At 42.5% G+C, this 72,089-nt stretch overlaps 2 protein-coding genes across 2 annotated transcripts; both read right to left on the reverse strand.

The window, feature by feature from the left end:
• Nucleotides 1–31,042: 31,042 nt before the first annotated feature.
• On the reverse strand, nucleotides 31,043–35,143 carry LOC119187634 (uncharacterized). The gene is made up of 3 exons (XM_075878462.1): nucleotides 34,775–35,143; nucleotides 31,816–32,237; nucleotides 31,043–31,385 (listed from the first exon to the last, which is right to left on the reverse strand). Exons 1-2 carry the CDS (start codon nucleotides 34,784–34,786, stop codon nucleotides 31,833–31,835), a joined length of 417 nt encoding a protein of 138 aa, XP_075734577.1. The 5' UTR covers nucleotides 34,787–35,143; the 3' UTR covers nucleotides 31,043–31,385; nucleotides 31,816–31,832.
• Nucleotides 35,144–41,368: 6,225 nt separating this feature from the next.
• LOC119187692 (uncharacterized) lies at nucleotides 41,369–43,215 on the reverse strand. The gene is made up of 2 exons (XM_075881363.1): nucleotides 43,152–43,215; nucleotides 41,369–42,408 (listed from the first exon to the last, which is right to left on the reverse strand). Exons 1-2 carry the CDS (start codon nucleotides 43,161–43,163, stop codon nucleotides 41,641–41,643), a joined length of 780 nt encoding a protein of 259 aa, XP_075737478.1. The 5' UTR covers nucleotides 43,164–43,215; the 3' UTR covers nucleotides 41,369–41,640.
• Nucleotides 43,216–72,089: the final 28,874 nt, after the last annotated feature.

The raw sequence follows: 72,089 nt of genomic DNA on the forward strand, positions 1-72,089 counted from the left end.
AAGTTGGTCGGCCGTCCTTGGCTCAATGACTGGTTCCATCGTAATCAACGAAACACTCCGTGCTGAGGGGTGGATTTGACTTTTTCGTACTGTTGGCTCATTCATGAGGGGGTGTCGCCAGAACTCAGAAACATCCAGACTTTCGTGAAACTCGGGTGAAACTCGGTTGATCCTGCATAGCACCCTTGCAATGGACTCCATTAAACAAAATTTTACTCTCGCTCACTCAACACCTTCGAGACGGTTTTTCTCCACAACATACGCATCCACACTTGACACATTTAGTTGGGCGTACGTAACGAGCCCACGTACGCAGCAATGCCACGGGAGAGAACAGCGCATGTGCAGTACGTAACGCATTGATTCCAGAGATGCGCGCGTATGCCCAAGAAAAAAAATGGCCCCGTATCTGCATGTTATTCTGCAAATGTCGTCGAAACATGAGAGTCTTGCTTATGGAGAGAGTGATCAAAACTTATATTTGACGTTCTGCGCAAAAAATTGGTAGATGGTATTCTAGAGGCGCTGCGTTATAGTGTCTAGAGCGTGCAGCGGAGGCGGATGAGCGCTTAAAGTCACGTCACTCGTGAGACATGAGCACCATCTCAAAGTTTTCTTGAAAAACGAAGCGCGTGGCTCTGAGACGGGTGTGCGCACCCGTCTCACAGGTGATAAGGTGTAGAACGCAAGGTGACAGGTAGGTGCCACCACCGTCTCGTCTTAGCAAAGCGTTGGAAACACTCGCCTTCAAGCGTTGCAAGGGCAACGCAGCGTGATAATCGCTACGGTCCTTAAAATTACTTATGTATGCCTTTTCTAGTAGAAGACTCACATGCAGAATATATACATGTTGTTATGGTGCCTCAGACATGCGCAATAATTGCTTTTTAATTGACAATTGCACAAGTATGAACGCTAAATGTTGAGCAACATTGGTGGGCGCTGCGGATGGGGTCAGCCTTTTCAAATACCCGGTGCCGTCAAGAGTGGACAAACAGACAAATATACAGTCAGACAGAACACCAAAGTTTTCGCGTCGAAGGTCCCCAAGAAAGACTGTCATCATTGAAAAAACGCGGCGTGCGTAAACGTGACGAGGCGAGAGCACGTGGCGTGACGCTCTCGCGATATCTCGATGGATATAGGATGCAGATAGCAAAATGGCAGTGACGGCGTCGAACGCAGAGAGCAACAAAGCCGGCCCAAAGCGAATATATTTTACTTAGAAGGAAGATGTTGCGCTGCTACCGCACGAGGGCGCTAAAAAACACCTAAAATATGTTTTATTTCTAACCCCCGTATTTACAATCGCTCCTCGACTCGACCTTCACTCAAAACGCTCCTCAAGTGGCGTTTTCCCATTCACGAACCGCCCTTCACGTGAAACGCTTCCTTGACTTGAGAAAATCTCGAGTGTTTCCCCGTGATTGTCAAGGAAGCGATCGAGCTACCTTGAATCGTCCCTCGAGTGAAGTTTCTGCGCCAACATTGCGTCCGTGGCGGGGCCCGTCTTGCTTTGACGGCGTTTCTCAATGGCTGCCACCGCCGCGTTCTTTCGACAATGACGGTACGCGTTTACTACGTAGCCGTCTTCGAACGGTTTGGCAACGGCTACCGTGGCGGCGCCGGAACAGGCGGGCGTGGTGTCAAGAGGAGCGCTTATCAGTACCGTGATGTGTTGTGTTCCGTGCATGAGCCAGTGGATTCCCTGCCTTTGAGTGCGCGTATACTCGTCGTGCAAGTGCTCCATTATTTACTGCGGACGTCAATGGTCTCGAGTGTTTTGATGAAGCTCGCATACCACATCAGTTCAAGCGTGGCGCGAAAACTTGACAAACAACTGGAGAGGAAACGTAATAGCAGTTTTTTTGATACGCTGCATTCACCGTACTCCTGAGCCACCTCCTCTCCGGTAAATCTTTGCTACCCTAGCCGAAATATATGGCGAAGCATACTTTCGTTAGATGATCGTCTGTATCTACGAGAAGGTAAGTTCTCCTGTTTTCTTTTTTTCTTCATTTCCCTCTCTGAATGGGTCAGATCACTATTAGAGACAGTTTAGGAAGAACAAAAACAATGAGATTGAGCCCAATGAGTGTGCTGTTGTTGCTACTATGCGTGAAACATAGCTTAGATATTCAGTATCTATGCAGCTCACAATACGAATGAGCAACCACACCCAGCTTTAGGAAATCAAGCAGAGGTTCGTGCTCTGTGGAATGTGCATGTACGCAAGAATGCATGGAGTGTCGTATAAAAACGCAAACCTATGAAATAGAACTAGAGCAGATACATTATAGGATTGTTTTTTTTATGGTTGAACACCCCCCCCCCCCCACCTCCTAAGAGATATTGCTGGCTACACCGTTGATTCGTGCAATTAGATAATCGAAAACATAACCATATGCCTCGTAAGCTGCCCAAGTGCTTGAGCCAAACAAGTGTCAAAATACGCAAAGCTCAATAAATCAACCATGTCCGTTCTATTAACGCAAGAAATAATAATGAATATGTGCGCTACGAGATGTAAAAAAATGTGGCTTTGGTGTTCTAGCTATTACGTTTTTCTAATATTATTTCTTGTCTCATTTGTGCAGGGGCCAGGCTGCCGACAGAAGAACACAGAGGAAAGGTCTTATAAAACGTGTCGTATTCGCAATGCATTGCATTGTTTGCATGACAGTATACAGAAGGACCAACTCTGCCCTGAATGCGTGCAGATGCACTGCATAGGACACGCTATGGTGTCTGCCACCTCAATGTTATTTATGACTTCCTATATTCTCGGACTTTATTTCGACAGTGTGTCAGCTGCATGTGCTTGATTGATGCACAATTTGCAGCTGCAATCTTGTGTTTACCACATGGCTCTTCATCAGCCAAATGTAATAGAGGTTCATTTTTGCCATTCGCAATTTCTACTTTGTTCATTTTTATTACATAATTTTGGCCATGTTCGTCTTTTTAGGATGGCACAAAAACACCAAAACTGCTTCTTTGATTCTACAGGAAAGCAGTTCTACAAAAATCAAGCTTGTTTATATACACCAGCACCACTTTCCTTCCACGAAACTGATATGGCGTGGTTCTAACGTGCAGACATGCTAATGTTGCAACAATATAGGATATTTTATTTACAGGGGTTTAACTAGATGTATCCGCGATGTCTGCAATACTCTTGAGCAGTTTTTACCACTTTCTTGCACTGGTCTTCGTTAAATCAGGAGAGTAAAATACTGTGCTTCTTGAAGACACTTTCTCCAAGGCTCAGAGAACCCACATGGTCATGTTTAAGACAGAACAGCGCAAAAAGTGAGAAGCGGCCTAAATTTTACGATTTCCAAAAGAATAAAACATCTCCAATATGTACCACTGATGCTTTAAAATGAAGCAGAGAAACCACGATTATTTTCAAGAGGTATTCTCAGCAATCATATTCTACAAATAAAAGCCAAACCATTAGTGCTAAGATCAATCGTTCATTAACGAATGTGCTTCTGAGCTTGCAGATAAAGGAGACGGGACGAAAATTTCAAGACGTGGCCGCTGTGTGAACTTGGAGACGAAAGCTACGGAGGTTTAAAGTTTACATCTATTCGAGTCTGTCGTAATAGAGCATCCACAAATTCAGGGAGAAAAAAAAAGAAAAATTAACTGCTTACTCAGGCGTCCTTGGAAGTTTTAAATTTTAAAATTCAAACACACACACACACTCACACTCACACACACACAAACACGCACTCTTAACCGACTATATATGCAGGTAACTGAAGAAAAGAACAACTTTAAAATGCTGCTGTCACCATTAGTTGAAGAAAGTCGCACGATCGGTTTTCTTAACTTGCGTAGTAGTCTAATTCAAACGCTTAGCCACGAGAATACCATGCCTATTTTTTAATGCTACCCTGGTATAACCTTGAATGGCAGTTGCGAGGCGAGCATTATCTTCCAAATTTTCTATTACATGCAGAGTAACAACTACAAAAGTGCCACGTTGAAATTCGCAGTAAATGAGAAAAATAAACATAGAACAGTCCCCTGAAATTAAGAGCTGTGCACGTACTCCCGTTGAAAGAACGAATTTACGTACAAGTAATCTTTGTACACAATGCAATGGTGAATTGTAAAAGCAACCCATTGTAACGTGATATAAAAAAAATTACTCACTCCACCAAGTTACACGTTTGGTGGCTACACTAGTGATGAGAATGCTCTCAGCAATGCGAAAGTAAACAAAGCAACAAACCATCCGTTCTGCGTCCTGTCATAATTCGCGTAGTTCGTTAGTCAACCCGGCGAAAGTAGGGTCTCAAACAACACACACGCAGACCCTTCCGCAAGTATAAACGGCAATTAATAGACGAATGCGAGAAGAAATAAACGAAGATCAATGAAACGTTTAGCAGCAGAAACGCCAGCAGCGGTTCGTTCAGCTGCCTGGGTGCGACTGTTGCCAGACTTGAAGAAGGGGTTTCGCTAACTCTGCTGGCGCAGGACTTAGGGAAACCACTTTATCACTCTTAATGCACGTATTTTGCTGTTATGTCAATTTATAAAAAGGAAAAAAAAACTAAGAAAAGCGTTCATTTATTACACAGAGATAGAAATTTCTTACCCAAATTACGAATGTTCTGGTTATCAGAGGCTTTTCTCGGCCCACGCAGGTCACTCAAGTGGAGGGAGCATTTCCAAGGCCTCCCTTGGCGAAGGAAGTATGGAGGAGCATTCTTGAAACGCAGCGGCTCCTTGAGTGGACGAGCACGCTCAGCCTTGACTTCGTGAAGTCTAGGAGAGCCCTTGAGTGAAGGAGCGTTTGTGAATACGGGTTTAAGAACATACGTCTAATTGAACCAAACCTATCTCGGTACAGTCAATACGGGGAACTAAAAGTGTCATTGAGCGCTTTGCACGCAGCGTACGCAACGTATCGTGCCACGTACGTAGGCTCGTTACGTACGCCCAACTAAAAGTGTCTACTAACTTGAGCTGTTTTCGACAACGTGTGCATGGAGCGCTTGCATGGAGCAAGCCATTTCGTCTGCGTATCCCGGTGCCGCTTAACGCTGCCACCACTGGCATTAGGCCCCATAAACGTGCGTCGCCTACAATTGTACGCAACCTGGCGCCACGGCCTGCTAAGGTGTTAAAGGGGGAATTGGTGCCAAGGTGGAACTGGTGCCAAGCATTACTTACCGTTCTCTGTGGAAATTTGGATTAATCTGTAAAACAGGATATGATGTGTTACGCGCACGTGTGTATACGTGTGTATTATGTTCATTATGTACACCTCAAAAAGTCTATTATCTAAGTGTCATCCGCTTGAAGCGTTCTTAGACGCCTAATTTTTTTGAATATACATGGCAGGGCACACATTTACTGCGTTTCTTTAGAAGTATGTGGGGCACACTGTTCGCCCTACAGCGAAAAAAAAAGCGAAACATGCATCTCAAGCCTTGAAAGGTGAATCGTTATCCCTTGAAATAAAATTACAGGGTGAGTTCACCAGAATATTCTCCCTCTAGAAAACAAACATCACGTGAGATGGCCTGATTCTCCAAAGCACGTCCGCTTCTATCACCAACTACATGCTACAGCTCAGTACCAAACACTTTTTTGAGTATTTCTAAAGCTGCTTCTCATCAACGCTTTGGAAGGAAGACACACAACAAAATTATGTATACTTTCATACTAGAGAGCCACCATTTAGGTGAGCTTCCTTCAATGCCAGGTATTTATATGCTGATAGATATTGAAAAAGATATATTACATACATAGTCAAATCGATGGTCTAGACATAAGTGTGTATTAAATACGAAGCATTTCTTAGCGAAATTCGGTGACTTTGAACGTATCCATCCATCCATCCATCCATCCATCCATCCATCCATCCATCCATCCATCCATCCATCCATCCATCCATCCATCCATCCATCCATCCATCCATCCATCCATCCATCCATCCATCCATCCATCCATCCATTCATTCATTCGTCAATCCATCCGTCCATGCACCCATTCGCCTACGACGTTTAGCTCTCCTTGACATTTCGAGAATGGTATCGATATCGAAATTGGCATGGAATAACACGGCAATTTAACAGGCATCACTGACTATTCATAACATGAAAATCATGTCATAAATGGCATCATTTACTTTTCTTAGTCTTAATGCTGTTGCGGTGGTTTCGATTACATGACTTGTTGCAAAACTGATATGATAGGACATGACTGCATGAGGAACACAAGTGACAGACCCTAACGTGGAAACTGTGACATGCGTGTTATATAAGTCATGACTACGTGCCACGCTCATGGTGCGCTCGCAGACGCTTCACTAGCTGTGAATATACAAAGTTAGTATTACGGGACGTGATTGGATTACGAAGGCTGGTGCACACATGATAATCATGAGATGCGTGTCATGCAAGGACAAAACTACATGCCACATTCATGATGAGCTGGTGGGCGTTTCGTTGGCTTCACGTATACAAAATTTGGTATTACGTCACATGAACGGAGGATGAAGGTATACGGCTGGCGTAAACATGATATTTATGACATGCGTTTAATGCAAGGCCTTGACAACATACCACGCTCATGATGTGCACCAGGCTGTTTCACTAGCTTCACATATGCCAAATTTGTTATTGCGTGATGTGAATGGACGACGATGATAATGGCATGATGATAACTTGATGATAATGGCATGGAAGTCGCCTAGGACATAATTTATGTCCACCTCGTTACGTTGTGCTAACTTCAAAGTGAAATGTCAACCTTCCTCATTCGTGCTTCACATACCATCGATTCCCATTATACGCGGGATCTGCAAACTTTTTGTGTGTTTTTCGACTTTACCACCTGTCGAAATCAGTTCGACCAGTGATGTTTGGAGCTGCATCTTGAGACACTGCTGTGCCATGGTTCATCATCTTTATTCTGCGTCGTAGTTCGCTGTATTCATATCCGGGTTTTGTTACTTGAGAATGAATGTAATTCTTTTGTTGATGCATCCATATTATTTTAATATTTCCGATGATTTTTTGTAAATAACGCCCCATTCAGGCGTCAGGAATGTTTGAATTGTATGGTAATGGCATCATTGATTTTTTTTTCCTTTCCTGGTTGTTCCTCCGCTGCGGTGGTCTAGTGAATTAGGTACCCGGCTACTGACCCGCAGGTCGTAGGATTGAATCCCGGCTGAGGCAGCTGCATTTTCGACGGAGGCGGAAATTGCTAGGCACATGTGCTTAGATTTGCGTGCACGTTAAAGAACCCCAGGCGTTCGAAATTTACGTAGCCCTCCACTACAGCGTCTCTCATAATAATATGGTTGGTTTGGGACGTTACATATATATCAACATTGTTATTTTGTTGTTGCATTAAAGAAATAGTTTTATATAGCCCTACTTGCTTGGCAAAAAAATGGTGGTATAGAAGACACCAGTATTATAAGTAAACAATAGTCGAAGGGTATGAAGTCACAGACAGTCATTGCATAAATGGCGAAAAACAACAAGAGCTCATGCACAATGTAACTCCAGTGTTTTACCTATAGTCTTTTCGAAAACAGCGCACTTCACAATTTTTGAAATAGCATACTGTCGAAGTATTAGAGATAACACTTTCATTCAATAGGCTGCGCTTTGAAAATTTTGGTGGCTATTCTCAGTGCATTGAAACTTGCGTTATGGTGCGTCACGGTGAAGTTCCTCTAGCCTAATCATAACGTTACGATCCTCTGAATATTACGACATTCTCAGCAATATTCCTACATCTACTGCCAGAAAACTAAGCTTTCCTCGCCGTATCTGTAATCCTTACCTCACTAGTACCATCTTAGCAATCATTGCTTAATCACTCTTGCCAGGCTTACTAAGCGTAATCGAACAATTGTGACAGTAAGGTCTGGAAAGGCAAACTCGAAATTTCACCCGAAAAGTGAGGCATACGTACAATTAGAACTAGAAAAGGTAAGGTTCGTACTTTTATAGGCCATAGAAAGAAACGCAACATTTGCTTAGTGCTAGAACTAGAAATACATATCCAGTAAGGAACACAAGAAAAATCAACGCCCATTGCAAAAGCGCTGCCATTAGTGAAGGGCATACCAGCATTATAGGATTAATTGTTTAGTGCAGCTTATGCCTTCACCATATCTGAAAAATTTAAGGTAATGCTGCCTGTAGCAAGTTGTAAGAATGAACAGAGTGCGCATGACGCCACCGTCTCCTGAATTAGTCGAAGCTGGAACCTCCTGCAAGTTTTCTTCAAGATATTACACTTGGTGAGTTCAGCTGTGCGTATGGCTCTGCACAACGACGGCCGTTCTGGAGAAGAAGACGTGTGCAGTTTTCATTAAGAGCGTGTTCTACTATGTCGCCTCTATAACACTGGGATGGTGGTGAAGACAGCATGCATGGATCCCTTATCTTTCTAGTCTCGCCCTCCGTGCACTTTCCGTCGCTCTCTGTGCAGGGAGAGCTAAGGGTACGAGATTATTTCATGGCACTTGGAAATAATATGATGAAATAATTTATATTGAATATTAATTTAACTTATATTCCAATAACTAATTTGCTTTAACTGATAGATAAATTGCTTCACCGAGCAAGCTGGTTCATCACCAATGGTCTGCCAATGATCTCGTTCACTGCACAGCAAGAAGAGCTGAGGGATTTTTTCCCTTTGAATTTGAGACTTTTTAGTAAAAATCAGCTGAGAAAAGAAGTCCAGTGATGAAAGGACGAACAAGCGTGGCCTTCGTTGCATTTGAGGACGTTTTTATTTATGTGTGTGGTCCGGAGGAGGGGCCGCCTTATTATGCTGTTGAGAAGAGATTTTTGTAGTGATATTGATTGTAAATAGTGCATCGTGGAGACCCCACACAATGCTCTCGTGGGAGTGATTAACTCATCTCGGTTGAAATGCACCCGCATCTATCTCATGCAAGCATATCGCAGAGGCCGTCTTGTTTGCGCAGCTGAAAAAATGAGGACTCTCAAAGCATCTGTCGCTTTGCTTTTTTTTTGAAAATGCAATATCCTTTTGCTTACAGATCACCGACAGGCGCAACTTTTTCCATTCTCTTCCTGTTGGAGCCGGGTCTTGCTGCTTCTCTTTGCGGATGAGTAATGCGCCACGATCTTGGGCACACAAAGTTCTTGAATTGTGAAATACTTCTGAAAAGTTTGTGAACCTATTCTTAAGACTTTTGTCATATTGAAAACAAGCCATGAAGAAAATAGGAGTATGAACTTTCGCCCTGTGCTTTTTTGATAGCTGACAGATGGGGGGGGGGGGGGCTCTTTAGTTTTTTTTCCTTTCTCGGTTTATGTACTTTTCTTGTTGAGACATTTAGAGTAAAGTGTAATGTTCATAATTTGAGAACTGTTATGATGAAAAGCCTGAAAACACAGAGTGAAAAAACTCTCTAAAGTTTTGCACATGCTCATTTTATATTCTTACTAGTGTTTTTATATTTTTATTCTTGCTCCGAATACTGCTACTGCTTTTTAGTGACTAACTGCTGAAGATAGCAAAGTTTACACTACCAGCTACATTACTAAAATAAGCGAGTACCATTTGCTCTTCAATGTGTCATGAGTAATTGCTTTATTTTGAACAAACCTATTGCATTCGAAATAATTGCGTTATGAGCTGCATTTCAATTTAATTATCGTAGTCGCAGAGTTCTTAAAGTTAAGTTGGCTTGCAAGAAAGTCCAGCACACCAACAGTTCACTTGGAGTATTTCAAAATTAGGAGAAGAACTGCCAGTGAATATCACGATTCGTTTGCACGTTTAAGTTGTTAATGACAATGACATCCGAGTAGTGAGTGAAATTTCACTTGTAATACTTTCAAGCGTGGTTGTATATAGATAGAGTCGTTATGTGCATGAGAACAAACACCTAGACGACACATTAATATTGATTCCAGAACAAACTTACCATTCGTAGATGCTAAGCAAAGGATTAAGAAGTTCAACGAAATCAATTCATAATGAACAATCTCACTGGTATACGCGTGACGTACTCTTATCCTGAATCTATGTATATCCCACCAAATTTCATACATGGATGGTATTAGCTTGACTGTACAGCATGATAACAAAGCTATGTTGGTTATTTGGAGAAAAGGAAATCAGCATAATATGAAAAATTCTGTTTCTCGAAAAAAAGGTGAATGCTGCTTGAGAGTGTTCAATGTTGCGGCTTTTAACGCTGTTGTTGGTTTGCGCACTTGGAAGCTTCCATTTGCTTATATTTTAGTAGTGATAGCAGAAAAACTGTGCATGGGTATGTGCTGTGAAACTATCACTCTTGACTTGAAAAAGGCAGGTGAACCCGATAACGAGTGCGTAGGTCAGTTATTGAGAGCAATAATCAAAAGTGGTTTTCTTCATTTACTTCCTTACCAAGATGTTTATTTGTGCTGAATATTCCAAAACGTACTTATATTGCAATGTGTATAGGAGTTGGGTGCTCACACCAACGTTTACTGTGAGCAAATGTAGTGAGACGCCACGTCCTTTGAAGTTGGTCTTGGCAGTTTGTCTTTCTACTTTGTCTTTGCATATCTTGCAATAATTGTGACATTCCTAAATACACTTTTGACCAATTTTATTTTTTTATTGATATGATATATCAATTGGGGTTCACTTTCCAGAAACTAGCACCTTCAGCTGTTGGATGAAAGACGACTGGGATGCCCTCTGCTCGTTTGGTTTATAAACAACCAACGTGAATGGTTCATCTTCGCCCATGTGTTCTTCATCACTTAGGTTATAAGTTGACGTTTTATCGTCGAAAAAATTATCTTCTAAGCGAAGCTTCTTGCTCTCAGCTTCATCGTCTTCCATTGCTGCTGGACTCGCTGGAGCCATTTCGCGGTTGTGAATGAGCAAACGTGCCGGCTTTATGATGTTTTGGCGTGCCTGTAGGCCCCAAGGCTTTTCATTGTGTACTGCAGTATCACTTATGAGGGTTGACGTATTTGGACGAGCATAAGGCTCGTGGCGATGTCTACCAGCCACCGTGGTCACGTACTAGCCAAGTCTTTGATAAAGGAACCTCGTACCTGTATTGCGCCGAGCCCTCTTCACCCGACGTGTTGTTGGCACACCGAGGAGAAATGGATGTCACCGTAATGGCCCAAGAAAAGAGCAAAAATCGAACACTTCACAACAACAGCGACCAAAATCCTAATTTTGTCCATCACTTTCGAAAGAATATATTGTACGGATTTATGACACACTTATATTGAAGGGCAGACGATGATGCGTACAAAACGTCCATTATTTTTTTTAATTCTACGACCTCTAGCCAATACACAGTGTGCGATTCCAAAGTAAGAACATAAATGGCCTTCAAACGGCTTATGCAATATATGATATCGGCTAAACTTTGATATTCTATATGTGCGTTTGCTTGTATGTCTTTGTATGTGATTTGTTCACTTCTCTATGCATGTTGCTGTGACGTGTATTTCAGTTGGTAAATACATGAAGTAATAAGTGGGCACTAATTGATGTACATGAACAATTATACTTCGCTTATTAACCTATATATACTTCTTCAATTGAGATTTCTTGATGTGGCAATGTACATGCACATAGTAACGTCCGGTAAATAAAAATTCAGCAATGTGTTAATTATTCAAGTGAGCACTATCCTCGACCTACTTTGAAAACGAGCAAGTTTCACTAATCAGCATTTTACTATCTTCACCTTATAGGAGGTTAGGACTTTTTGTGACAAGTAAACGGTTATAGTATTTAGTCAGGTGAATAAACTTGTTTAAAAAGCGCATGTTTAAACAAATGATCTTTTATTATTGTTTAAGCTAAATTGCACTAATGCTTAAATGACAACTTGGTAAATGGTCGCATACAGATTAGGAGAGGGGCGACATTGCGTGGGATTGTCTGTTTTGGCTGGTTACCCGAACCAATGCTTTCGAAAATCTATTCTATTTCTCTCTGTATACACGGTTCATTTCGCAGAACAGCTCATCTCGCAGAACAGTTCACACAGCACACCGTTCGTTGTGCAAGAATGTGTTCTGCGCTGACCTATACACACCTTTGCAGTAGAGTTTCAGGCAAAGACAGCATTGTGTTTAGGCAGGGGGGGTGGTATTGCGAAAAAATAGGGGGGGGGGGTAATATCTAAAAAGACTGCGCGCAAGCTGGTATGTACACGAAAGCTTGCAGTGAACACAAGCACATACCATCGTTAATATGAATCACAACTTAGAGAAGCACTTTTTGGAATATGCGTCCGAGTCCACCAATGGCGGCAGAAGCAAAAACAAAGTGAAGGATGGGGAGACAGCAGGCGGCTGGCGTGCCACCGTCGGAGAAAAGATCACAAGGTGAAAGGTGGGCATGCCACCACCATGTACATAGTTTTGCAAAACGAATACCATGGCATAGAGACGCGGTTACGATGAATAGACAAAAACTTCGAAGCAATAGAGTCGAAGAACAGAAATATAGTAAGTACATTGCTTATAAATGCACCACGCTTCTAATCAGTCAAGCCTTTTTAAATTACTTCTTTATTTCTATATTGTGAAATTTGAGGGTTTGACTTACTAATGTTGGAAGTTTGTAAAACAGCATGTCGACGAAAATGGGCTCTATTAAAAAAGACGTAATTCCATTCCCACGCAATTCCGTAGAACTGCGTTTATTTCTATTTCCAATCAATCGCTTCAAGATTTGTCGCCATTCTATTCACATTCTGTTGTGTTGTTGCGAAAATATGGAATGATAACAAATTTACTCCAATTACGAAGGGGCAACTCCGCAACATTTTTGTAAACCACGCGTATTTAGGGCAATACGCACACCTACACAGTTGAACACTTGTTCATGCTGTGGCTGATGATGATGATGAGTATTGGCTGAAAATTTTTTAGTAGGATTATAGGCTTAAACGTCCTCCTCGTTACGCAATTCATATGGTGTAACGCCCGGGGTGATTTTGCGGTTTTGCCACCCGATGTTATACGTTTATTAACACGTCTCCTCGCCATATACATGTGATCTTTTATCAACGCACTTTCAAAAACTTATGTGGTGACTTGGTATAACCTTTAAGTACCATGCATAATGCCCGGATTTGATTCCGCATTGTGCTCTGTTTTTTAAAGTCACGCTTTAGAGGTCACGTGAGTTTTGTGCCACTCGTCATATTTTCAGTGCCAGTGTTTATTAAGACTCTTAAGGCATTCTCCTCGAAGAAACACCGTGGCATTTTTTCCAGGAATCATCAGATGGCAAACTAAAGAAGTTTCTTGTCTCACCAATCAACTACCGCAAGCATTTTTAGAAAGCCTCAAGTACGAGAGTACTTAAAGGATGATTTGTCACATGCTTTAAGCGCTTTCTCTTTCTTTTCGTGCCGACGAGCGCGCTGCGAACTACGCAGAGGGAGTGAGTGGTGGTGGTGGAGGTGACAGGTGACAAGAGGGCAAAAAGTTACGCCCGTTCGTACGCGCGTGTCATTAGCTTATGCCCTTTGTTTTATTTGCTTCGAACAATTGGCTTTTTTCAGTGTGATTGTATGCGAGTGCACAAACGTCGTGATCGCGAGCGTCCCAGGGAAAACATTGCGGCAACCCCAGGTGGTCGAAATTTCTGGAGCCCTCCACTACGACGTCTCTCATAATCACATGGTGATTTTGGCATGTTACACCCCACATTTCAATCAATCAATCTAAACATCGCGACATCCTGATGAGGCCGTGGCGACAATGAAGCTCGTGATTCTTAAATAAACCAATGATGGTTTACCACGCATTGTTTATGGCACGATACATTGGGATTGTGACATACTTTTGTCGAGAAAAGAAAAATGAATTTTTAGCTGTCTTTTACAATTCATTTTGAAATGCTTGCCGCGTGCTGCACTGTAATTTTCGGCCCCGCCATTTTCAAAGAGTATTGGTCTTGGCTACAGAATGCCAGCGTTTTCTGAGCATGCTGAAAAAAGTGTTGGTGGGTCCTTTTGCACAAGCAGTGCACTGCATTCTGTAGTTCCATCCCACCAGTGGAAGGAAGACGTGAATGGTTCGATGATAAAGAAGCAAATTATAGTCCAAAAAAGAATCACAAAATGTACTTTGTTTCCGCACGCTTGAAGTGCGTTTATTGTTCTTGCCTTGTTAGTTCTAAATTCGGTTTACTTTGAGCAGTGGGTATGTGAATTGTACATTGCCTTTATAGAATAATGCATGCATCTGCCTCCGTAGCATTTAGTTGCACAGTCTCCATCGAGGTGGCGGTGTAACGCCACTGCCATATTGTAGCGAAGGTGAAAGTTCTACCAATGCACTTTAGGTCGTGTCCGTATCTGGTATAGAAACACGACACTGCCTGTTTACAGGCGCAGACAACATATGAAGGACAAGAAACTTTATTTCAGGAAAAAGGTACGATGGAATTCAAGAGCAAACTGGTTGGTTTCTAGATACAGGAATCCAATGCTTTTTGCGGACCGGCAGGGCTGATCTAAAATAGTGAATTGCGTTTTCTGTTTAAATCTTTTACTGCTACTTTTCGAAGTATGTGTTATGGTTTATCAAGTTATCTAAACCAGCTGGTTTTTGTTCGCACCCTCAAGAAATGTGGAAGTGTATATAATATGAGTCCGCACACATTAAGAACACATGAATCCTGTCAAAATTTAGTGATTACAATGAGCCTTCAGAATGCGGAGCGTAACTGGAAGGGTATCTCAAGTATATAAACCTTCTGCGAAATTGATGCCACAAGTAGGAAGTTTAAAGATGCTACCAATTTAGCGCCATTTTGAAAGCTTCTATTCGAATCGTATTGCTGTCGCTGCAACATTGTATTGCTTGTATCTGCTTTGAAAGAGGGCACTTTGGGTATAAAGGCGTCAGACGAGTGTGTAAACACCTGTACACATTACATGCTTTTCCTAGTTAGTACGTTGAAATCTGTGACGTATAAAAAAGAAACTTCTGTACATCGAGAGGGTACACGTTTTACACCGAGTCGCTTGTAAGTTCGTCGTCGTTGAGAACGAAGCTTTGCACAAGGTAATAAATTTTGTTTGTATTCAGTGCAGCGAATAAGCGTTCTTAGTCATCCGAATATCATGAATATATTGTAGGATGGTTGGAAGGAAGCTTGAACGAGTGATGCGGCTAGCTAAAGCGATGATGGTAAAAATTTGCTAATGATCTATTTTGAGGCGTATATCATACGGAAGATCCTACGTCAAAGTGATGTATAGTGCATTTTTTTTAATAAACGTTGTCCTCCTTTTCATTCTTGCAGCAAACTTTTTTATGCTGGAGTCAAACTATTGCACGATTACAAACGCAAAAAGTACAATTTCTACAGCACGTTGAAAGTAAGCTATAAAATGTTGCTCCAAGACGTCCATCAATGCAAATTACTTGGTATTTTGCTGAATATCCTTCAGATATGTGTTAGTAATTAGCATTACACGCAAAGAGTATTTACGCTCTTGTAGTCACTTTCGGGGCTTACTGGCACCCTTACGATTTCAACTCATTGCCACAAGGCTATTTTGGGCCACCGATTGAATGCTCTTTAAACCCATTTAGCGCGAAACCAAATGATCTACTGTAAATGCATTTGCCAGAACAGCATCTTTTCTAGTTGCGTAGAAAAAGTGCCACACACAGTTATCTGTTAACGTTTTATTGCACACAAGGGTGGAGACGAGACTTTTTCCGAAGGAGGAGCAGTTTCTGGGAGAACTTGTAACGTGCTCTTCTTGGGACGTAGAATAAAGAGAAAACGAAGGGAATAGGGAGGAATCAATCGCAGCATCTGGACCACCACTGTGAATTTGGCTGTGATAGCAAATGAATTGTTTGAAAAACAGACAAAGTGATCCTTTTTTCAAGCCTTCCAGTCTCCTCAATCTGCAAAACACGGCACACAAAATATGTCGGCAATGCCGTTCCTATCAACCACCACACGTCGGTCGTGCGCTCCATATGTGCTCATGCCTTGGAGGCTCATGCGGAGCGTGCTTAGTCTTCAACATGGTGGAAATGCGCATTGCGGTCGCTAGATGGCCGTAGATGTTGCATTATAAGGCATTTTTGGATATGAAGGGAGCGTACGATAGCATGGATCAAGAGGAATTGTGGGGAATACTGGACACACTAGGCGTGGAACATGAAGTCAATAATCTTTTAAGGGATATATATAAAGGTAACAAGGTAGTTATAAAGTGAGAAAAACAGGTATCCAAGCCTGCAGAGGTCAAACAGGGGCTTAGGCAGGGGTGTTCCCTGTCACCCTTATTATTCATGATGTACCTACAAGGATTAGAGGCCAAAATAGAGGCAAGTGGACTGGGCTTCAACCTTTCTTACGTCAAACAAGGGAAACTCATTAAACAGGCACTACCAGCATTGATGTACGCAAATGATATAGTGCTAATGGCCGACAACAAGGAAGATTTGCAGAGATTGGTGGACATCTGCGGTAATGAGAGAGATAGGTTAAATTTCAGATTCAGTAAGAAAAAATCAGCACTCATGGTTTTTAATAACAATGAAGCAAGTGAGCTTAGAATACAGGAGGTCACGCTAGAGATAACAGATAAATGAAAATATCTGGGCGTATGGATAAGCAATGGGACCGAGCACCTAAGGGAACACGAAATATACGTGACGACTAAAGGTAACAGGAATGCAGCAGTGATGAAAAATAGGGCACTTTAGAATCACAATAGGTATGATGTTGTGAGAGGAATATGGAAAGGGGTCATGGTTCCTGGTGTGACGTTCAGCAATGCGGTCTTGTGCGTGAGATCAGAAGTTCAAGCAAGATTAGAAATTAAGCAACGTGGAAATATGTAGGCTTGCCTTAGGAGCTCACGGGAATACACCAAATCAGGGAGTACAAGGTTATATGGAATGGACATCATTTGAGGGCAGGGAAGCTAGCAGCAAGATAAAATTTGAGAAGCGATTGAGAGAAAAGAGGGAGGAGCATTGGGCTAGGAAGGTATTCAGCTACTTGTACATGAAGAATGTCGATACAAAATTGAGGAAGCGGACCAGAAAATTGACTGGTAAATACTTAGACAACAGCAGGGAGCCAAACCAAAAAGAATTATCGGTTAAGAAGAAGGTGAAGGATGCTGAGACCGATGTGTGGAGAATAGGCATGATTAAGAAGTCCGCACTAGAGGTCTATCGAACTTTTTAGCAGGAAATTGCCAAGGAAAGGATCTACGATAATACTCGGGGTAGTTCTCTACTGTTTGCGGCCAGGACGGGAGTATTGCGAACCAAGACATATCGGGCCAAATACGAAGGGGTAGACACGGTATGCAGTGCGTGTGGAGAGGAAGAAGAAACTGTCGAACGCTTGATAATGTTCTGTAAAGGGCTTCACCCTATAGTTCAGGATGATGGCGCAGAGTTTTTCAAAGCACTTGATTTTAGGGACAGGGAGGGCAAAATACGCTTTAAGCGGGTAGAATTAACTAGAAGGAGGTTATCTGATTGGTGGTTAAAGTCAAGGCACGAATGAAAATTAAACGCTTCACTGCAAAGTACGAATCCTCAACCTCACTTTTTAAAAGGAAAAAAAACAAATCTAGCTTTTGGTTCATTAAGTGTTACGGCTTGGTGGAGCTAGCCACCGCTCCATCTAAAGGGTACAGCCATATCCATCTATCCATCCATCCATCCATCTATCGAGGTCTATACGTGTGATTTCACACATGAATAAGTGCAGTGATCAATCAGGAACACTAAGAGACAAGACTGTGAACCAAACACCTGTGCGTCAATGGAGACAAAGTTCCTTCAGTACGTTGATTGTGTAGGATATTTTCTTGCTGTACGACCAATTTCACGACATAAAGTTGGCTGAAATATACAGATACTAGCAATTGTGATGTAGCATTTGTTTTTTGGAGGGGCAGAGGCTGGAATGAATGCACGATTATGTTCGAAGTCGATAAAAAGAACAGTGGCTTCGTGTTACAAACGGGTGGTTGTCATCTTTCCCTTTCTTATTCGCTTAACAATTGCACATAAAAAACACACAAGTAATAAAGAAGGGATAATATGTGAAGTACCAGTTAAATCAGCATATATTTTGGAAGCTTGATTAAAGTCCTTCAGAGCGTCAAATACAATCGCGACAACTGATGCAAAGTTGTCGAGGTAAAGTGAGACCAATTCACACCAAATAATGGCAATATTTAAAGGGGCAATTTCACGTAGCCGTCTCTGAACCTTGATTTACTTTTGTTGGAAAAGTCATTACGGGGAGACGATATCCTGTGCGATGCCTCTCTACGTATATTTCATATTCTGGTATGTCGTCCACTGTTCGGCCGAACACGGCGCACCGTGGCCGTGCTCCGCGGGGTGCCAGCGCAGCCGGTGTGGCCACGTATCGAAGCTAATCGGAGCCTGCGCACAGGTATTGCCTGATCACTTGTGATGCGCTCGAGCGCCGTGCTTGTTTTGCTGGGAAGCACGCTGCACTATCAACATGCCAGTAGCAATTGAGCGCTCCTCAAGGGCACTGCAGGAAAGTGCGCTTCACTTGCTGTGCAGATTTAGCAGCGTGTTGTGTAGTTCATGATTAAATAGGGATTCGCAAAAACGCGGCTCGCCGGACGGTTGCGGCCTGTGGCTTCACCAAAAATACAATATCTGTGATAATGTTATATAAGACTCACAATATTTACTTGGCTATTGCGATTAATTACTTTCTTCTGCTAAGCTAAGTTTTTGGGTGGAGGCACATCCCCTGAACTTCCGGACCCTATAAAGCAGCCACCGGGGCGTTTCATCTTCAATGGGAGTGGCAGGAGCTCTGAACTCACGTCGCATAAACTCGCATGGATTGTTTTACAGGTTGGTTATTGCTTCCTTGTTTCATTTCGATCCAACTCTTTTTGTTAAATTATGCTGAGACACCCAATGAACTTTGCTGATATGTTAAGCATGCTGGGGTCTTGCTTCACACTCTTAATTTGCGGAGATATCGAGACTAATCCCGACCCTTCCATAGAGGAACTGCTACAGCAAACTCTTGAATCACAGATACAAATGAATTTTAAGCTTTCGTTACTTGAACGAAAACTTCACAAAGTCGCGGCGACGTGTGCGAGATTGGAGGGCCTCGAAACTACAGTGCGGAACATAGAAGAGCCAATTAAACAGCAAAAAAATATGTTGAAATAAAAGATAGGGTAAGATAAAACAACGTTATAGTTTGTGGGGTGCCGGAAAGTGCCAATGAAACAAAATAAACAATTGAAGGCTCAGTAGTGAAGGGTGTTTTTTTAGATCGCCTCGCTGTCCGCTTGACCTCAGTTCAAAGAATTCACAGATTGGGACAAAAAAGGAAGAATCGAGATAGACCTGTCATTTTGAAGTTTTATAATTACAAGAAAATAAGTAATTTTTCAGAACTGCTGAAAACTGAAAGGAACCTGCATAAGCATTTGACATGACTTCATTCGAAACGCAAGGTAAAACAAAAGAACTGTGGCGCTCTTCTCAATCAGATAAACAGGCTGGCGCGAAAGTCAAGCTTGTTAACGACAGGCTATATAACAATGATACGGCCTACACATGGGATCAGCAGGCCCAGACACGTGTATGGTTACCTAAAAATTCCACTTCATTGTTTCGCGACAGTTCAAGACATAAAAAGCCAAAGAAAATATTACTCATGAATGTTAACGCCAGAAACCTTGGTAATAATCAGGAACAAGTAGAACACTTATCCTTACAACATGACCTTCAAATAATAAAAACAACAGAAACTTGGTTGCACGTTGACATTAGCAGCGATGAAGTATTTCTCATATGCTACAACGTTATTCGCTAGGACAAGACAAGCGGAGGTGGTGGTGTTGCCCTGCTGATAAAAAAAAAAGACATTGAAGTATGAATTGCTACCGGACATCGATTGACAAGAAAGTATTGTTATTCCTTAGCGAGGCTACAACACTTATAGGTGTTCTACACAGAGCACTAACAACCTCATTAGACTTTTTTTGATAAAATTGATGCCTATAAATGCCAACTCGAATTTAGGAAGCAGAATATTAGTTATGGGAAATTTTAATTTACCAGGTGTTGATTGACGTAATAGAATTCCAGGTTGTTCAAATCGCTCGCACGCGGAACTAATGCTAAAAGTAGTGGTTAATTATAACCTTGACTAAATAGTTGATATTAAAGTAGAGCAGTATAGAGCGTCGCCAAAATAGCAGCGCCGATATTTCAATGCCGATTTCGACTGCGTGTACACGTGGTAGCTCCGGGATGGTCCCGCCGGCTACGTAGCTGTAAAGACAGTCTTTATTTAGGCAGTGTCACTTAAGGTTTTCATCCACATCCTGCAATGAAATATCATGGCAGGTCATTTCTGAAGCTACCAGCAAGAAAACATATAAGTAAACAAACATAACTTCAAGAAATAAAACGAAAAGATATACAAAATGGTGACAATTACCATTCGGTGGCCAATACTTGAACAAATGCAAGCATTGGTACATTGTCTTCAGTCAACATCAATCGATTGATAGTTTTCTACGGCGGGACTGAACACTCCCTAACAAGCTTGTGCCAATTATGGTTAGTTAGTGTTGTCAGTATTCACATGAGCATTTACCGCACGGCTTCCACACACCAACGCAGGCAGATTCTTCTTTAATCCTCATGCAATACCATTGATTGATATGTGGAGTTTAACGTCCCATTACCACCATATGATTATGAGAGACGCCGTTGTGAAGGGCTCCCGAAATTTTGACCACCTGGGGTTCTTTAACGTGCACCCAAATTTGAGCACACGGGCCTACGACATTTCCGCCTCCATCGGAAATGCAGCCGCCGCAGCCGGGATTTTAACCGGCGACCTGTGGGTCAGCAGCCGAGTACCTTATCCACTAGACCACCGCGGCGGGGTGGCAGAGCTAAAGCCTTTAACCTGCTTTTGGCAACAAAAATATTCTATGTTCTGCAAATAGTTTGTTGTTCGAGGGTTTACATACAGAAATTTCATCGTATATTTGCTACCTTTATTTGGTCATCATGCTATGAACCGATGAGGCAAGATAATGTTTTTAGCCTTGTCTGCGCAGCTGGTCTTGGGTTGGTACACCTCTTTATTAGACAACTGGTGTGGCGCTTTTCCTATTTTCGTGACTGTGCTCATCCACTGCTTCGAAAATTCCTGCAAGTGAATTTCGCAGATGTTTAACCAAATTTAGTGGTATCTACTAATGTTGCATCGTCTCCCTATCTGCAAGGGTTCATGCGTGAAGTATTCGAATCAGTGCGTTTCCTGACAGCCAGATTCTCTAATGAGTACTTGTTATCTAGCTCAAGAAAAGACCTATATTTTTCTGTGTTGGATGCGCTCTTTCCGGCCCCACTTTACCACTCACTATATATTAGATTTTGGATTTTCTGGTCATGACGTGCTATTACGTGTAACGAAAATGCATATTTCACCAATCACCCAGGCATTTTTTTACAAAGTGCACACAGAAACAATACCTGTAATAAGATGGGTAAACACCAAAGGCATATTTGTATCCTCATTTAACTGCCGCCTCTGTGAAGTTTCAGAAACAATTGAAGTTTACTTTATTAGTTGTAAGGATGCCATACTTTTTTGGGACGTCCTGCAGAGGGCTTTTGAAAAACATCTGGATTTAAATTATCATAGCACCCGTTATTTTGTACCACCCAAATGCAGTGATATGCCAGAGTACATGCTTTTGTTAACGGCCATGCGTAATTTATAGAAAACTCGCATATTGGGCAGGCATGTGGAACCAATGGTGTCTACGCGGTGCCATTTCGTGCAAATTAATGTGTGGCTAAGGGACTTTTATGACCAACTGCAATTTCAGCCAGACGGCCATGCTGAGTTTATGAAGTGTTCTATTCAAATACCCGTTTAGAAATTGTGTTGTGCGAGATTTACATTGTAACGTTCATTGTACATTTTTCGACTTCACCTTAGGTATGTTGTACGCTAGGTATACACGTAAGCCGCATTTGTATTAAATACCATATAAGGTGTAAAAGTAAACCAGCATGGCTCCGTGGTGGAGTAGTAGGCTGGTACCCAGCGGATTCGGGTTCGAGCCTCACTGCGTCATTTATGTTACGTTTTTTTTTTGCTTATTTCGCACGAAGTGCTTACGGAAACCGCAGCGGCGGCAGCGGACAACTATGGCGCTGCGCGATACCCGAGGTGTGATTGTTCATAGCAGCTTTCACTGTAAAAAAGAAGGGGCGACTAGATTGAGTGGATGCTGTTCTAGCACCCGCTGGCAAAACATGCCTATCAGGTCAACGTTACTAGATTCTTCTTTCAGTTTTCAAACTGCGCCGTCGCAGGTACACCCTTCTATGCACCACCACGACGGGGCACGCTCGTGATATTTTGACCAGCCTGACGAGGGTCACAGCGGTTAGGTGCACGCCACCGACCACGCCGGTGAAGCAAAACAGTATGTGCTTCTTCGTAGCGTGCAAGTATAGTGCAAGTGTGTTCCGTGGCAATCGCTATCATTGTGTGTCTCAGCGAGATCGAGGACACTCGCGCAGTTTCCACTGCTGCTTACTGCGATATCACGGTGACAAGTCACGTTGTGTCTCACTTGCTGCCAGTTCTGTTGTGTTATCGTGCCGCTTGTTAACTGCATCTGCATAGCAATCATGCGTCGTGTGACGGTTTTTCAATGTTATAAAACATGCCTCGCTGCTTTGTCACTGGTTGCCGAAGTGGCTACGATTTCAACCACCGTTTAAAAAGCAAGGAAAAGGTGGTTGTAGCAAACAAAAAGGCACCCCCCTGTAAATCTGGCTCTTGTCTTTGAACAAAAGCGACTTCCAGTTTGTTTGTTGTAGCGTTCAAGAAATTCTGGTCAATAATACTTTGCTGCACTCATTGTATTTTGTATTTTATAGCCTTATAAGGGACACGCCTTTATTGAATTTGTGTGCTATCTTTCCTTAAAAAACGCTCGGATCGTAAATTTTAATTATCTGGAATGAACAAGTTGTTCTAGGCTTTACACTATCAAAATCTCCGGCGGCATCAGATGAATGTGATGTGTGCCTTATCATATCACAATAAGTAAGTTTATTTGATTACGAGGCACGTCGTGTTGAAGAGCTTTGAAAAATTTGGCCACCTGTGGTTTCTCTAAGATGAACCTGAATTCAAGTGCATATTCCTCCAGCATTTACCCTTGCACCCACTGCAACGGTTTTTTAATATATACGGATGAATCTTAAAGAACAAGAACGCAATATGGCAAAATTAACACAATGCCCGCAACGTTCAGGCATCACACTCGCATCTCCGTCATGTGGCACCGCATTAGCCGCACAACTGGTGCTTTAGTTGCCCACTCGTAATAACCTTAGTGCACTATCTCGGAAAATAACTCTCGTAACACCAAATTAACGGCAGGAACTCCGTTTAGCACTGGGCATAGGATCTATTATGTCGCGGCGACCAGTCGATGGATGGGTGGATGGATGGGGCCGTAACGTATAGATCGCGCGGCTAACGCCACCTAGCCGTAATACTTACTGAACTAATCATTATATTTATCTATTTTTTCTGTAAATAGTGAGGTTGAGTATTCGTATTTTGCAGTGAAGGGTTTAATTTTCATTCGTGCCTTGTCTTTAGCCACCAATCAGATAACCTCCTTCTAGTTAAGTCTACCTGCTTAAAGTTTATTTTGCCCTCCCTGTCCCTAAACCCCAGTGCTTTGAAAAACTCTGCGCCATCATCCTGAACTATAGTGTGAAGGCCTTTACAGAACATTATGAAGTGTTCGGCAGGTTCTTCTTCCTCTCCACACGCACTGCATACTGTGTCTACCCCTTCGTATTTGGCCCGATATGTCTTGGTTCGCAACACTCCCGTCCTGGCCTCAAACAGTAGAGAACTACCCCGAGTATTATCATAGATCCTTTCTTTGGCAATTTCTTGCTTAAAAGTTCTTCTAAATCATGCCGATTCTCCACATGTCAGTCTCCGTTTTCTTAACTCTCTTCTTAACCGATAGGTCTTTTTGGTTTGGCCACCCGCTGTTTTCTAAGTATTTACCAGTCAATTTCCTGGTTCGCTTCCTCCATTTTGTATCGACTTTCTTCATGTACAAGTCGCTGAAAACCTTCCTAGCCCAACGCTACTCCCCCATTTCTCTCAATTGCTTCTCAAATTTTGTCTTGCTGCTAGCTTCTCTGCCCTCGAATGATGTCCATTCCATATCACCTTGTACTCCCTGATTTGGTGTATTCCCGTGAGCTCCTAAAGCAAGCCCACCTATTCCACGTTGCTTAACTTGTAATCTTGTTTGAAGATCTGATCTCATGCAGAATACCGCATTGCCGAACGTCAGCCCAGGAACCATGACCCCTTTCCATATTCCTCTCACAACATCATACCTATTGTGATTCCACGGTGCCCTATTTTTCATCACTGCTGCATTCCTGTTACCTTTAGTCGTCACGTATATTTCGTGTTCCCTTAGGTACTCGGTCCCATTGCTTATCCATACACCCAGATATTTGTATTTGTTATCTCTAGCATGACCTCCTGTATTCTAAGCTCACTACCTTCGTTATCATTGAAAATCATGACTGCTGATTTTTCCTTACTGAATCTAATATCTAACCTACCTCCCTCATTACCGCAGATGTCTACCGATCTCTGCAAATCTTCCTTGTGGTCGGCCAATAGCACTATATCATCTGCGTACATTAATGCTGGTAGTGCATAATCAATGAGTTTTCCTTGTTTGACTAAAGAGAGGTTGAAGCCCAGTCCACTTCCCTCTAATTTGGCCTCTAATCCTTGTAGGTACATTATGAATAATAGGGGTGACAGGGAACACCCTTGCCTAAGACCCCATTTTATCTCTGCAGGCTTGGATACCTGTTTTTCCCACTTTATAACTACCTTGTTACCTTTATAGATATCCTTTAAAAGATTAGTGACTACATGTTCCACGCCTAGTGTGTCCAGTATTCCCCACAATTCCTCTTGAACCACGCTATCGTATGCTCCCTTGATATCCAAAACTGCTAGCCACAGGGTACTGTGTTCCTTTTCTGCTATTTCGATGCACTGCGTTAGTGAGAAAATATTGTCTTCCAACCTCCTGTGTTTCTGAAACCCAATCTGCAGTTCCTCCAGCACCCCCTCATCCTCTATCCATGCCTGCAGTCTTTCTTTTATAATCTGCATCGCCAGCCTGTAGACCACTGATGTCACTGTTGTAGGACGGTAGTTGTTTATGTCAGCTTTGTCCCCCTTTCTTTTATAGATCATGCTCATCCTGCTAAGTTTCCATTCATCGGGAACTTTACCATCGATTATTAGTTTGCTCACTGCCTTTCTCAAAGCCTGCTTAGACTTCAAACCTAATGGCTTTGTCAGCATAATTGGAATGCCATCTGGGTCTGTTGATGTACTACTAGGAACCCTTTTTTCAGCCCTCTCCCACTCTCGTTGTGAAAATGGAGCCATTGCACCACTTGATTCATCCTTGTCTATTTGGTGCATAAAGAACTTCTTTGTTGAAATTTTTCTGTCACCCTTGTTCCTATATATTCAATCACTTCGTCCCCTTCTAGCCTAGTAAACTTGGCTGTAGTTATAAACCTCTGCTCTAGGCTCGTCTCATTTCTTAGGGAGTTTAGATGGTTTCAAAATATCGTAGCTGCCTTTTTATTTTTTATGTACTTCTGCCAGCCACTGAGCTCCCTTTCTTCTAATCTTTTCATTTATCAGAAGGGATGCATTCCTTTTACAGCTTAGAAAGGTTTCGCATTTTCTTTCAACATCATCCGTCGGTTCACCCCCCTGCTTAGCACATCTGTGTTCCCTAGAGGCTTCCTGACGTTTCGCTATGGCTCTCTTAACTTCCTCATCTCACCAACTTTGGGGTTTGTGTCTTCTTTCCCGGGGTGGCTTGTCACGCGTCTTAGCCAGCTCTAGCTCAAACAGTATAATTAGATTCGTGTATGTCCACACTGTTTTATTAATCTCCTTGATTGCTTTCTCAAATTGTTTAGTGGCTATTTCAATTCGCCTTTCTGGATAAACATTTTTCTGTAGTTGCTCATCTTGTCTCCTTCCCACTTTCACTGCTCTTCCAAAACTTAGCTTGATACGTTTGTGATCACTACCCAAACTTCTGGAGCCACCTTCATCTATGTGCATTCCCCTGAGCTTATCATACATCCTATGTGACATCAGTGCATAATCTATCGTCGACTGCAGCCTCCCTACCTCCCATGTTATTTGCCCTTCACACTTCTCGGTACTGTTGCAATGATCAAATCAAGCCTTTCACACATATCCATGATCATTTTGCCTGTCGGGTCGGTATACCCATCTATATATTCTATGTGCGCATTCATGTCTCCTAGTATAATCATCTCGCACCCTCTTCCTAGCTTCTGAATGTCCTTTGATATACACCCTACCATTGCCTGGTTTCCCACTCTGGCCTTTGCTCCCGTCCACAAGTACACAAAACCAAGGAGTGTCATTACACCTGCCAATTTCCCTTTTAGCCATAAATGTGCCTTGCACTCTTGCTTGACCCTTTGCCAGTCTGTACTTTTATGAATGAATGCCCCAATACCACCCCCCTTTCTGCTGCCTTCTGTTCTATTACAATATTACCACGCGTAGTCCGGATTGTTCGGAGGTTGTTCCATGTCCCTGAGATATGTTTCTACAAAACCGTATACCATCCATCGACCTCTCTTCCCTTAGCTGTTCTTCTATCTCCTCCCACTTCGGCCTGTTCCTATCACCCTGCATGTCAATATACCCTATGTCCGAATTGGCTCGGTGCTCATGGCTACGTCTATTTATGCCCCGGACTCTACCTATCTTAGATACTGGTGCCACTTTGGAATCGTATCTATCCATAGTACCTGTCAAAGAGTCTCCCTGGTTGTTTTCCTCGTTACTAGCTATCCTGCACCCCGAAGGGCCCGCTTGGCCCCCAAAAAAGCTACTGCGTGTCCTGCAAGTCGACAACCCACCTCATGACCTAGCCGCCCATCGAAGTGAATTCTGTCTCGTTGGAAACCACCCCACCTATGCACCTCTCTGTTTATTTCCACCACCTCAAAGCTCTTCTCTCCACTCATCCGCCATAACTCTTGGTTTGCGTTGACAACCGCTCCTTGCAGGTTACTATCACGCACCGGTGCCTCCGGTATCGTGCATATCACTAACTGTACCTGAGGAGAAGTGGCGCGCATGTCATCGACGCCTTTCGCCAGTGTGGTTGCTAGCCCTGTTGTATCTTCATTTAAGACATCGTTTGAACCGCCTGAAATTATCACGAGGTTTCGTCTATCAGCTGTAGTTTTGAGTTTTGCGCTCGGTTGCCTCATGACTGCTTCCAGCCTGCGTGCTGGCAATGCCCCTACTGCAACGCTCTTGTCAACTCTTACCCTCTCTTTGATGGCTTCTGTGCATCGATTTATATTTGAGTCACCTGCGATTATCACATGCTGTGACTTTTCAGCTGGAGCGTCCTGCACCTGGGGGCTACTTGCACCTGTGACGTCGGCTGCTTTGTCCCCTCCCAGCCCCACCACTACCTCGCTGAAGCTGGGCCTTGCGACAATTGAACCGGCTGAACCTGTTTTTCCAAACTTGCTTGCTCTTCCTTCCCCGCCGTTCTGGTTGCCGGTTCCCTACTGTTTTCTCCGTAGGCTGCTCCTTTGTTCAGCTTCGCGAGTGCTTCCTCGGCGGATTTCAGTCTTTCTCCCATTAGCCTCGTTTTCTCTTGCTCTGTCGCCAACGCAGTCTCGAGTTCGGCGATTCTCATCAGCAGTTCACTCTGGGCAACCACCATTTTCTCCATTTTTTCCTCGACCTCACATTGCCTACACTTCGCGTAAGTCTCTTTTCCATCCGCTTCTACACATGTGTTCACTTTCAAACCCACTCCACACCCTGAACACTTTACAGACTTTTTAACCGTGTCTTTCTGACACCAATTGTCCCTATACTCGATAATTACTAAACTAGAGCCCTGCACTACGAAAAAAAAAGTCTAAGCTCTACGACAAAAAATTTGCGTGTTCAGTGTACGCGCTCCTCCCCCACGGGGTGGCAAAAGAAAAAAAAACAACAAAAAATTCAAACGAACACACGCGCACTAACTAATACCTGGTGACTGGCCCCCGAAAAAGCCGTACCGTAAAACAAGTGCTACGAAGATTTCAACTGCTGCCTAATTATTATAAAGACAAGCTCAAAAGATGCAAAAACACTTATCTGCGCAGTCGATCGGGAGCGCTCAAAAAACACGTCCATCCACCGTGACAGTCTGAACTGAACCAGTCGATGGATAGATGGATGGATATGGCTGTACCCTTTAGATTGGGCGGTGGCTAGCGCCACCAAGCCGTAATACTAAATGAACCCAAAACTATATTTATTTTTTTCTTTAAAAAGTGAGTTTGAGGATTCGTACTTTGCAGTGAAGAGTTTAATTTTCACTCGTGCCTTGACTTTAGCCACCAATCAGATAACCTCCTTCTAGTTAAGTCTACTTGCTTAAAGTCTATTTTTTCCTCATCAGTCAAATGGCATCGGAAGCGCCACCTAGGGAGCGGGAAACGAAAAGGGCCGCGTTCCGCCGCCTCGTCCCAGCGGAGTTTCCAAACTGAAGAAGAATCTAGTAACGTTGTATCAGGCTGATTCGCAGTAAATGAGAGCTTTTGCTGCCAAGCTAACCAGAAAGTTTAATGCGCTTCTTTGCTGTTGGTTCGCAATAACTGCTGGGATATGGCGTGTCATGGAAAAAAAAACGGGCGGGTTCTTATCCTCCCGTTCAGGCAAAACGCGCTATCTCAGCGAGACTATTCAAGGCGCTACAGACTTCTGCATGCGGGTGCATGATCGAGCAATATTTTTGTGAGTTTTCAGAAGTTTTTCTCACCGCTCAAAAAATATTTACGGCGTGCGATTTGCAGAGTGCCTAAAATATCTCGTTTTAACGCCTCCTACTATTCCTTGCATTATGCTAATTGCTATCATGATATACCAATTAAGAACAAAAAGTTATGTTATTATATTAGGTTATTTGTCTTAAAATAGGAGCTTCAAATATGTTGGTCCTTATTTAGCTAGACTTTGGACAATGTCCTCTTTGTACCATTTCCACTCTGTATTTTTATTTGGAATTTATAAAAATGAAGGCAAAATTGTTTTAGGTCCGTGAGCTTAGATTTAGGTGTATGTTAAAGAACCCCAGGTAATTGATTCTTCTGGAGCCCTCACCTATGGTGTCTCTCATTTGGTACGTTAAATACAACATATTATTGATATTACGTGGGGATTGTGCTAAGTGCCTTTTATAAGTGGCTTGGACTAGGAAAATGCGTCGGTGGCGTGATTGAACGCATATTGTTAAAACAGCTTATTTTTGTATTTTCGTGCACCCGGTGTGTTACAGGTATAACCTCTGCCTTTCGCGAACCCCGTCCGAGTTTTTGGGAGATGTCCAGATTAGTTTAGTGACATCTGATACGCTTGAACGCACAACGAGAACTGTACAAGTTTTTTCGGGAACATGGCCACCAGCGATAATGTTGGAACTTCTAACGCTGCATGATTAATTGCCGATGCGCCTTAACACAGATCAGATATGTTCGCACTTTTAGTGTTGGGCTTTTTACGAACTCAATTTCACCCAAAAATCCGCAGATTGAAAGGACTACAGTTGGAAATAACATTAAGGTGAGCAAGTGCGCATATTCTGTGAGGGTATACTCAGGCGGTGTGAGAAACGACTGGATGCATAAGCAGATTAACGATTGTAGAATCAGACAGAAAACTCTGCACCTTATATAACACGAGGGTTCCTTTAGCAGGCCAAAGTCGTTGTTATTGCTGTCTGTTTTGAAAGGGTAGAGGGTTCCTATATTTATGTCTATGTTCCTGTTATTCATTTTTTAACTGTTCGTGCAACTACTGATAAGACACTTTCATAGCAATAAAATTTAAGTCAAAGAAATTTTCTTCTCCAGTATGATTTCGTTTCAGCGCCATGTTTTCTTGGCAATGTTTATCTCTTTTACAACCAACTAGCCCAATCAGCTACTTCACCAAATAGAGTTTCTTCTTTATCAAATACGATTGTTTGTTTACCGTCAGAGCCACGTGAATTTGTGGCTCTTGTCCCATACCAGTGCTTTGTCCCATACCAGTGCCGGGTGGGTAGCCTCAGTACACGAGGATGAAAAAGTTGGGCGAACTTGAATACATTCATGGTTAACAGCGCAAAACGGCGCGCAATAAATAGGAGACCATACGACCCATGTCACCTGATCTCCTTTTGTATCCGTGTCCTTTTGTGCTGGTAACCATGAACCTCAGTCAGCACGCAGTGCTTCTTTATTATTAAATCTGGTTTTTGAGTAACATGAAAACGATTATGATGTATATAAATATAGAGGACTCTTCATTATATTTTACGGTGTACAATTCAGATGAACTTGTGGATATCAAAAATGTACATCTTGTTTATACCTATTGATTAAGCGATATACTAAGCCCAATTACTTACAGGCTTGACAAGATATATTTGCAAAAATGCCCAAACGAGATGGGTAATTTCTCGGCACTTACAATAGTTGATTTATATAGTTCAGTTATTTGTTTGCAGAAAGAAAAATAGGAAAGCACATTGTACGTATGTCCCTTACCATCTGCCCATTCCATAGAGAGCACTACTGTAGCTCCTAGGTGCACCTATTTTTGCGTTGTTTTCTTTTAATTATATGCCGCCACTTTCCTTCAGTAAGCGTACTGTTTTTATGTTGAAAGCCAGTTTGCCATGATGAATTATTTAATCGAGTGGAATAAGCAAGTTTCTCATAAAGGTGATGTGGTCTTCAATAAAGACGAGTAAAAAACAGGACTGGTCACTTTAAAAAAATATGCGGCACCTAATAATCACACCTTTTGTAGCCTGCTGCCGGGAATATTCCAGCAGTATTGTTTTATTGAGAAACACATCTGGCTGAAAAAACAAAAACGATGGGAAAATAAAATGGGAAAGCACACGTCGATTTCAGGCACTCTTGGAACCCGGCAGATGTGGCAATATAGTCTCGCAAACTTCACAGATTTGTTTTGATGAAGCATCTTTATCACGAGACGCTGTGGGTACTCTTGTTCGGTTCCTCTTGAGTCACAGTCTTTCCTTTTTCTCTTCTGAATTAAAAATTCGCACTCATTTTGTAAATAAAAATTTTGCTTGTTTTCTTCTTTGGTCCTTACTACTTTCATCCTGCTACTTGATCCTAGTGTATATATAACAAAAGTAAAGAAAATGAACAGATTAGACACTGATATTGTGAATCTAAGCAATATTTCTTGACTATTGCAATTATTTGTGTAGTGTAGAAAGTAGCTTACTTCGTTCTAAACACCTGAGGAGGACAACTATTCCGAGGCAAGTATAAGGTGACTTCTGCTTTGCTTTGTCAGCAGTACAGCTAATAATTTTCTTGGTAATCATCCACTGGAATAAGTGAGCTCGACAAAGGCAACGTTAAAGAAAACGCCACTAAATATTCAGAAAAGTCTGTCGGGCGTTGCGATCACAATTGTTAAAATTGGCGCTGAATCTACTCGATACTCTCATTGACTACCAATTTATTCGTGTCCTCAAAGCCGTAAAATCACCCATGTTATGAATGAAATAGAAATATTCACTATAAAATATCTTACCGTGATACTTCGATGACTCAGTGAATGTACTGCCACGGTGCCATCACTGGCCCTGAGAGATAAGGCCTAACGAAGTTGAAGTTTCGTTCATAGTTTGGGAATGCTGCTGACAGCACCGGGCTGCTCGCGTATCCATCGAATCCACCTGACATGGTTGTTTGCTCGGGCTTGATAATCTCTCCTTCTCGGAGCGAGCGTATCACGTACGTCGTGCCACTTTTACTGCTACCGCTGGCAGCGATGGGGCTGCTGGCAGCATAGAACTGGTGCTGTGTGCTAGGACTCGCCGTCTGCTGAGCGGGACTGCTGAGGTAAGCCCGTGGGTAGAAGTAGCCGCTTGGAAAAGTAGCCGCCACCGTGGCTCTGCCTGTCGATAGCAACAGTACTGCCGTACATGTCAGGAAAGCAGCTTGTGTTCTCTTCTGCGGAGACAAGAAACATAAAAATAAGCGTTTCGTGATGCATATATCTATATTTAGGGATCGAAAAAGGCTGCTCTGGGGCGTTATTTTTCATGAGGGGAATTCCGCTTGTAGCCTGACTATCACACGGGCGAATGTGAGACAACTTGAAGCACAAACCACACGAGCGTGAAAATCCACGTGACGAAAACAGGGAAGCAATAGAGGAAACTGTTGCTGAAACTCTAGTTTGGGTGACCAAACACACTTGCGAGAGGGCTTTGGTGACGCATCTTCAGTGAAGCTGGTATGAGAGTGGCTACTCTGTATCGAAACTTGTGTGATGACTGTACGACTTAATGTAAAAAAATATATTACACAGTTCGGAGCAGCACAATGTATGAGGGTGGCTACTCCTACTGAAACCTGCGTGATGCCTGTACCACATAATGCAAAGAAATATATTATACAGTTCGGAGGAGCACAAATGTTTGTGAATGTCACACATGACATCGTTTTTCTTTTGGTTTGTGTGAATATTTGCTTATTTTCCCCATTTGTACACGTGATCGTTCAGCGAGCTTGCCCGAGCGCCGGTTACAAGCAGTAGTCCACCACTGCTATTTATCCTGTTCCGGCACAGCGCCACACCACGCTAAAAGGCTCTTTTATCACTCGACGCGACACTCGTCACTCTCACGTGGATTTTACGTAGCAGTGCCCGTTTGCAGCTGCGGAAAGGCGTCTATAGCGAGCTCACAGCATGTGCTCGCAATCTCACAGGCTTTGGTTTGTAAAATTCAAGGTGGCGGGTGAGTACCTCCACCGTATCATCTAACAAAAGCGCCAGAAACATGCGCTTTTTCGTGCATAGCGTTGCATTGTCAGTTCAGCGTAATAAACGCTAAGTTCCTTAGAATTATTTACGTATGCATTTTATAGTATAAAGGAACACTCCACAGATAATGACGTGTTGAAATTGTGCCTCAGCTAGGCGCAATAATTTCCTGCAAGTGACAATACACAAAAGTATGAACGCCGAAACAAGATCAATATTGGTGCGCACTGTGGTTGGTTTTCAGCCGTTTAGGGTGACAATCAAGTCCTCAAGCCAAAATGTTTGCGTTCAAGTATCGTAACAAAGACTATCGCATTGAAAAAAGTAGAAACGTTCATGAACCTTCGAGTCACCTAAGGAGAGGTAGTCTACGAGACCACCCATGTCAGCCAACTCCATGGCTCGTTTTATGACCCAAAGTTGGGAATACGGGTGGTTAGACGACAGAGAATTTATTGGCCTATATTAGAAAGGAGGGGTCGTTGCTTTAGGTTAATGGCATACGTCCGGTAATTTTTCTTTTAAGATATTTGAAAACTCCTGACAAATTCTCCCTATTTTGTATGAAGTTTTAGTGAACATAAATAACGAATTCAACTTACGCCATCGCTCCTGCCACTCAAATGGACGGTTAACGATACTGTTTGACAACTTAGTACAATAGGTCAGTTGAATGTACTTCATTCGTGATTGGCAGTTCACCTAGGACCCTCATCATTCAGCATTCTAAAGAGGAACATTGTGTTATGCATCTAAAAAAGCAGCGCAAAACATGCTCGACAATGAGCTCACAGGGGAGGGTGGCTCAGTTATAACTGAACCATAAAAAGCGTGACAAAAGTGAAGATTTCGGTGGTAACTGCTTCATCGAACAAGAGATGGTCAGTTGCGACTTGTTCGAGTCAGCATTGGCACTCTAAATGTTCTCAACAAAAACAAATCTACTCCAGAGAAGAAAAGGAACGTTATTACAGTAAGTGATTGCATACGTATAATAATCATGACTATAATAGGGGCAAAACTCATTTCATGCCGCACCGCCATGTTAACTTGAGCGAATATTTTATTTCATTTTCATTCAACTGCACCCTGCGGCGTGTAACGTTAACAGGATGCATTTGATACGTACCTGTTAGGTTTCAAACATTGCATGAATTGTTCTCACTCGCTACTCATCCGAAATGGTCACGTGGCTTAAGCCCCGTCGGGGGCGAAGTGAAGAAAGATTGAAAGATTGCTACACGCGTTTGTAAACACATCCTTGAAAGAATTAAGAATAGTGATGATTTTGCTGTACGCACACAAAATGGGGAGTTCCCGGTGCCTTCATGATCAATATTGCATAACTTCAGCGTACGTGCTACCAAAACGGATTTCACTAGCATCACCGAAATTTCTTGAAAAAATGTTTGCCACTAAATAAACTTATTAATTGTCGAGAATATGAAATATAATGACCCTTTCATTACGAATAGCATTACAGTAAATTGAGTCCTGATATTACCGCTTCTTTCCTCCTAGAAGAAAAACAAGGCAGTCATGCAGTAGTATAATATTAACGTAACTGTGCTTGCAACGTTTAAAACTAGAGCCATCTCTGTCATCAATTCAAAGTATAAGCTTAGATGACTGATCTCAGAAAACCGAAAAGGAATTAGTCTTGCCCGTACAGAGTAGTTAATAAAAGCAACAAAGTTGAAAAGTTTAAATGAGCGCTTACCCCGTAAGTCATAGTGAGGTCTCAATGCAGATTGCCAATGTCCAGTCCGAAGGCCACCAAATTCAAGAAAGAGACTGCACGTACCTGGACCAATCTTGAATTGAAGCTCACTCGGGGGCCAGTCCACTCTTATATACGTATCACGGAGAAGCGGCTCATGTACATCTCTTCTCTCGCTCAGTCCACTTTTGCATCGGTGAGCGTCAGAACAGAGAGTAAAGAAAAAACAAGAACAGGCGCCAGGATCGTCACGTCGCTCAAGAAAACGTCGCTTCGTGTTTGCGGCTGGCGACCCTAATGCGCACGAGTTGGTCGTCGTCCTGCCAAGCGGCTCCGGTCGTCTCGCGAGACGCCAGCAAGCAAGGCTCACGAGAATCAAAACCAAGGGGGCGGCTCGCTCCAGCAAGCACCGTTTGTCTGTCTGTACACTAGTTCGCTCTTGGCCCCGAATTTGAGCAGCATCTGGGTCAGCTCACGGCTTTAGTCGAGCCAGCTTAAAGGAGGAGCCGCGAATCGCCGAGCGACCAACACGAGCCACTGGGCGAGGGTGGTGGTCGTGAAACTTCGCTGGAGATGCGTCCCGCAGCTGCCGGCAAAGAATAACGCGGTGAGCACGCGCTCAATACGTGCGGAGCGCCAGACCGTTCCGAAGTAGAACGGAAGCCCTGGACTCATCACTGCCGTCGATCCGTCATTGCTCAGTGTGTACGGTGGTCTTCGACGTCCGTTCGTGATACGAGCGACTCTTTTGTGCGTGTACCATGTGCCCCTACCCTCTCACTATTTCTTTTTTGCATTTCACCTCTCTAGCCACACTCCCTCCGAATCGCCTCTGATTGTAGTCATGCGAGCATCTTTCTTTGTGGCCTCCTTGTGCTGCTTTGGCCGCGTGCGCGACCAGCCAGCAAGCCCCGCGCCTTTCTGGGGCGATAAGGAAACGATGTTTGAACCGTGCGCTCGGTCAAGTGCGTCCGAATCGGATGAAGGGGCGTGTTCCGAACGCGGAAGTTATTTGGAGCCCTGACTGACAGTCAGCTGAAGGGCTGTGTTTCATCAACCCGCAGAGCTCTTCCAGCCTGGTGCTGACTAGTCCCCTTCTTCACCACCGTAAACGAGGAACTGCACTTCGCGTAGGCATGCTGCCCAATCTGTCACGCCGGCAGGGCAGGACGTGTCTTACGCTGCACTCTTCAAATGATGTAGCATACGCCGAAAGTTCATATTTAGGAGCTGTGGCTATCTGGCCGGTACAAAGAGCTTTATAAAAAAATTGAGCGAAATTTCTTTGGCTGTTCACAAAGAAACGAAAACAACAACAACCAAAGAGACACCAAGTAGTTTTACCAATGGTGACCACGATCATACGGGACTAGGAAAAGAATAGGGCAAGCTAGAAAAATCGCAAACATTATTATTATTATTATTATTATTATTATTATTATTATTATTATTTTGTCTCGCACTTAATATCATAATTTTTTGCTTTCAGGTTTCCTTTCTGAAGTATTTTGTAGGGCCGCAAACTGCAAGATACGTTCGTGGTGGACACTCACACAGCAGGTTCTCACTGCAATATGACACAAGTCCTTTTCATTGCTCCTTTGCTGCATCAAACGAAGGAAAGACTATTGGAAAGCCCGTGAACTGTCATCCAAAAGCTGACCCATATGAGATAAAGTCTGAGTTATATGTAGATTTAAGAATCATTTTTCGGGACTGTACAGTGATCTTCCGTCGAACAGTTTTCTTTATAGTCGAAAAAAGTCCAGCACTGTGCACAATGTATCGTAAATTGAATATTGTTATTTTTCCACACCTTAGAACTCGACGCGCGTGGACGTCTGTACAGATAATACCTGCATTGTTTTTGCTACCTACTCCCCGCCACGGTGGTCTATTAGCTAAGGTACTCGGCTGCTGACCTGCAGGTCACGGGTTCAAATTCCCGGCTGCGGCGGCTGCATTTCAAATTGAGGCGGAAATGCTGGAGGCCCGTGTGCACAAGTTTGGGTGACCGTTAAAGTCCTCCTTTACAGCGTCTCTCATAATCATATGGTAGTTTTGGGACGTTAAACCTCACATATGAAATAATAATTTTCGCTCCATGATTATGAAACACATTTACCCCGACTGGTATATGACCAATTTGTGCAAGTATTGTAGTAATAGGGCCCCATTAGCGCATATACTCTGGAAGTGTCCAGCACTGATTGGCAAAACGAGAGACGCGGCCTCCAATGAGGACCCACGGGAGCATTGGCGGACTACGCTGCTCAGCTCAGGACTAGATAATCAACTCTGGGCGATCCAGCTGGCCAAAAAAGCTGCTGAGAGACATGGTCTCTCAACCAGCTCCTAGGTGGGAAACCAGCCCGGCAACCTGCAGGAAGTGAATAAAGCTGTTCGCTCACTCACCCCGACACTGCGTTCACTGTCAGAGAATAACCGATGTTGTTATGCGTTATGAAAACTCGTGGATTAGTTAAACAACGGGACGCTGATCGTAATACTCGTCTTAATGCGATCTTTATTTCGAAGTTAGTCAGCTGATCACATAAGTGGCTGCACGTAGACCGCTTACTTTTTGCCAATAGTTTTGAGCAAAGATTTCACTGTTATCATGGTAAGCTTCTATAAAATAAATATTGTACGCATTGCAAGCTTCGTCATTGTTGTCTCAAGCATGGTATTCAATCTCCATTGCGGTCCAATTTGGAGTGTAATATTACGTATGTGCAAATTGTAGATGAGGTAGGGCTGTTCCAGCTAAAAATCTATTTTAACATATGGTATAGATTCGCTACTTCTACAGTATAGACGATCTAAACAGAAAAAAATCTGCTATGAACGACTGAGAAGTGAAGGCAGCGACAGATCAATCAATTAAACTCTTTCAAAAGTAATGTGGTTCAAACATTGTAGAAGTTTTAATGTCCTAGAACTAACTTCTAGGCATAGGAAATTTGTTTTCCTGAGTGCGTGATCGTGACGTTATCTATGTATAAAGCTTCTTGGGAAAGGTGGCTAAACGAATGTCCTCAGCTGTCGACATTTGTGTTTTTCATTCACTTTGATGTTCAGGAAGCTATAACCCGAAAGCATTTGCATTTGCTTTTTTTTAATTTGAAACCTTGCCGTTATACTGTGATCAAAACCCATATATGAAGAGCTAGACGACGTTTTAGTACCGTGGACTTATATCAATCTTCGGGTTCTTCGGTATGTCGCAATGCTGTCGATTACAGGGGCACTACATAAATATTTTTTTCTTGACAAACATTGCACATGTTCCTTAATCAATATGGATGGCTAACATGATATGGGAAAAGTGGCAGTGTTGATGCATAAGTAAATATATAGGGACCTTCAAGGTGAACAGAGCGAAACATCACAGCTTAGGTCTAGTGTGGTCGACTGTGGTTCTGGACTCGATCATAGTGAACTCATTGGAGGCCTCCAAAACCGCTGCTGAAAGGTGCTTGACACTTAGGTAGCAAGAACTGGGTAACCAATTACCCAGTTCCTGCTACCAGTTGTTGCCACCTTTTTTTCTCTCCACCTAAGGGGGGAGAGAAAGGATGACAAGGTGTACAGTTTTAGCTGAGTAATCTGTGCCTTCTTTTCTGCATAGACTGCGAGCGGAAGTGAAAATGCAGATGCAACGCTCAGCCACAAGCACCCAAGTAGACCCTCGTCATCAGTTTTCTCGAAATTTAGCCCAATAGACCATTAGGGAGGTTCAGCGACGCGACCAGCACGCACAGGAATTCTATATGTAATCCTCCGCATACCCAACTGCACGGCAAGAGATGTACCCAGATGACGGACGGCTCCATGAGCAACAGCCCGCAGCGTATCTGGCTAACGAAGAGCATGTAGATACAATGAACAAGAAAAGCAGGCGACAGAAGATGAATTATATTTATGGTGCTGCTACCTGAATGTCGTGCATCAATAGGATGTAGAAAGCCGTCGTCATGTGCTGCATGACCCGTAATTTCTCAAGCGAAGCTTGTGCCCATTTGAAATAAAGAAATGTTTGCCTAAAATGCCTTGTGCAAGGTGTAAAATGAAAAAATTATGCAGGATACAAAAATAATACCCAGAGCGTGTAGATAATTTGGCTTAGTATATCCGTAAGTTAGCCGCATCCCTGTGACATAACGTTTGCGGTAGGGACATAATGCTAAAATTTTGTATTTCCCTATCAGTTTACATCTTTTCAATTTTTAGATACTCCTAACATTTTATATGATCTTGTTAAAGAAACAGAGTACGATGTAAAGAATGATTGCAAATTAAGTTTTATGGCTTTAATAAAACCGGTGGGAACAGTGTCATCAGGCAAGGAGTCCATCTGGTGTGCTGTAAAACTTTGAAACTCTTACCGAGAGTCATCTAGCAGCCTTTATCCTCCTATTCATGGTTGCTCGCACTTTTAAAGTTAACCCTCCACACGTTTACCGGCCATGGAAGTGATTACTCATCCTCTTGTCAATCTTATTCCCTTGTGCAACACTCCGACTAGGTCGGCTCTCTTTTCCTCCATGTTACTCCTTGTCCGCAGTGGTTAACAGGTGCAGTCTAACCAAATGTTAGATCAAGTGATCTGAAAAATAGCAAAAAAAGGAGTGGAAAAAGAGGTAGTTTTAAACGGTTCTGCAGATGCACGATAAGCAAGTAATTGCAGTAAATATATATCCGACGTAAACGCTCTCATTATTCCGGTATTAGCTTGACCCCACTGTACCAATTATTCGGAGAAAGCACATGAATTTGTTCTGCTTCACTGACAATGTTTATAAGCGTTTACTAGTCGTATAAAGTAATATAAAGGATTCTTAAACCCGAAATCTACACGTTTTGCAAACTACAGCGCAACCTTTATCAAATGCGATGTTACGTCAGCAGAAATTGAGAGAGGGCACTATAGCATTAGGTACCGATGTGACAATATATCTTCATTTATCGAAGTTACAACATAAAATTTTCAAGTAATATGAATTTGAGCCAATTGTTCACCACAGTGCTGAATCAATTAAAATCCAGGCGTGCCTTGTGCACAACAGCAATAGAAGAACCTTAAAATGATGTTTTTTTTTCATTTCCCTGCGTGTGCTTAGCTGTAGAAATGCAGCCAGGATAAAAAATAGCCGGTTCTCCACATAATTATCCGCGCTCAATAAAATCGCCTTGACAACGTATGGTAATACTGAGGTGCTGCTCAGAAATTACGTCACTTATAGATACAATCTCTGTCTCTTCCACTGAGAATTTAGAATCCCCTAAATAGAGAACCTTAAATATAAATACAGTATTCAAAGAATAATAGCGAAACTTTGCGTTTCACGGGAGAAATTTGATGAAGTTGTGGAAATTCAAATGTGTTTTTTTCTTAACTTTTCTTCAATTAGAGAAGCTACGTATAGAATGATGACATAGCTCATGTATGAAAAAATGGAATGATGTGTGGGTACTTCAGTAAATACACTTTCAGTAGTTAAAATTTTGAAAGAGTAAAATAGAAATATAGTATAAAATTAGCAGGAAAGTACTGAAAGGATGTTATCTCTAATTTAACTGTTGCGAGATGACGTATGCCTTCTTCAAAGCGTGAGATACTTTTTGAACATTGGTAAAAATGCCAGATAACATTACTTACTGCTTATTCAAGATTCCATTGATCCTTATGATTTCATTTTCATGTAGCTGCAAAGGTCTTTTATACGAGAAAACTAGGAACTTTATCTCTTGCGTTTGTTAGAAAATATAATTCTTGGGGTAGTTTGTTTTTTCAAGCCTTATATGGAATTTTTATAATATATATAGTAAAGTGTTTATGGTAGTGGCATTTGCTAGGACCACTGCAATAATGGGTTTTGTTGCACATTTTTTATGTGCGCTGGATATAAGCGCAGGTTATGATCGTTAAGAAATAGCGACAAAGCATCGACCTTTTTTTGTATAGGATGGGTCGATCTGTTGATTGTCCTGATACAGGAAAGTCGTTCGGTCCTAAAGAAGTATTGTGAAGCTGTCACACAAATAATACAATTGAGAGAACAAGATGCTGCTTTGTAATGTGATGTGCAATGTGACATCAGAAGCCTCCATTGCAGCTTTCAATTTTATAGGTTGCGTTATTGCGATAACTACCTATTCTCTCTGAAGCTGCACTTTCACGCCTTGGTGGTATGAATCATTGGCTTTTTTGCATATGACCAATAAAATCGTATGGATCAAAATTCAAAACTGAATTATGCTTGTAGTTGGGCACCAGTTGTCTAGATATGTGAGATAAGGGCTTGTTCCTTATGTATTTTTATGAAACAACTGCAGCGAAATCTCTTAAGGAAAGAAACTAGTATGTGACAAAAAGTACAAAAAAGATATTATTGGAAACCTCAATTAACTATGTAGAATAATGGACGCATATTTGTGGTGATCTCGAAACTAACTACCATAATTTACTGAACATAGACTTGTGAAAGTGTGAAAGAAAATTATGCTTGAATGGGACCTTCCACTTCAGAACCACTGCGGCTGCAGGAACCCTAGTAAAAGAAGAACATAAAGTAAGAAACAAAGGACACATTTGTTGCATATAAACATAATGTATTTGAGCTTGAAATATTTGGAAACAAGGAAACGTCTCATGAATCGATCTACGAAGTTGAAATGCATAGAGTCCCGGGAAAGCAATATGTCACAATTTCTTCGTACGCAAACACACCGGAACGTGTGCCTCGAGAACCAGCTCATATTGCACAGATCACAACAGTTCATCCACACGAGGGGGCGGGCACGACCGAGCGTAAAACGCTTGGTCACGGGATCGGGGTGGCTCGCGTGCAAATGTCCATCACTCACATCCACCAGCCGCTGCCGCCGCCTCCTCCGCTGCCGCCATGGCCACCACCTCCGCCTCCGCCACCATGACCGCTAAAGAGACTAGTTAGGCCGCTGAGGTGGCCGCCCATACCGCCAGATTTGCCGCCTCCGCCACCGCTGCTGCTGCCCTTCTTGATGATGATGTATGTGGTGCCAGGCTTACCACCACCTCCACCGCCCATCTTCCATCCTCCGCCGCCACCTCCCATCTTCCATCCACCTCCTCCGCCTCCCATTTTCCATCCACCACTCCCACCTCCACCACCCATTTTCCATCCGCCGCCGCTGCCGCCGCCACCTCCCATCTTCCATCCACTGCCGCCGCCTCCACCCATCTTCCATCCGCCACCACCACCTCCTCCACCATGATTCAGCACGACGGTTGCCATTCGCATCCAGCCAGGAGCTCCACTGCCTCCACCACCACCCATCCATCCGCCGCCACCTCCACCTCCCGTCTTCCATCCGCCACCCATGGGTTTCCAGCCACCACCGCCGCCCATCATAGGCTTCCAGCCGCCTCCCACCATCATCATTCCTCCTTTGCCTGGCGCATTGATAGGGTGGAGCTCTTTGATGAGGTACACATTGCCAGTTCGGAACTTGTTCTTCATGGGTGACCCCATGCCGCCCTTGAAGCCGCCACCTCCTCCCATCATTTTCCAGCCGCCGCCACCACCACCGCCACCGAATGGCGAGGCCAGTGCAATGGTAGCCGCTGCTAACGCAACTGAGGTGGCAACCTGCATAAAGAAATAATGATCAAATGCTGATGGCAGCATGAGTTTCGCTTCTGAAGAGAACTAAGAAGACATTCTTGAAGATTTCGTTCAATAAACAAGAAAAGTCTTGCTCGGTAAATCACCAGCACTTAACCACATTTGGAAAAGAAATCGTGCATTTTCTACACCTAATTTTGCTAGATTGATAGTAACAATATTTAAATTCAGGATAGTTTAATTTGCACTAAAAATTAGGTCTACTTTAGAGTTGCAATATAGCGCATTTGCTGGTGCTTTAGATAAGCACCAGGTGAATGTCTCCTCTCCTATTCAGGCGTCTCTATTTGTAACAAAATAATAACACTGAAAACAGTTTTGTTCTTGAGCCTTATTCGGAGCAATCTGTTCCATTTTAACCCCGCTATGCAACGAAATCACTCGTCTCTTCTCTTACGAGATCTTCATATACTATTTGATATCTTGCTATCTTCTACGCTGCCTCGAAGAACACTCAAATAGAAAAAAGTTCGCATATATTATTTTTTGTCATAATCTAACATAAAATATCCCAAACAATAGCTATTTTGATTGCCTAGTAAATAAGACACAATAATTTACACGGAAAAGCTGGCGGTTTGAATAGTCACACAACTTAGTCCTTCACAGAGCGCTGTCCAAATCCTGAAGTCGGTCAGGTGGCCAGGATTTAGACGGGTACTCCTGAAGATGGCTGTGAGAAAACAAGGTTTTGATTCCTAACTCACCCAAAGCCTCATGTTTTCAGTGGTTCTTGGCACCGGAGGAGCCAAAGCTGGAAAGCTGCTCGACTTCAAACGGCAAAGTGCGGTGGCTTTTATACCTCGCACCTTTTTCAGAAACGCAGACAAAACTACGCCCGTTTGTGCTAAGTCATAAGGCTTCCATGCCGTTTCTATTGGCTGGCGCGCTTGTCTCTCTCTCGCTCACTCTTTCTCTACGTCTCTTTCTGTCTTGTTTCCCTTTTTGTCTTTATTACTTTTGTTGCAATTTGTAGACTGTATTTCAACGTTGTCTTGAAGCCCACTGGACGTTACATCATTAAAGTCATGCATTCTCTCGTTAGTAGCACTGGGCTCTCTATTTTCGCCCTCTTCTTTTTCTTTCTGGCTTTGGCACTCGGCCAAGAATCCTTGAAAGTTCTCGCACGGTTTTAGGCGATTTGAGCGGCAGCATCTAGCGGTGTTTCCTTTTTCTCATTGGACACGCGCAGCCACCTCAAGGTAGCCACGTAAAGCTCTTCACGCGTCCCCAACGATTACACGATCTGCAGGCAGGTACAGCGCGTCAAATGCACGACCCCGCCAAGTCGCGTCTACACTTGCCGCCATACTCGGAGCACCCGTCCCGTAATTAAGGTCGACAGCAAGCACGCCCCACATTGTCTCGACGACGGTGTCTTTACAGGCTATGCTCCCTGATTCACGGGGTCTCTGGCCGACTCCTTTGTGCCGCGGTTGGAGATCAAACGAGAAATTTGGGACCGACAGAGCCGAGCTATGAAGTGGCAAAAATATCCGATAATACCAGACCATAAACACCTCAGCCACCAAAGCTTCGAGTCTTTATTGGCCATGGGCTCCGACTGCAAGACCCTATTCGTTCGACCGGTACTTCTGATGACGGGAGTAGCCGGAACTCTTTCCTAGGAAGAAAGATCTTTTGAGTGAATCTCTACTGACACCGAAATGAGTACGGCCTTGATAATAGATTTGACCCAACAGAAAAAAAAACGTTAAAAAGCATGCTGTGCATCCAGTGTTGCAATTTTTTTTGTTTCTATAAAAATACAGTATCTCCTTTTTCTTCAGTTTATGGCTTGGCAATTGACACGTCGGGTATCACTGCAGGCTGGGCTCGCACTGCGCCCACTACAAGAAAAGATATCAGAACTAATTTCCTTAGGTTCATCTCACACTTGCCACGACGTTCATTATATGCAAATATAATCAAGCAAGAAGGAAAGTTGGACGAGTTGGCAATTCAATTTTGGAAAAGATACAGAGAGTAAAATGTGCGATTGTGTTCTTTTCACCCGTTTTCGATTCCTATGAATTATTCAAAAGAGAAACCAGACAGAATTAGTTCTTCAGTGTTTTACACAAGTATGCGTACAGACGGCAGCTTAGTAGAATTTAAAACTAACTGATTGAGCAATTAATATTCTGTTTATACTCTTCCGTTTTTCGCAGATGTTTTAGCGCAAAACAACACCACCATAAACAAGACCGAACACAGCGTTCTGCTTTGTGTTCTGCCTTTTATATTTTCGGGTCGTTTTTGCTAAAAACACTGTGGATTCACGCTAACTAGCCCACCAACGCATTCTCTTCAATGTTCTTTTCGGGCATTCTTTTTCACAGAAGCATTCTCTGAGAGAGTGAGAACTCGAAATTTCCCGGTATTGGAGAATTATTACTGAAACAAAACATAAAATCTCTGTGTTTCAAGCATCGTGATACTGATTGCATTGTTTAGGTGAAGGGGTAATGTATGAAGAATGGCTGGGAGCGTTGCGCACATTCTGTACGGGAAGCTGACGCAGACAGAGAGAACCTGCGCCAACGGGTGCAATGACTGCGCCTCGAAGCATGGAAATACGTTCACACATATTTCGAAGTGTTGACACTTTTGATAGCATTCATGTTTAGTCTACCGTTACTGTATACACTGTAAACCAGTTTGCACACTCATGGTTGCTTGATGTGTCTATAAGTTACACAATAAAATAGGTGTGTTGACAAACCAAAACATCAATGATATGCGTGTTTCGGTTTGTCAACACACCCTTATCGTGGAGTTTTATAGATGCGCAAAGCACTCTTAAGGGTGAAAATCTGTTTACTGTGTACATTTGAAAGGCTGTACAGTATTATTTACGCTGATTTTTCAACAACCACTTGAATGCGTATTTCCTTTTTGCTAAATGTCTATGAGGAGATAAGCCGTCTTATAGATCTCTCACTTTGCTTTGTCGGTGATACAGTATTCATACACTTCCTACTTTATTTTTGTTTTTCGGTACTTTGACGAGATTAAAGAAAAGCTCCTCGGAATTTTCCACAAGACAAAAAAGAAACAGCCACCTAATGCTATTTCAATATCTGCCCTTCATATACAACCACTCACCAGATTATCAGAAATGGAGAATGAGATCTGAGCAGCATTATCAGGTAGTCAGTCCTACACAAAACTTCACAGAACTTCATTCCGACCTAAGTGACTATAAACCATGTTACCATCAACGCAAGCAGTTTACAAAACTTCCATTGAACATTTGGCAAGCATTGAATAACGTATAAGTCACTGCTTCCAATAGCATTGAGTGGTATGTTTCCAGGTGATGACAGTGCTGCCTGCACATATAAACTTGTGGCAACAGGGGCTCTTTTTTCAGAACAAGGTGCGTCATCTAACATAAGGTTGCCTCTCGAGGTTCAATACCACTTGCATGATTCTAGGTAGACACCATATGTTTCTAGACAGTTCACGTAAGTTAGCAACTTGTCTACCTCTTCGTTTCTTTAAATTGGTTATTCTTGCGTTTTTGTTGTCACTCATAATGGAAATTCATTCATATTAGCTGTTGTTGAATTTATGTACATCAGCTCATTGCAGTGACCCCTCACAATAATTGATTGATTTGTAGGGTTTAACGTCCCGAAACCACCATATGATTATGAGAGACGCCGTAGCGGAGGGCTCCGGAAATTTCGACCACCTGGTGTTCTTTAACGTGCACCCAAATCGGAGTACACGGGCCTACAACGTTTCCGCTTCCATCGGAAATGCAGCCGCCACAGCCGTGATATGATCCCGCAACCTGTGGGTCAGCAGCCGAGTACCTTAGACACTAGACCACCATGGCAGGGCCCCCTCACAGTAGCCTTTAGTTCTTTCATATTGTGTAATTCCAGCTTTCTTTTCTACAACGTGTTCATTTCATCTCTCGCTAATAGTACAAGAACATACACTTGAATATTCAGGCTGTTTTACCGTAATATTGTTCTATGTGGGCAAAGTTCGTTTTTTCTACTTTTTTGTGCTTTCAAATCTCTTATGTGTTCTTGCGCCACTTTTAGAATACCATGTATCGTTCAAAAGATTTTTATCATGAACTATTTCAGTATTTGATTGGTTTCTTTATAAGTTGTAAGCTTTTTAACTTTCATATGACTGTAGCACTCACTTATCAAACCAGCAGAAGACGAAGAACACACACAGGCTCTAACCTTAAGCAAATGATTTATTTGAGCCCCGATCACATAAGGTAGTACACTCAGGAAATGAGTGCTAAGGTATACGTACGCTTTTTAATGAGTCTTTTTTGTGGGTCTGACCTGTGACTAAACTACTATAGATCAAAAATTGAATCCAAAACTATATATATTGTCTTGGCTGAGAATGGGTTAATACGCCATCTCCCTCTTTGACAAGAAAGGAACTATGTTTCCTTGATGTCACTGTACATCATCACGGTCAAACGTTGGTTTTTCAATGTATAAATCTGCGTAATCCGGGTTCACGTTTATATATTTTATTCAACATTACAGGTTTTGTGCGTCTCCGTTTGTATTTTCCCGTCTCTAAAAGTATGTGCTAGCCAAAAGTCATTAGCGGGCTAATTAGCTTGCGTTATTAACAAAAAGTCACAGTGTCTTTTCAGTTTTCATTTCCACAATTTCAGTAGAAACAACAGTTTTTTATTTGTTTTTTTTGTGTGTGTGTGTGTGTGTGTGTGTGTGTGTTCGAACTTATCATGATCTTAGGATATGTCGTACCAGCAAAGCCAGAATTGAGCCCCTGCTAATCACTCCGTCTGTGTTTGGCTGTTCATGTCTGCGTTTGTTTTTCACATCTTTTAAAGGGTTCATAGGGTTTGTTTCACTTGCATGACTACTACTGAACCAGTTTCTATCACAGCCATTTGATTTTATCAAATATTTTATTCTATAAAACAATGTATCTCACTGGAGCCTCTACTGACAGACACTTCTTTTTTCCGTTTTGCAAGATTTCTTTTACACTTAGGCATAGATATTAAGAGGAACTACCAGTGAGCCAGATGAGGAAACATGGGCTGTTCCAAGCTTTGAGCATATATATGTCTATGCTACTGGAATAAAGAAATTGGTAGCTGCAGAGCACACTTTCTGCTAAATAACTAATAATTGAAGTAGCTTTGTGATGCTTTTCCTACACTTCGCACACAGTAATGCCCTATTCACTAATGGCTTTTAGCAGTTTGCCTGAATTTCAAGGATCTATACGGAGTGCCGCGGTGCACTTGTGTTGGTAACAATACCTTACGACTGTTTACATGCAGAGATCTTTGGAAATGTTGCTGCTTGAAAAATGAAATATTCCCCTCCTCTTCATATAAGATTGTAACAGGTCTCGGTGATTACCTGCGGTATTTATGACGTTTCGCTTCTAGCGAGTGAACACTGAGAAAAATGAAGAGCTGTCATACTCATGACTCCTATATTTTTAGCGTAATGCAAGAGCTCATAGGTCCGTTTCATGGTGATCAGCTACAGAAATTGAAACTCTGGACAATTTAATCTCAAGTAATTATGTACTTAGCTTCATAATCGATATTTTCATTCAAAAACACTCTTCTGGGTCCACCTTGCATTGTTGCCAATCTAAGTTCACTTGTTATTAGCCTGGGGATTGATAAGTTTTGACATTTTCTATTTTTAACATGTTGAAAAACTTGTGGCAATCTCAGACTATTATTGCGCAGTTGGACCGTTGATCCTGTCATACGTACTAACCATCTTGGCAGAAGTATAATATGATATGATTTCAGACACGGGGTTGGGCTCATTCATGGCAACACAATGTCCGATGATATCACCAAGGGTGGGTGTGCTCAGGTTGATCACCTTAGATGACTTTATGCATAAAATTAGCAGCAGTGTATTTGTAGAGAACAACGCTCTGCCAACAGGAAGCCAAAAGCATGTGAAGTCACAAAAGAGTTCTTGACTCTCTGTTCATCCAGCAATAGTCTGTACGGAGGCAATATAGCCACAAGCAAAGATTTGAACCGTGGTGCAGTGCATGTTTTAGTATCCGAAAATGATATGCCAGTATAAAGCGAGTAGAGCTACCAAAACAAAACTATATTCTTTTATACAGTAATTAATTCAAAATCTTTTAAGATAACTACAACGTCAATTTCAATTATTATTGCTCATTAACCTTCTCTCTCATCTCACAGGTTCATCGGCGTAGGACAAATTTATGTGCGAATAAGCCTGCCATGATTTTGATTCAGCTTTTCTTTTCGTTTCTGTGATTGAGCGTATTCTTGCATAACTCACTCCCACCCTTTTTTTTGTCAGTTATATTGTAAGTCAAGAACACTTCAAGAATATGACTAGCTGTTTGTTCGTCTTGATGTATCATAAGCAATTCCCCAATTCGGTCTCATAGAAGTGTAATTAGCCTGCAAAGCAGGTTGTTGCTGCAACGAGCACTTATGAAATGTGAATTAAGTTCTATTTGGACTGGCAACACCCACATTCACAATGTGTACGCCTTTTCTTTTAGCTTCAGCAGAAAGCCACTAAAATACTTCGAGGTTTTGGATCTTCAATACCGTAAAAAGACTAGTCTCCTTCACCTCAACACTACATCTCTAAACCTCAGTCACATCAAAGATGCTTTATATCATGTGGAAGACAAGGCCCTGTCCAGAGGGAGGGAAACAGACGCCCTCACGCCGAGCGAAATGCAGGAAAAGAGCTTTACTCCAGAAGCCGGCCAAACCTGCCGCGTGCCGTACAGGGTGAGCGCGTGACTGCGACAGAGGCAGGCCAGTCACGTGGTCACCGGTGAATCACCGGGAACGGTATGCCCTTGCCGTGGTGGCTGTCCGGCTCGAGCGAAGGCGAATTCGGCAATGCGCCCGCACGCATCATCGGTGCATCCAGTGATGTAAGCTTGATTTATTCACCACCTACTGTTCCGTAGAGTGGCGTTCGAATGTTTTGTCGTAGCTTCAGCCAATCTTGTAAAAAGGAGTGAACACGAACAATGACTTCCTGTTCATTTCTTCTATTCCTGACTGTGTAAAAAATGGATATTTTATGTGCTCCGAGTGCTCCTGTCAACATGTAATTCAATGCCAAGAGTCGATTCGGCAGCATATGTTATGGTCCCCGTCAACAGCGCACGTATGTTTTTGCCGACCATATTCTCCCACCTACATGGACACAATGCAGAAGATTCTGTGACTCATACACCCCGGGAACACGCGAGAACGTGTGCGTCCGTGATAAAGCGAACGCGCTTTCGCGCAAGCAACTGTGGCTGTGCTTACGCTATGCTGTGGTTGTTCAAATCTAAACACGTGCCTTCCCATGTCATTATGTGAATATAAACAACTATATGTGTTTTTATGGTGATTTGGGTGTAGGAAAGACTGGCAAAAACAAAAAAAAGATTATAAACGCGCAATAATTTTGGTGTGCTAGTTTCTCCTATATTCACGAGGAAGCTATGTACATGACGATGCCAGCCCTGAAATGCAATTTGAAATGGTATATGCCAGCTTCTGCGAACAGCTCAGCCGGCCAACCACGCCCGAGCTTGTGTAGCACCGAATTACGCACAAAAGAAATTGTGCATGAGGAAGGCCTAATGAAAAGCTTAGCAGCGACGAGGTATCTTATGGTGTCAGGAGAAAACGACAGAAATACAAACATATACTATGTGTAAATTGGCTGAGAATGGTGCCGATTTCCGGAGATTTGCTTGGATTTTAAGTCTGAAAGTCTCTCATCTCTTTGTGGAGCTTTGTGTAGCCTTGTGTTGGCATGAATAAATAAATTTAGTGAATCTTACGGAACCCTTATTGTCACTAAAATAAAACAAATTTACCTTCTAACTTCTTTTTTGGCTCATTTTTAACATTATAGACGTTTGACCACGGCCCATCAACTTCGTAAAATGGGGGTTCAACTGAATAATCATGTTCGCAAAAGCGCTTATATGTAAGGGCTTTCAAGAAAAAGTTCTCTACAGAAAATATGGCTTGCAATAATTCATTAGCTTCTCAGCAGCAATAATATCCTCGATCATACATGAAATCGTAGGAAGCTCAGTGTGCCCAGGAAAACAGTAGACAAGGCTCTACTTTTTACCTCCGAACCTTTCGGGACATATGCGGACCTAGCGCACTTGATTAGTACCCCAGTGCCAAGTTAAATATATAAGGACTGCCTCTGATATGCATATAAAATTGATAATGATGACAGGTTTGAGTATGCTACCTCATCAAAGCATTTTATATGTAAGCGTATTTTAAATGAAAGTGTAGTTTACTTCTTCTAGTGTGCTTCTCTTTGTTATATCACCAACCCAAATTTAAATTAAGTCAGCTTATTCACAATTGGCTGACAAAACGATATGCCACACGTAAGAAACATGCACTTGAAGAAAATGAAAAAAATAGGTCGGTATTCGTCTTCCACGCATGATAAAAGAGCATACTTTTTATCAACTTCAACAACTCTGGAAGCGGTATGCCCACAGGAAACAAAGTAACAATTGGGGCAGCTGGTTTAGTTTCTACTGAACTTCTATTGCGATATATATTACATAGACATTCCAAGCGCACTTTGGTCATCGCCTTCGCAATCATCTACTTGCCTAAATCGATAACAATACTCCATGCGTTGTATATGTTTTAAGTGTGAGTGAAAGCGCAAAAAAACTCGCGACAAACGTGGATCAAGAAGAGATAAAATGAGTCGGCTTTTCACTCTGAGCTAAAGGGCCATAGAGGAGTGATCGAGGAGGGGGCAGCTGTGAAACTACGACAGGAAAAGTGGAAATTGACCAACCGGGCGCCGTCGCCTATAGTCGGCATACTGTACGTATGCCGGGGACTAGCTCAAAGCGCATACCTCTGTACGTGTTGTGTTCTCATGGCAAAGCTTTTATTGAAGTCATGGGCAGCGTTAAGGCAGCGGCAGTGACCACGTTTCCTTACGACACGTTTTTATGCGAGTGACGCCAGTTCTTGTGCTAACAGTGAGCTACTAGCTTTACTTCGTGTAACGTTCCGCTTTGTTGCGGTCGCATTCATTGCTTTGTCCTTTCTGCGAAACTCTTGACCTCTGTGGCAGAGTGAGGCACGAGTGATGAAAACTAATAGGACAGCCGCTTTCCTGTATTCATCCTTCAATGAAGAATACGCATTTCTTGATGATCAGGTAGCACCTACTCTCAAGGATTGCCTTTAACTTTTCGCTCCCTATGTTTGATACGCATGCAAGATTACCCACCTTATTCTACATTATCGACCCTGCTCTCTCCGAATCATTCTTCAATATGTAAGTTAGCGTTTTGCCTACGTTTGTATTTGGCTAAGAAAGTTTCTGTATACTAGGCTACGACACAACAGGGTCTAGATATTTAGTCAATATTCATGTTTCCGCAAATGAAATATGCAGAATGCGTATGAAGACTGATGATCATATCTCAGAACACTCCGTCATGATCTTATAATGCTTGTGATTCTATATTATTGAGCCGCAGATGGTGGGATAACATCCAGGGCACGATGGACGTATAATGTATGGTGACGAAAATGCTTCGGACCCTTGTACGTTCATTAATGTTCCTGTTAAACAACTCCAGCGGCAAAAAATTTCAGTCCATTCATTACGGCATCCTTCAAAGGTACATTGGTATTTTCGGATGGTAAACCGGAACAGTTATTAGGAGTGTATAGTGTGTCAAAATAGAGTGCTACACGAGAACTTACCAGAAGTTGCTTTCAGCCTAAATAATATACAATGAAATCTCATTGGTACGAACTGACATAATACGTTTTTCTTTTTATTCTTGGCCAACATGCCTGAAAAGTAATGCATTTTCATTGGTTTCATTAGACCACAAAGTTGTCCAAGACTTCCTGATACGTAGACGAAAGTGGGTCGTCTGATAGGGGATACCTAGAAAATCCTACGTTTTTCTTCAGCAAACAGACTCAAACAGCGTTAACAGCGTTGCAACAAACCGTGACCTGAACGTTTCAGAGCCGCTGAGGCTGCAACCCTGTCGGTTTTGCATTGAAACTATCACTTAGCCGCTAGGTCTAATGCTGAAAAAAACAAAGCGCAGGGGAGCTGGACGAGCTACTTCAATGTTGCTAAGTTGAATTTAATGGCTCATGGAGTTTGGTAACACAATTTTTACTTTTAACCTCTCTGTCTATACATTTTTTTTCTTAATGACTTTCATTATTCAGTTCCAGTGATAAACATATCAATGAAATTTTATGGTACACCCAAGCATAACATTATTGGAATACATTAACGAGCAAGGTTCGTTAGTTGAAACTATGACTATAGCAATTTGTCACGATAACTTTCCCGGAAAATTGTGAAAACCAGCTTTGCAATAGGCGTTTTTCACGATGATAGGTCTTAAAATTATTGTGATATTTCTGACGGCAACAATTTATTATGAACTGGTGACCAGTTTTATGCCACGCTGATATTGCAAAAAAAAGCAGGTTAGAATGCTATGAATGTTGTTGAAGAACTTAAGCAATTTTCATCATAGTAAAAATGTAAAGTGAAACTTCAACTGTATAAAAACGGCTGAAATAACATGCGTTACTCGCTGAACCCTTTTATTTAAGCTTTTCCGGGTTGCTAATGACATAAAAAACTCTTTCAAAGGTTCCATTTTAATGGTATAGTGCGCCTTTAAGCATTTGAAGTGTAGTAAAAACAAATCCTGTCATGAGCGAAGGCTAGATTTCATATAAAAACAAATAAACTATTTCCAGCAATGCGTCTTCCTGCCTCCATCTGCGATGCGTATTGATCATCAGCCTTGCTCGATATTCCACGCTGTTTATTAACAAGAAGCAGCCTTGGTTGACACATTGGAATTGAGTCGTGCCCCTTAATTGCAGGAAATGTCTGATTGGATCATTTTACAAACGCTCCTTCAAACGACCCTTTGAGATCCGATTTCTAAGAGACTAATGATCTTTTTCTTTAATATTTTCTCTGCTATCGCATGTGGCAGGGGTAGTTGTGTGAATAGAAAAAAAGGACGATTTGATTCACGGCGCAAACACGGAATTGTTCGTGCTATTTCTTCATGTTTTATAATTTCTCTCATCGATTTCTCTCTCGTGAAAAAAAACGAAAAGAATAGTTTTTCCGACAGCACTTTTCTCTCCTGTGGGATGCTGGGCACGAAGCTGCAGACTTAGGCAGTGCTGCAGCCTTCCAGAAATATAGACGCTTTGCGGCACCGACTCTCCATTGCGGTACTCGTGGCGGGCACCCATCAGCATTCATTCATTAAAGACATCATATGTCTAAGGCGGCTTACTCATGAGAAACTTTTTCCAGGAAACATTGTATGCTTCAGTTTAAACACATATTTGTTGGTCAGTCATTATACATGAAAAATCACGCTTTTTGGTTTCGTAGCGGCTGGTTCTGCCAAGACTGACTTTTAGAATCATTAGTTTCAAGTAGGTACTGTAAAAGAAGCGTTCGGAGGACATTGACTTTGGTGAAAAGTCTGGCCCATACTGGACTTGGTACTTTGATCACATATTTTCACCTCCTCTCTCCCTTTCAATCTTTCATCTTTACATTCTTCTTTCCAGTTCTCCCAGCATGGCGTAGTCAACCGAGAAGGTGGTTGGTTAGCCTTCCTGCTTTCTATCTTTTTTTCTGCCCTTCTCTTCGGAAGCATGTGTGTGCAAAGAGGTAACTGCCATTGTATGTAATGTATAGGGGTACTAGTTGCCTGAAAACTTGCGTTGGTCTACGGAAACAGAGAGAGAACTCTTTATTGAAATACAGAGAATTCAGCCGGCAGATAAAATTCGTCGACTTGCTACTCTGTGTGGGGAAGGGGATTGAGGATTGAAAGTACGAATAGGAATGGAGAGAGAAAAAAAAGACAAAATATAAATATAGATGTAGAATAAAAAAAAGAAAAAGGCCACCTCTTTACCATTGAATGAGGACGCGCGTTAATAGTTTTTCCGTGGTATCAAGCTACAGCTACAGCTTGTCTAGCTGCCTATCCTGTCCAAGTACACACAAAAAGTTTTATAGCACGCCTCTGTAAAGTGCGGCATGCTAAAGGTCGAAATACACAGTCAAGGGAGATATAATGCATGCAATGTTCATCAAGCACAAACTCAACAGCATACACTCTACACTCCAACAATATATGTGTCACAGTTTGGATGAAGCCACAGTTGTTGCAATATGGACTCGCTGACTGACCGAAGCGATCGTAGGCTGGTAACATAGGCACTGTTTGGACGTAAACGATGGTATAGCGTTTACAGATGGTGAGGAATTTTGAATGAGATTCTTGTTCTCAGATAGGGGTCAATTGAGGGAAGGAAGGCATAATGATGTGTCGGTAGGCTCCAGCGTCTCTTATTTTCTTCAATCGCAAGCCTTTTAGCCATGAGCAGCACCTATATTAATAAAACAAGTTCGTCCGTAATTGTGGGGTACCTTTGCGTGCTGCTTTGCACGCAAAGGACCCACAAATACCTTTGCGTGCTGCTTCATCTGCTTTTTCGTTGGTGGAAATGCAACAATGAGCCGGTATCCACTGAAATGCGATAGAGTTCCCTTCGGTAACAGGCGGGTGATTTAGGGATGCTATGTCGAATAAAACGGGGTGAGAATTCGTTTTCTTTAGGAGGTTGAAAAATATCGTTAGTGCTTCCTTGGAGTAGGTGAAAATTACCCATTGGTCCAGCGTTTGGCGCAAGATGTAAAGGACAGCTTCTTTTATGCCATGAAGTTCTGCTGCTGTCGAGGATGTCTTCCGTTGCTGTTGACAGGAGGGCAACTGTCTTGTAGATGGGATATAAAGTTCATAAGCGGAAGTCTCCTGACTGGTTGAGGCATCAGTGTACATATGCGAGTGCTGAGCATAGTTCTCGGCTAAGAACAGAAGAGTAGTCTTCATCAGCGCAGCCTGTGACGTTCGTCTATTTGCCCCATTGGTGCCAGGTACAACTTGTTTTATAGTTAAAGGCGAAAGTGTCCAGGAAGGAACTGTTGCAGGCATGAAGTTTTGTGGCTAATTAACAGGTGCGAGTTGAAGCATTCGCACAGCTTGGCTGAACGAAGAATTGCTGTGCGTTAGATCATGGAGATCTGAATTGTCGGCACCGAAGCAGCGCAGTTTGTACCTGAATGATTCTAAACTGCTACATCATATTCTGGAATATGCAGTCTAATTCCTAAAACAACAAGATATTCAAACGAATAAATTGATAAAAATGAAAATTGTTTGGAAGAATTGCTATTCTCACAAAAAAAGCTAGCGTTGTTGATTATAAATTCGGTAACGCAGTTGACAGAACAGAATTGATACATTTCATGAACATTGCAGAGATGTGACAAAAATATAGGCTAACAGTACTTCATTTTTATCAGAATTTTTCATTTGGCACACCTATTTGGATTTGGACAGCTTTTTAAAATTCACAGGAACATAAAGATGTTTGGAGGTTTGGTATTTTAAAGTTTATCAAACGTCTATAGTAGCTTTGACCCCGATACTTCATTATATCATGGAAAAAAATGAAGAACCCTAAAGCTTCACCCTTAATGTTGAACGCAATCGCAATATTCTGTTCCCAGTGCGCACACTTGAAACACTGAGTGTATTAAATCTTTTCGAACTTGTTCTGCACCCACGAGGCCTTAAGGTTGCAGTAGCGTGCGTGTTTTGTAGTGGGTGACTGGCTTTCAACCATGACGTCATTAGGATAAACCAATAATCTGATGCCTGATGACAATTTGCGCTTGTACGAAGCGTTATTATGGCAATATCTGATGTTGCATTGTGAATTATGTATACAGGACGCGTGTTTTTGTAAAGAATGAAAGTTACTTTCAGTGTATTTCTAAGCACAAGAAGTATTTTTACGATGTTCACTAGCAGAAGCATGCCTGTGAGATAGAACACCCTCTTGCTACGGAAACGACTAGGGTTCCGTCCCCAGTCAGACCAAGAGTTTAAGTGTTTTTTTTTATTTGCATCTTTCCCGAATTTTCGGTGACACAAAGATGCTCAACTTTTCAGTCACGCAAAGATGGTGAATAATCGCTCACAACCAACAACGCCGACAACAATCCCGACACCAATGCCAACACCACAATTTCTGTGAAACGAGCTCTTTATTGATTTTGCGTTATTATCTGTCACGCTAAGCGTACTACAGATCAAGTAGGTGAGTTTTAAGTCAAGTAGTATACTGATGTGCAAGCATGCAGTGCTCTGATTTCGCAAATTGAAAACGAAAATTGCAGAAATGAAGAACATTAACCTACGTTCACAACACATTTTACGAGGAATGAAAGCTGGATACGTGCGAATAAACTTGGCCTGAATAGCTTCACAATATAAAATAGTGCTGTATGCAACAACAAGATGAGCAACTGTGAGTTCACAAAATCAAGTGCAGTGAATGTTGGATGTTTCAAAGCCTTCTTCCAACAGCCCCTCTAAAGTAATAAAATAGATCTCAAACTTATGCACTGATTACGACCTAACAAACATCCATAAAACCAGTTTCAGTTCAAAGTCTTGCAATAAAGTGGAGCCACTGATACGCTATGCATTAATACTGACACCGAAAATGCCCGTAATATGTCCCGTAAAATACTCTGACAGGATGCGAATTGATTAGACATCCGTCAGCGGCGCCTTGTTATATTTATTACGGGGCTCAGCTCCTGACCCGAAATGCTTAAGTTTAATCATGGCCGTGATGTTTCTTTTCCGCGGAGGAGAAAAACAAGAGGCCCATGTGCTGAGGTTTCAGTGCCCGTCAAAGTGCTCCAGGGGACCAAAGTTTCCAGAGCCCTTCACTACAAGAAGCCTTATAACATTGTGGTTTGGTACTTTAAACCCCTTAAAATAATACTGCTTGTCTATCACCGCTCTCTCGTTTTTTAAAGAATGCACTTTTCTTGACTGTGCTACATTCGAGGAGCATTTTCCGAATATGCGAACGGTCGCCACGGTTTAGGCGAACATGAGAACTAGCAAAAGAACATGCATATCAAAATTGTAAACTTACGCCGTGCTGAGCTCTGCATGAGAAGGCGCTAGTACACTTAAAATTATTATTTATATAAAACGCCATCAATGCTGTCAAAACTCACGAAAAAAAAACAGTTTTCTTAAAACACACGTAAAAATCAAAGTGCACCGCCTTCATCATAATAATATTCAAACAATGCGCTATAGTATTGCTCGTAGCCTAGAATAATTACGTGTCTTTTTTTATATATAAACGCGCAGACAGAGAGTGTAAAGAGGGGGTTTAAACCGCGACCACAAGTTTCGCGGGTGGTAGACATGCTGCAGTTGTCGCTACCGCTACACCGTCTCTAAAGTGAAATGTGACACGGAGCATGAAATTTCAGTTTGGCTGACTTTTGCAGCAAGAACTTGTCATAGCAAGCTGCGCGCTGTTTTTAGGCCACCGTCAATCTTCAGAGGGCTACTGTGAATGCTTTTTATTTATTTCACATATTGCAATTTTCCAAGTATACGCGCAATAGTGTAATATTTTGCTACGACAAACGGTGTAATGGTAGTAGCCAACTGGTCCTCGGCTGCTGACCCGCAAGTCACGGGAGCGAATCCTGGCTTCGGAGGCTGCATTTCCGAAGGAAATGCTGTAGGCCCGTGTGCTCAAATTTGGGTAAACGTTAAAGAACCCCAGGTGGTAGAAATTTCCGGAGTCTTCCACTCTCTCATAATCATATGGTGGTTTTCGAACGTTACACCCAACATAACAATCAAATTATCACTGCTGGGTTCACAACATTCAATTTTTGCCATCTGGGGGCCGTGAAAGAGTAGGATTGAGCGAAAATTTTATTTCCACTGGTGGTATATTATTTACAGCAAATGTATTCTTCTTTTAACACACCCCACAAAAAGGAAAAAAATGCAAGTGCTTCTAGTGAAAAAGGCGCAGTGTACTTACTCGATCATAATTCAGTTCTTTTTTTCTTTATTAGGTGTCATTTACAAGTGTACCTGATCGCCTATTATTCTCTGACCACGTATGTTCTCCGGTAGTCGAAAATATCCAGTACAAACCCGCTGTCCACTACCCTCGTTTAAAACTTTTTTGAAAGCCTTAATATTGTGCCCTCCATTTCACCTCGACACCGTTAAAAAGCTTTTTTTCACAGAAATTCCAGAATCAGCATCGGTGACGGCATGATTGTGACTTAAAGATCACATTTTCTGCCATTTAAAATTTGAGAAAAATCCCAGAAACTCAAGTAACACAGAACTTTGAGTCAACGTCGTTTGAATGCAATGAATGTGAGGCAACGTTAGACAGCAAATTAAAACAACGCACCGTCGTATATGGTATTACGTTGCCATAACAGAGTGTTTTTAATGTTGCATCAACATTCAAATAAGAACATTGTCCTAAGGTGATGTTATTAATAAAGCGAGAACATTCAAATCATCACGTTGCCCTAACGTGATGGTTTTAATAGGGCAACAACAATAAAATAGTCACATTGCATCAACATAGGTATAGACATCAAGCCAATGTTTAATAGCGAACGCAGAGACAACATGGGGAACATAATCGCTGAAACATCCAATAACACACATAGGAACTTTTTAAACTTCGCGTATTCATTTCAATAATGGCTAACAGTGGCTAGTTAGCGTGGTTCAGTAAGCAATAGAAGAAGCTCGAACAATACAGACAACAGTTTAGCATATGTTCTTTATACACTAATCACTAATACTTCTGTGAATCTGATTTTTTTACATAGCTGTGTCCTGTGTTTTTATTTATCTATTTGTTTGACGATACACGATTGCCATAGTGCACGAGACAAAAAGAAAACATCATGAGTTACCTGACTAGGCCTCTGTAGCTCCTCACCATATATTCTTCACACATAGTGCCTGCATTGACAAAAAAAAGACAAGAACACAATCACATGATGGAGAACACTGCGTTGCCCTGTTATGTCTGTAGCTAGATACACTAAACACAGTGAATTCATGTGTGAAAAAAAGATGTGCAAGGGCAAGCCTTTTATAAGGCCCCTGTTAAAGGGTTTGAGACCATAAATTTCCAGACTACAAAAAGCATGCTGTAGGCAGGCTTCATCTCAACATGTATGCATGCAGACTTGAAGAATACAAAAAACCTGTATATTTTACTTATTACTGTGTGGTATAAATAACATGAGAACAATTACATTATGAAGTGAAGAAGAAGTTGCGAAATGAAACTGTGCCTAAATTATGATGCATCACCACAATCATGTTTAAAGAGTGCTTTCAGTATAAACACGCAAGAAACAGATCTACTAAAACGAGACCTACATGCTCGCATGATGCAAGGCAACAGCCACACCAACCCTACGATAGACAAGAACTATGGAAGTGGAACAAATAGGAACCATGGAGCTGGAAAAACTGCTGTTTCACAGAGGCCTTACTCTTAGGGAACATAAAAGGCAATTCAATGATTTGAGCGAAAGATACAAACAGAAAAATCTGTGACTGGACATAGTAACAAAGTAAAATCATGGTCGAGAAAGGGAGAGATATGGTATGAACAAAAGCAGAAAGGTTCACCGGAAAGCAAGTATTTGGTTTGCTACCCTGCACTGCGGAAGGGGGATGGGAGACAGTAAAGTAAGGAAAACGGAATGAGAGTGAAAAAGAGCTGGAGAAAGCGAAAACACACACACACACACACGCACACACACACACACACACACACACACACACACACACACACACACACACATTAGAATGGCACAAACGTTCGACAAGGCGGGTAGATTGCAGAAGCTTCAGGAGTACGATTGTACTCATAAAAATATACAGACATTCTAATCTTTCGGACAAACAGGGTGCCCATTCTGGTTCGAAACTGCCTTGACAACTGTTTGCCGTACTCAAGTATCTGATAGCATCTGTGACTGAGGAAAATGCAATAGAACAGCTATTCCAGTTGCTCTGCACTTACACATTTGTTGGGAAGTCACATCGCCAAGAAAGCCTTTCATGTCTTTTTTAGAACAGTGTGTAAGTGAACATCAGCTGAAAATTAAACAATCGCAAAAAAGTGTGTCAATCTGTTACTGCCAAAGCTATCTTTCACGGTACACACAGCATACACCATGCCCGCAGAACACACTGTCTGCAAGCATATATAAACATCAAATTGCACCGCGATGAAAGGCCGCACTAATACACAACGACGATCACTCACAACACACAAAGGAAACACCAATGGGGGGAAAGCGGCCCTGCTAAACACACTGTTCTGTTGGTAAGAAAACCTAAGTCACAAATTGCAGTATCGTGAAAGGGCACAGTAATCTGCACGTCATATCACCCACATAAAATCTGGGAGACCGCAACAATGAGATGCCCAGCCTGCAAACACACTATACAGAACACAAATAACATCAGACCACTGTAGCCTTCTTGGCATTTGTACAAGGCCTGGCTTCAGCTTTACTTTGACTGTAGGGCTTATGTCAGCTTGAACAATTGCATCTACTGATTGTGATTCCTTTGCTCAAGTAGGTCAAGCGAGAAGACACACAACTGAGGCAAAGCTGCTAATGAGATGCCATTCTTTCTTCACAAGACTTAAGGCTGCTTTCTAGGAAGTAGATGTAGAAGTAGCACCACGCTTATGCAGCTCTCTGGACGACTGATGCATTTGATCAACTGCAGTGTTTTTCTCGTTGGTCACAACACCAATGGCTGAGGCACATGTCGCAGGTGTGCTCCTTTCTCCTTATCAAGCCACCGTGCACTTCAATGCTGTAAGATCTGGTCATTATTGGTCCCACATCAACGCATTTTTCCTAAGCCACTCGAGGCGTGAACGGTTGCATTCTTAACGGAGTCTTCTTTTGCAGTAAAAGCGGCTCACATGTTTTTTCTCTGTAGTAGTTCCTTATTCATTCCATTTTTTTCCTACTAAGTCTGCTAGTGAAGGGTAGGTTTCGTAAACAGCATGTTTGTTGTCGACAGAGTAGATATGGTAGCCTGTCAGCAGTTAGACGGGCTTTCCTCTCTGTTACAGCGTAATGTATTTCTGTGGTCCAAAATGCATAAGTGCATTTAATGAACAGCTTTCAATGCCTCCTTGAATGAAGGCCTAGCTGCAATTACCACACTGTCAACTATTCAATAAGACTGAGGGTGATTTTATCTGTACGTCGCGTGCAAGCTGCCACTGCTTGGTGAACTTGGCGAGCTCTGTACACGACAATTGTGGACTATTGGCCCTAGTTCGCACAAATGGCGATTCATACCTGGGGAGGTTTTTTGTCTGATCATCTTGTCGCGCTGCTGCTCATTGTCACATTGACGCACTTCTAGGATTGAGACAGTGGCGGAAGAGTCGAGACGTTATTTAGCTTGCCGCTTTAGGCAGCGAAGGGTGTAGCGGGTATACGTTTTGTTTTGTGTCATCGTAGAGTGTGCATGAAACATCTTCTTCACAATAGAAAGGTTCATTTCTGGTTGCGGAGTCACTTCCTTTGAAGGACCGAAGTCTAAACTGTTGTAGATAAGGGCAACAGGTGCGCCAGCTACGAAAAGTAGGAGAATCACCGTCCGTTCGATAGATGCAATTTCTTGACTTGCAACGGGGAAATAAAGCTGAATTTGCTATGTGAATAGCATACAGTTCGCCCACAAATCGCCGATCACGCACTTACGCGTTCAGATGTTTCTGCTGCGGACGTTATTTTGTGTAGGAAGATCCGCATCAAGTGAGCTTACTGATGATGCTTAGCTGTTGCGTGGAGGTACTCCTCTTTTTTTCACAAGTGGTAGTCGTTATCGGTAACACTTGAACGACTCCTCACACTTGATTAGGCCACCTTAACTTGACGCCTTTGACCGAGAATGCAAAGCGGGAACACACGAAAATATCATGTTCCATGCTACTGTGTTATGATGATCATGATAGTGAGTCGAAATCGAAATTGCGGAAGTTTCACTTTTGACTTCATTTTTAAGGTGGTGTTTTAGCGTGATAGGACGGAGTCTACAGTAAAAAGAAAGACGGTTAAGACAGCATCAAAAAAGTGGCCAAAGCTGCTTGCAAAGGACCAAATTAAGTGGATGCACAAAAATATCCGCAGGACAAGGCTATGGCTTAGTGAGGCTTGTTTAGCATTAGCAGGAAAGTGGTTGGTTGTGCAAGTCTGCAATGCATTGTGCTAAACTCTGCTGATTGAACTGCAGCCAGATTGCGCACCATTAGTGTTGTCTTCTGTGATAAGCCATCTACCTCACCATAGAATGATAAAAATTGTGAAGCTCGCTCACACTCACTCCTGAAATATTTCCTGCGCTTAGTGCTCATTCGAACTCGAACTCAAGAAAATTTTCTTTAGCCGGGCTGACACTCACGAAAATGTTCTTCAACCGAACTCACTTAGACTCAAACTTGCCAAAATATTACTCACCCGGACTCATTGAAATGCACACTCATGGCTCTATCTGAATCTGAGTGAATCAATCGACTCATGAGTCCAACGTGGCGCCGGAGCTCTTTAACGCGAACATCTTGTGTCATTGGTGCTCTTCTGGGCGCCTTTTGATACTGTACTCTCGATTACGAGCTTAGGCGAACAATACTGTTCAGCAGACGTGAGTATAAACACTAATTTAGGCAGGCTGTACCTGTCTGTAGATTGGGGTGGGCAAAAAAGCAATGGAACTCACTGAGACTCGATCAAGAAACTCGTGAGAATAACATTCACCCATACACTCAAGGCACTCAAGAATCGATGTGAATCTCGTTGACTCTCTAATGAGTTTGCCGACTTTTTTACGTTCTTCACTGGCCTCACTCATTGCCTAAATTCGTATCTGCTGGCCGCGGAGAGGGTCCTGTTATGAACACCCCGAAAAGCGCACAAAAGGAAGCTCACAGCGACAAAGCCTGTGAATAGTTATGTTCTTAGCCAGAGCTTATGGTCACATTGTGGCTACGCGTGAACATTTCACAGCAGACCCTGTTTCACAGGGCATGTAGCAGAGTTTGAAGTGCCAAAACGAACCTATTTTTGCTAAATTTACGCTCATCAAAAGAGATGGCTGTTGTGCGAGTTGGTGCTTTGACATAGAAACCATCGTGAGTGCGCAGCTACACACAACACACAGAAAGAGACACACGAGTACAGGCGCAAACTACTAACTGGTTTATTCAAGGAACATACACATCTTTATTATGAACACACACATCAGTCAGAGAAGTACCGGCTAAGTGCGGCCGGCAGCTTTTGGTGACAGCCTGCGTAGCTGAAAGCGCGACGTTCGATCGTCAGTGCTCCTTGTGCGAACATCGACACAAGACAAAATAGTTGATTTAGGTTTATGAATATCTAAACTATACTTTACAGTTATTCTCACACTTTAAATTTGTGTGCACACGAAGCAAGAAGTGCCGGTTACATATATACCAACGCGGCCGGCACGACCGGTTTAATGCTCGCTGGGCTGGGCACTGGGTAAGACCGCTCTCGACGTGGTGAGTTGGGATGTTTGAAGATTCTGCATTTGAGCTTCGGAACATTTCTAACACTTACCTGAAGTAAGTAGAAGGATAAGCATGGCCAGACATACATTTATGTGGTGTGGTGGAAGTGAACGAATGCTTTTTTTCTCGCCTCCGCTGGGAAACCTCGCGAAGCGATCGAGAGAGCTCCTTTACGTTTCGTCAACTTTGCGGCAAAAACAATTTCCTGTTTCTGTTAGGAGTGGTATGCAGCTCCGGGCTTACAAACACTGCAACTTGGAATCGTTACAGCAGAACACGGATGAGGTGAATATGGCCGGTATATGCTGGGGAATATTCGAAAAAGGTGCATAATCATTGCTGCGATACGTACGTGCGCTGCAAAAATTACGTATGCTCGGTACATGTTAGGGTAGCATCTCCCTGTGCCGTCGAATGAAGCGTTCTATATTTAAGGACACCGAAACATACCACGGCACACACTACAATAGCGTGCACGCTGCGCTGGTAGAAGCAGTGCGTGCTCCAGTATTCACCAGCGCTTGCCAGTGAAAATTCCAGCGCTTTTAGCGCTTCGCAGTGCGCACCAGCATCACAGCGGTTAAGCCAGCACCCCTACCAGTGCGACACAGCTTTTTCCCTGTGCGCCCAGCGAAGTGCCAGTGATTACAAGCGTGTACTAGTGTCTCCAGCGTGTACCAGTGCCAAAAAACGTACTGGCATCACGCTGTTTTTGCAATAGGGATATTTTAAATTCGTGGTGAACACAATCTCTTTAACGGAAAAAATTGAGCCCTTAAATCTTCCGTTGATCTATTCATGTCGAGGGTCTTGTTCTTGTAGACGTAATACCTTTAGTGTAGGAGGGCTTATTGTCAGCTACTCACACGTAAAAAGATCACGTGCTATGGACCGTGCCGACTAACACTCTTAGGTTTACGTGCTCAGAAACACTCGATAATGTAGACTAGAGGAGAGCCGCCGCTTTAGCTCAATGGATAAGAGCATCAAATGCATTATGCGAAGGTTGTAGGTTCAGTTTCTGCCGGTGGAAAGTTGTGTGTTTGTCCGGCTCAGTTTCTTAACATTTTTATCGTGAATGCTGTACTACAGTGAAAAAGCTACTAATAACGTCTCCTGGATTTTTCATGGGCTGATTGCCTGTTCTCATTGAAGCACTGTATATACATCAGCACTGCTTTGTAACAAATTTTCCTTTGAAGATGGTGCTGCATCTTTGTACATTCTGTCTCTTCTCATGCATTTGCTCGGAGGAGCATTTGCAGGCGAGTTAACTTGTAGGATAGGTATGTGAAGACACGCTTGTTGTCTACAAAATATAAACAAATATTATGTGCTCGAACACGCATGAAATCAACTTTACAGTGGTTGCCATACCATTATTTGCAGAACACCTCTTTGGTTTCCGTCTAAACAACCCACCACCGTCTACGTCTTAAGCTTATGTTGGCTTCCACAATCCTTGCAAGTACTCTGCTAGCAGACTTCTTCGGATGAAGAGGAAGCAGACTTGCATGTGAGCACAAAGACTGATGTCTCTGTTTTGGCTGTGCATTTTTATGGGTCATGCATATTTACATCTCAAAGGCAATTATCTGGAACGTTAAACCCCACATATCAATCAATCGATCGATCAAAGGCAATTATCGTGGCTCCCAGAAAGCCTTTATTAAAGAAAGTTGTTTGTGTGGTAACCACGTGCATGCGGTTTTGTGTTCATGTAACTAGCCATGTTCGCATGAAAACCACGTTAGGTCCCACCTCACTTGGCGCTCTCTGAAACCGAAATTGTTACTGAGCACTGTAAAACCTGTTTTTAGGTAACTAACCATTTTATTCACGATGAGTGTGTCAATACCTACTTATTGCAACAGAAAAAACGCTGTGCAAATTTTTTTGTGTGAGTGCTCAGGTTGTGTCTATGAACGAAAAATGAGCCCTGAATGCTCCTTCCGTTCTCTGATATCCAGGAGGTCAGTGGCTCAGACAGGAACCTTATGTAATGATACACTCTGTGAGTACCATTGCCGTGTATAAACAGCAGTTTTCAGGTTTCTCGGAATCCTTGTGTGGGTTGATGAGTTAGGCCCATTGTTGAAGACAGTGTATTTCTTGCATTTAGTTCAGGTGAAAGGGTCAGGGAGATGGTAGAGGTGAAGGAGAGTACAAGGTCAACTGACGCATGTGTAAGCATGCTCATCGCTCATTTGAGATAAGGAGCACTCTTTTTGATGTGATATAGGGACGTGAGCAGTTAGGATACATCTTTTTCATTTCACTTATACTGATATTTTTATTCAGGTGCATCGTTTGATGCTTTCATTTCTTGTGTTTTTTTTTCTGTGTACAGCTAATCCTTGCTGTAGCTAGATGGACAGGTGAACAGAAAAATCATGGTGTTGCGAGGGTTTCGTTATTGGAAAATAACACAGTACTTATTGAAGTACACAAAGATGCATACCATCGGGGAAGAAAATTAAGGACAGAACGGAAAGGACGTCACTTGCAACTAGCTTTATTGTCGGAAAATCAGCGAAACATATAAGCGTAGCAACCTTGGGCGCGCACATTACCTCACATGCTTGTCAAAAAAGACGCAATAAGATTGACAACAAAAGAATTATGAGAAAAAAGCCCCTAAAGAAAAATGATTCTAAGAAATTAAGTTCCCCACCACGCAGGACAGCAGATGTAATACTAACATGCGTATCTCCATTCTTTTTTAATGTAGTATATGCTTTCATGATTTCACGTGCAAAGGTATAATTACTCTTTCCAAGGACGGATACACTGGAAAAGCTAGCCTGCACTCTCAGGAACCACAAGGTACAGGCTAATGTGCCAAAGCATTTTTTTTTCACAGCACGTTCCTGCTCCCTATTGTTTTCCTTTATGCACCGGCACATTTACCTGCACATTGTGGTTCCTTCAAGTGTGAGGCTAGGTTTTCCAGTGTATCCGTCCTTGGAAAGAGTAATGATACCTTGGCACGTAACATTATAGAAGCATACTATATAAAAAAAGAGAGATGCATGTTAGTGATACATCTGTTGCTCTGCATGGTGGAGAATTTAATTTTTTAGATTCTTTTTTCATTTAGTGGCTTTTTCGTCTTCATTATTTGTTGTCAATCTTTTTGCGTGTTTTTTTACTAGCATGTGAGGCAATGTGCACGCGCATGGTTGCTATGCTTGTATATTTTACTGATTTTTTGAAAATAAAGTTAGTTGCGAGTGACGCTCTTGATGTTCTGTCCTCAATTTTCTTCCTCGATGGTATGCATCTTTTTGCAATTCAGTAAGCATGCACCAAAAAGTCCAAGAAAGAGATTTAATAAAGTAGCAGTCGCACTCCGGCAGTATCTGCTCTGCATTTTAGCCATTGTTTGCTGACAATCTACGCTCAGCCTATTGATATGAATTGTATTGCGTTAAAAAGCTTACATTCTCCACTTTCTAATGACAGCTAGTATTGTCGCATAGTCTGAAGCGGCATTGCGTAGCAATCAAAACAGTGCGAGCGAAGACCAGTGCTTTTGCTCCACAAGCCTCCGTTGCACTGGCGGTGTGGCAAAACTGTTCAACATAACCAAATGAAATTTCCTGAGCCTCTTCATAAAGCATTATGCAAGGTTTCTCTGAAGCAAGATAACCAGTAAAGCAAACAAAAAGTCATACAGGCTTCAATCAAAATGGGCAGAACAAAGTAACTTTATGAGTGATTAACTTTTTTTCTTTTTTGTGTAGGACAACAATATTGAATGGGTTTCCAGGCTAGAATGAACTTGTTTGCGCAAATTTGTTTTGCATTCTGATGAATGGCTCACGAGTTATAACTACTTCATTTCACAAATTTATGGATCTACTTGTTCAGGCATTACCGACGAGGCGAAAAAACGGTCCAAGATGAAAATCTAAAATTTTCAATATTGAAGCAACAAGCCTTCTTATGAAGAGAAAATTGTCGTAATTTAATTAGAAAAATGTAAGACAGCACTGAATTTGGCTTATTTTTTTGCTTGCCAGGTTTGTGCAAATTTATTATTTTTCTTTTATTAATTCACAACAGTTATTGCACATTAGCAGGACCATGTCGTGTTTTGTTATTACCAGTGCTCACTAACTTTGTGGAGCAGTGCATCAATAAAAAACGTTCAACAAATAACCTTGCGAAAATTTTTTGGTTTTGGCATCATCTGTGAAAAGAACCATGAAGTTGTCGTGTGTAAGTTCTGACGTTTATCAAAAGTGATGCCGCTAATAATAACTATGCCGCGAAACAGGTATGGGTTATTTCTCAAGCTTTCAGACTTCAGCGTCTTCTAGCCCTGTGGGTAAATGTAGTGGCTGTGTCTCCAATACACAATGTAACCTCAAGAGGCTGCTGAAAAAAAGAAAGAAAGAGAGGGAGTGACAGAAAGAAAGAAGGGAAGAAAGTGTGCTACAATCCTCACCAGGTGGTTTGGCAATTGTGTCGAGTATTCCAGGACCTGATTGGTTGCTCGCTTTTGTAGCCAGGGGACTGCAGAAGCGTTTCCGAAGTACACAAACAACTTGACCTTGCCCTGTAATACTTTTGCGACTTGTAGGACATTATGGCACTCGTTGAAGGGTAGTACAACATTGGACCTTTTTCGAAAGACTATCCTGCGCATGCGAAGGGGTGGTAATATGGCGCACATAGCATTTTTTCTTGGGAGGGGAGGTGGGTCACAACGCCAAGCAGCCTCTATAAGCGTTGCACAGGGTAGCGAAAGGTGCTGAGAGGTCAGTCGGATTGTCTGCAAATCATTCCTCAAAAATACCAAGCCCCCGAAATTTTTTTACAGATGCGTGGCGGATAGCTTCAGAGGCCTCAGAACACCAATTTCTATTTCGGTAACCTCCATGGAGGCGCTTTTCAGACTGGAAAAGGACCCATTGACAGGTTTGTGGATAGTTTGCGGGCAAGTTTGTGCAACACACACTTGCATATGCACAGTAACTATACTGTAAACTGAGAGTTATTTAGCCGTATTTCCTTGACTGCAGCAAAAAGTGCAAATGGCTGCGTGAACTCTATAGCGTCCACAGCCACGCGCAGCAAAACAATTGTGAAGTGTCTGGACACCTTTTGAAATTTGGAAACAATATTTTCAGTACACCAACTTCTAGATAAAAATTGTGTTTGGTGGTGTATTACTTACACTGCCATAGTGTAAGTGTAATACTCACACGCTTACGCTATGTCAGAAACTTGGCTGAGTGACCCCAGTGTCGGAAACCACTGCCTACACAAACTTGACCAATCGAGAAAGCATCAAGTTCTATCGGACCTCTCCCGCTAGGATGCAACTTTACTGTGCCGCCTGTGGTTAGGAGTAGCTTTTACGAAGGCGTACTCCTTTCGCATAGGAATGGTGGATAGCTCTTGATGTGAATCATGCGACACGGACGAGACAATAGAACATCTACTGTGTTCATGTGAACGTTTTGCGAGTGAACGCAACTTGCTACACGAAACGTTAGAGACACTAGACAGTAGACCTTTTTCCGAAGAGAAGATCCTTGGTTCATGGCTCTACGCGTCACAGGCCAGCAAAGCGACGCGGGCACTGCTAAGCTTTCTAAAGACGACCGGACTACGCGACCGCTCATAAGCGTGCAATGGACAAGGTCACATCAATACACATGTTGCCCTTCACCTCTCTCTCTCTTCTTCTTTAATCCCATCACCCCTTTCCCAAGTGCAGGGTAGCGAACCGGACGTGCGTCTGGTCGACCTCACTGCCTTTAGTTTCTTCCTTTCCTCCTCATCCTCCTCCTCCTCCTCCACACTCCCACGGTAAAACATGTATTGCGAATGATCATTGTGTCCTCGAAAATCATTCATGTGACGCCACTTGCTTGTTGTAGAGGAGAGTTACTAGTCTAGCAGAGAGGTAGCAGGAATAAAGCTTGAACTGCGTGAAAAAGAGATGACGTTCACAAAAAATAGCAAAGCTTTGCTTTGGCAAATAATCTGTACGCTCAAGTAGGTCATGTTATGCCTTACTTTCTAGACACACGGCTTTCACTGACCAAAGCGGGACATTACTCATTTACTTTTAGCATCGGCGCCCAATGACACCTAGAAGAGGAGACGTTCGCAGAAAATGTATACGCACTCAAGCGTAGTCCTCCAATGAACCTTTTCGAGTGCTCAGTGGGTGCAGCCAAAATGTGTGAGCCGCCTATTCTTCTGCACTGCCCAAATGACAAATGCGATACCCAGACTAGTTTCGCAGCTTCCACTCGCTAATACAAAGGTGCCAATGAGCTAGCGTGCTGTCCAGACATTGAAGATGGTAAAAGCACGAAGAATATAGGGGGGTGGGGGGCAATTTTAAGTTTGAAACAAAAGAATTGGAACTTTGAAAAAAAAGGCTGTGCGTGAGTTTTTGCGATAGCTATCTCACATGTTGATGCTATGAGTACTCACATCGGTGAGCACTCATAAAGCAATCGTTTCGTGTGATCGCTTTGTATACCACACCACTGTGCTGGGGTTCTGAAACTGGATTGAAAAGATCTGCACTACCATGTGCACGAACTGATCAGTTTCTGACAGGTGCACCATCACATTCGTGAGAGCGTCGTAAATGCGCAGGTAGTGTGCGAAATTTCTGTCTCAATAAGACTCCTGAAATCTCATATGCATTTGTCTTAGAGGATTTGAAACGCCAAAGCAGCCATCTTTTTCTGCTCCTCGGTCCACTGTATTCCTTTGCCAAAAGCTTTCGGCACCTCATGTGGTTTGTCATTTTCTCAGGGGTCTGCCCAATTTAGACCAAGCGGCGATGTCAAGCGATGACGTCATGACTTCAAGATTTTTGGTGACCTATGATGTCAGCCAATTAACTTGTTTAGCGCTCGTTTAGAGACAGTGAAGGGCACATTTCGAACTTGATAAGGCCTCTAAACTTTCTCGACTATGTGTACTGTGCTGTTTATTTTGTAGGAGCGCCTTAACCTAATGAACTTCTCACACTGAATTGAATACTGCCAAAGGCATATCAAATTAAATACCTACTTTTTGGATTAGAAATCAAAGTGAATATATTATCATTAGATTTGTTGTCCAAAGTTCAACGAGTGTAATTTGTATCTGTCTTTCAAATTCGTTGTGGTGTGAGGGGAACTCGTTTTATAGTTGAAAGAACTGACTCTCATAGGTTTCACTAAATCTGAGCGCTGCATTCGTGTATGTAAGTGTGAGACCGCCCTCCAAGTATGAATGTCGGGCTCCTTAACCTCGTCTTTCCCTCTGCCTGCTCACCCCGCTTGCACCACATCATCACCGATGTCAACCCGATCGCCATTCATATTCTTGAAGGTTTTAAGTAGCTATGTAACAAAGAAAAAGAAAGTGGCCACCCATACATCGGTTCAGCGATGCGTGTGACTTGTAATGTTTTGAATGACAAATCCCTACAACAGTTCATGCCCATGAAATTACCATTTTTTATCTCACTGCAAGGCATGAAATGGGGTTTTGAGTAATGATAGCCAAGAAGAAGCAAAAGATAGCTTCCCGCGTAGCTTCTGCATGTAGCAACATTAGTATCAAGCGGACCATGTGCAACACCCGCAGTATGCAAAGGGGTTCAAGGGAACAACGGAGCGAGAGTAGTCTGCTCTGGTGTTTTAACAAATTGCCACATCTAGTGGCCACGTGATCAAGTAGAGAAGGTGACGTTTGACATCCCGGGAAACGGGCTTGCGAACATCGCCAGCCATCGCTCATGTCTACCAACCAACTACGTTCTCACTGAAGGGTTCCTAGAACGAGTATCAATAGCACTGGCAGTGACTAATGCTACAGGCTGGAGAGTAAAGCTCCGAAAAGGGGGGGGGGGGGCATCTTAGCCCTTTGCGGTTGGAAGAGTGCACGATGTAAAGCAGAGGTGTAAAAAGGAAAGTAAAAGGACAGGAAAGCGTGTAGCTTACATAGGCCGCAGCGACGTCTGACATCATGCCCATAAATGCGCTGCCTCCCAAAGACTGGTGTGTAGCTTTGGCATGCTAGGAATGTTTTG

This window comes from Rhipicephalus microplus, chromosome X (assembly GCF_043290135.1).
Source record: "Rhipicephalus microplus isolate Deutch F79 chromosome X, USDA_Rmic, whole genome shotgun sequence".
NCBI classification, from domain to species: Eukaryota; Metazoa; Arthropoda; class Arachnida; order Ixodida; family Ixodidae; genus Rhipicephalus; species Rhipicephalus microplus.